Source organism: Mixophyes fleayi, chromosome 1, assembly GCF_038048845.1.
Source record: "Mixophyes fleayi isolate aMixFle1 chromosome 1, aMixFle1.hap1, whole genome shotgun sequence".
NCBI lineage: Eukaryota > Metazoa > Chordata > Amphibia > Anura > Limnodynastidae > Mixophyes > Mixophyes fleayi.
This window is the reverse complement of record NC_134402.1, coordinates 419,512,729-419,584,817: the sequence shown is the minus strand read 5'-3', so window position 1 is coordinate 419,584,817 and position 72,089 is coordinate 419,512,729. Positions and strand designations below refer to the sequence as shown.

At 39.4% G+C, this 72,089-nt stretch overlaps 2 protein-coding genes across 5 annotated transcripts; one reads left to right on the top strand and one right to left on the bottom strand.

The window, feature by feature from the left end:
• The first annotated feature begins 11,451 nt into the window (after positions 1-11,451).
• SETD9 (SET domain containing 9) lies at positions 11,452-22,081 on the top strand. The gene is made up of 6 exons (XM_075183342.1): positions 11,452-11,684; positions 14,713-15,071; positions 16,731-16,854; positions 18,865-18,980; positions 20,936-21,041; positions 21,722-22,081. Exons 1-6 carry the CDS (start codon positions 11,581-11,583, stop codon positions 21,807-21,809), a joined length of 897 nt encoding a protein of 298 aa, XP_075039443.1. The 5' UTR covers positions 11,452-11,580; the 3' UTR covers positions 21,810-22,081.
• A 23,468-nt stretch (positions 22,082-45,549) lies between these two features.
• On the bottom strand, positions 45,550-57,391 carry MIER3 (MIER family member 3). Of its 4 annotated transcripts, none has more exons than XM_075183312.1 (14): positions 57,304-57,356; positions 55,356-55,380; positions 53,292-53,351; positions 52,005-52,150; positions 51,024-51,158; positions 50,328-50,448; positions 49,894-49,979; positions 49,705-49,780; positions 49,408-49,556; positions 48,763-48,841; positions 48,110-48,204; positions 47,316-47,443; positions 46,964-47,109; positions 45,550-46,846 (listed from the first exon to the last, which is right to left on the bottom strand). In XM_075183312.1, exons 4-14 carry the CDS (start codon positions 52,101-52,103, stop codon positions 46,392-46,394), a joined length of 1,569 nt encoding a protein of 522 aa, XP_075039413.1. In that variant the 5' UTR covers positions 52,104-52,150; positions 53,292-53,351; positions 55,356-55,380; positions 57,304-57,356; the 3' UTR covers positions 45,550-46,391. The 4 variants fall into 4 exon arrangements, with proteins under 4 accessions (XP_075039413.1, XP_075039421.1, XP_075039430.1 ...); XM_075183320.1 differs by lacking the exon at positions 57,304-57,356 and adding an exon at positions 56,866-57,027; XM_075183329.1 differs by lacking the exon at positions 57,304-57,356 and adding an exon at positions 55,973-55,991.
• Positions 57,392-72,089: the final 14,698 nt, after the last annotated feature.

Sequence of the window (72,089 nt, the reverse complement as noted above, 5' to 3'; positions counted from 1 at the left end):
TCAGAAGACCAAAAAATGCACCTCTTCGGTCTGGAGTTATTTTTATCCAAATCCAGACAACCAATGTATGGCCATATGTAGCTTATGTAAAGCTCAAATAAGCAGGGGTAAGGATCTTGCCCACCTAGGAACATCCTCCCTTATACGTCACCTGAATAACCTTCATAGTTCAGTGGTTAGTTCAGGAACTGGGGCTAGGACCCTCATCGGTACAGGGACACCTAAATCCCGTGGTCCAGTTGGATACACACCAGCAACACCCTCCTCGTCAACTTCCTCCACAATCTCCATCAGATTCAGTCCTGCAGCCCAAGTCAGCAGCCAGACTGAGTCCTCCTCAATACGGGATTCATCCGAGGAATCCTGCAGCGGTACGCCTACTACTGCCACTGCTGCTGTTGCTGCTGTTAGTCGGTCATCTTCCCAGAGGGGAAGTCGTAAGACCGCTAAGTCTTTCACAAAACAATTGACCGTCCAACAGTCGTTTGCCATGACCACAAAATACGATAGTAGTCACCCTATTGCAAAGTGTATAACTGCGGCTGTAACTGCAATGTTGGTGTTAGACGTGCGCCCGGTGTCCGCCATCAGTGGAGTGGGATTTAGAGGGTTGATGGAGGTATTGTGTCCCCGGTACCAAATCCCGTCGAGATTCCACTTCACTAGGCAGGCGATACCAAAAATGTACAGAGAAGTACGATCAAGTGTCCTCAGTGCTCTAAAAAAATGCGGTTGTACCCACTGTCCACTTAACCACGGACATGTGGATAAGTGGTTCTGGGCAAACGAAGGACTATATGACTGTGACAGCCCACTGGGTAGATGCATCCCCTTCCGCAGCAACAGCAACAGCTGCATCAGTAGCAGCAACTACAAAATGGCGGCTCGTGCAAAGGCAGGCAACATTGTGTATTACAGGCTTTAATAAGAGGCACAACGCTGACAACATATTAGAGAAAATGAGGGAAATTATCTCCCAGTGGCTTACCCCACTTAGACTCTCATGGGGATTTGTGGTGTCAGACAATGCCAGTAACATTGTGCGGGCATTAAATATGGGCAATTTCCAGCACGTCCCATGTTTTGCCCACACCATTAATTTGGTGGTGCAGCATTACCTCAAGAGTGACAGGGGTGTGCAGGAGATGCTTGCGGTGGCGCGCAAAATTGCTGGACACTTTCGGCATTCAGCCAGTGCCTACCGCAGACTAGAGGCACATCAAAAAAGCATGAACCTGCCCTGCCATCACCTCAAACAAGAGGTTGTGACGCGCTGGAACTCCACCCTCTATATGCTGCAGAGGATGGAGGAGCAGCAAAAGGCCATTCAGGCCTACACAGCCACCTACGACATAGGCAAAGGAGTGGGGATGCGCCTCAGTCAAGCGCAGTGGAGACTGATTTCCGTGTTGTGCAAGGTTCTGCAGCCATTTGAACTTGCCACACGAGAAGTCAGTTCCGACACTGCCAGCTTGAGTCAGGTCATTCCCCTGATCAGGCTGTTGCAGAAGCAGCTGGAGAAAGTGAGGGAGGAGCTGGTAAGCCATTGCGATTACACCAAGCATGTAGCTCTTGTGGATGTAGCCCTTCGTACACTTTGCCAGGATCCGAGGGTGGTCACTCTTTTAAAGTCAGAGGAATACATTCTGGCCACCGTGCTCGATCCTCGGTTTAAAGCGTATGTTGTGTCTCTGTTTCCGGCGGACACAAGTCTACAGCGGTGCAAAGACCTGCTGGTCAGGAGATTGTCCTCTGAAGAGGACCGTGACATGCCAACAGCTCCACCCTCATTTTCTTCCACATCTATGGCTGCGAGGAAAAAGCTCAGTTTTCCCAAAAGAGGCACTGGCGGGGATGCTGATAACATCTGGTCCGAACTGAATGACCTGCCAACCATTGCAGACATGTCTACTCTCGCTGCATTGGATGCTGTCACAATAGAAAAAATTGTGGATGATTACTTTGCTGACACCATCCAAGTAGACATGTCAGACAGTCCATATTGTTACTGGCAGGAAAAAAAGGCAGTTTGGAAGCCCCTGTACAAACTGGCTCTATTTTACCTGAGTTGTCCCCCCTCCAGTGTGTACTCGGAAAGAGTTTTTAGTGCAGCGGGGAACCTGGTCAGTGAGCGGCGAAGGAGGTTGCTTCCTCAGAACGTTAAAAAAATGATGTTTATAAAAATGAATAATCAATTCCTCAATGAAGTACAGCACTGCCCTCCAGATACTACAGAGGGACCTGTGGTTGTGGAGTCCAGCGGGGACGAATTGATAATGTGTGATGAGGAGGAAGTACACACTGTAGGGGGAGAGGAATCAGATGTTGAGGATGAGGACGACATCTTGCCTCAGTAGAGCCTGTTTAGTCTGTACAGGGAGAGATGAATAGCTTTTTTGGTGTGGGGGCCCAAACAAACCAATCATTTCAGCCAAAGTTGTTTGGTAGGCCCTGTCGCTGAAATGATTGGTTTGTTAAAGTGTGCATGTCCTATTTCAACAACATAAGGGTGGGTGTGAGGGCCCAAGGACAATTCCATCTTGGACCTTTTTTTTTTGCATTATACGACCAATCAACAGTCGTTTGCCATGTTCAAAAAGTAAAACCAAATTTAAAAAAATTCAAGAAATTAAACCAAAAGTAAAATGCCCTGTCATAATTTAAAACAAGAGGTATTGACGTGCTCTAAAACTACTGTATTGTTGTTTATATTTTATAAACACTACACTTGAAAGCTTGAGTCTTTCAATAAAAAAGTAATTATATTGTGCCTCGGTACCAAATTGTGTACCGGGGCCACCACACTACGCAGTCAAGATAGATAGATGCGTATCATAGATAAAGTACATTCAGTGGTGTGGGGCAAATTGAAAAATATTCAAAATGCACTGACATTATCAAAAACAAGAGGTTGTCACACGCTAAAACTCCAACATGTATATGATGGAGAGGATGGAGGAGCAGCCGTATGTGTAGTGTAATGCAGACCTGTTGAAGGTTTTTTATATATTTTATTGTGGTGCCCAGTGCCCACTCCTCTACGCAGTCCAGATACATTTATTGGTGCGAATCATAAAAGTTCAGGGTTTTTAATATATATTGTGGTGACCCACTCCTCTACGCAGTCCAGATACATTTATTGGTGCGAATCATAAAAGTTCAGGGTTTTTAATATATATTGTGGTGACCCACTCCTCTACGCAGTCCAGATACATTTATTGGTGCGAATCATAAAAGTTCAGGGTTTTTAATATATATTGTGGTGACCCACTCCTCTACGCAGTCCAGATACATTTATTGGTGCGAATCATAAAAGTTCAGGGTTTTTAATATATATTGTGGTGACCCACTCCTCTACGCAGTCCAGATACATTTATTGGTGCGAATCATAAAAGTTCAGGGTTTTTAATATATATTGTGGTGACCCACTCCTCTACGCAGTCCAGGTACATTTATTGGTGCGAATCATAAAAGTTCAGGGTTTTTAATATATATTGTGGTGACCCACTCCTCTACGCAGTCCAGATACATTTATTGGTGCGAATCATAAAAGTTCAGGGTTTTTAATATATATTGTGGTGACCCACTCCTCTACGCAGTCCAGGTACATTTATTGGTGCGAATCATAAAAGTTCAGGGTTTTTAATATATATTGTGGTGACCCACTCCTCTACGCAGTCCAGATACATTTATTGGTGCGAATCATAAAAGTTCAGGGTTTTTAATATATATTGTGGTGACCCACTCCTCTACGCAGTCCAGGTACATTTATTGGTGCGATTCATAAAAGTTCAGGGTTTTTAATATATTGTGGTGACCCACTCCTCTACGCAGTCCAGGTACATTTATTGGTGCGATTCATAAAAGTTCAGGGTTTTTAATATATATTGTGGTGACCCACTCCTCTACGCAGTCCAGGTACATTTATTGGTGCGAATCATACAAGTTGATGGTTTTCTTATTATATATATTGTGGTGACCCACTCCTCTAGGCAGTCCAGGTACATTTATTGGTGCGAATCATAAAAGTTCAGGGTTTTTAATATATATTGTGGTGACCCACTCCTCTACGCAGTCCAGGTACATTTATTGGTGCGATTCATAAAAGTTCAGGGTTTTTAATATATTGTGGTGACCCACTCCTCTACGCAGTCCAGGTACATTTATTGGTGCGATTCATAAAAGTTCAGGGTTTTTAATATATTGTGGTGACCCACTCCTCTACGCAGTCCAGGTACATTTATTGGTGCGATTCATAAAAGTTCAGGGTTTTTAATATATTGTGGTGACCCACTTCTCTACGCAGTCCAGGTACATTTATTGGTGCGATTCATAAAAGTTCAGGGTTTTTAATATATATTGTGGTGACCCACTCCTCTACGCAGTCCAGGTACATTTATTGGTGCGAATCATAAAAGTTCAGGGTTTTTAATATATATTGTGGTGACCCACTCCTCTACGCAGTCCAGAAAGATACCTTGTTGCAACGTTTTGGACTAATAACTATATTGTGAGGTGTTCAGAATACACTGTAAATTAGTGGAAATGCTTGTTATTGAATGTTATTGAGGTTAATAATAGCGTAGGAGTGAAAATAAGCCCAAAAACTTGATTTTTAAACTTTTTATGTTTTTTTCAAAAAAAATCCGAATCCAAAACCTTAAATCCGAACCGAGACCTTTCGTCAAGTGTTTTGCGAGACAAATCCGAACCCCAAAAATAACGAAAATCCGGATCCAAAACACAAAACACGAGACCTCAAAAGTCGCCGGTGCACATCCCTAATAGAAACATAGATGATTTTGTTTAAAAAGTTTAGCTATTACAAAACATGTTGGCACAATCGTATTTTATCAGTCTGCCAGAGCAGCATATGAGCACATTACCGCACTGTTGGATCTTTTCCTGACGTCATGAGACGCAAACTACCAGTCAAATGTCTCTCTATATATAATATATAAAGATGTGCACTGTGTATTGCAAAAAGTGCATTAAAAATATTCCTTATAATCAGGGCCTGATCAACCACTAGGCTGACCAGGCTGCAGCCTGGGGCGCTGGGTCCCGGGGGGCGCGGCACTGTGGGTATTTTTTTTAAAAAAAAAAATTATTATTTTTTTTTTTTCTTCATTCATTTTTTTTTCGGGGTGGGGGAGGGGGGGTGGAGGGCTCGACGATCAAAAGCATTGGTGGTCAGTGGTTAGCAACACACAGTCAATCGCCAGGCTGCCTGTTGCTGTGCAGCAGACAGGAAGCAGGACGTCTTCACTTCCTATCTGCTGATCTGAGGAGAGGAGCGACGCTGGCACAACTACAGGTAAGTGAAGGGGGGAACTGCCCTGCATATCTATAGGGAGGGGGGGGAACTGCCCTGCATATCTATAGGGAGGGGGGGGAACTGCCCTGCATATCTATAGGGAGGGGGGGGGGGGAACTGCCCTGCATATCTATAGGGAGGGGGGGGGGAACTGCCCTGCATATCTATAGGGAGGGGGGGGGAACTGCCCTGCTTATATATAGGGGGGGGTAGGGAACTGCCCTGCATATCTATAGGGAGGGGGAGGGAACTGCCCTGCATATCTATAGGGAGGGGGAGAACTGCCCTGCATATCTATAGGGAGGGGGAACTGCCCTGCATATCTATAGGAAGGGGGGGGGGAACTACCCTGCATATCTATAGGGAGGGGGGGGAACTACCCTGCATATCTATAGGGAGGGGTGGGAACTACCCTGCATATCTATAGGGAGGGGGGGACGACTACCCTGCATATCTATAGGGAGGGAGAGGAGGCACTGTCATGCATATGTATAGGGAGGGAGAGGGGGACTGTCATACAAATCTATAGGGTGGGAGGGGGGGGGGCTGCCATGAAAATCTATAGGGAGGTAGAGAGGTTGATATGTATGAAGGAGGGCAGAGGAGGGGGGCTGATATATGTGACTGGGGGAGTTTTGATGTGACAGGGGGGGGATAGCTAGCTAGCAGAGTGGAGGTAGGGAAAATAGCTGCAAGGGGGATGGATGCAGGGTGGGAGGTAAAGAAAATGGCTGCAGCAGGGGTTAAGGAAAATGGCTGTGGGGGGGGGGGTTGTGGTTAAGGAAAATGGCTGCAGGGGGTATTTAAAAAATAGAGCAGCTTTGGGGGGCAGAATCTCATGATTGTGTGGTGGTCACATGGGTGGTCTCAGCAATCACTAGAATACTAAATATTAGTGAGATGGGGCTGGTAGAGGTTTGTATTTGATTGACAACAAATATTCAGATATTGCTTATATATGCCTGTCCAATGGGGTTCTTTTAGCTGGCCATAATGGAGTGTTTTGTTTTAACTAAAGGGCCTAATCATTCAGGGTTTGCATTATAATACATTTTTGCATTTTCAAAAAAGGACGCCAACTTTCCAGAAGCCAACGAGAGGATAACAAAGTTGCAAGAGAGAAAAGCAAGGACAGGTAAGAGACAATGGCACAATCTGTCTAAATTTGAATGCTGGAGAATACACCTGAACATTCATATTCAAGAGTGTTCCTATACACCTATATATTCGGAGGAGGGGGGGGGGCGCTGCGGCCGTATTAGCCTAGGGCGGCCAGAACCCTTAATCAGGCCCTGCTTATAATAAATGTCTATCCAGTGCGATCACCACAAAGGTGAAATGCTTCAAGCATCTGCAAGAAAACACTTCTTTTGTAACAATTGTGTATGAGTCCTAAATGTGCCCAATGAGTAGTGGTGGTTTGAATTAATAAAAGTGCAGGGAGTGTTAATAGACAATAGCATATGTTAAGGGGAGAGTTATTCCAAGGGCTTGCTGGTGATATAGTAAGTGCAAAGGAGGCAGGATTAACTATATTGTCAATGCAATGGGAGCTGGCCATATGTTAAACAAAGTGATCTGAGAATGGAACCTGTGCAAGGTAGAAGGCAGGCAATGGAATCAATGCAAGAACCACTAAAGTATCAACAGAGCTGGAATAAGGCTCTGGGGGACCTGGGGCACTTAAGACATGAGGGTTATCTTCTGTTAAAAAAAAGACAGGAGGGTTATCATTTTAGACAAATACACAGGCAAAACTGTGTGCACTACTGTCCTTGTAGTCGGACCAAGTGAGCCATTCACCCAAATTTGGGACTGTCCCATCAGATTCAGGACAGTTATCAGACTGCCCTGCTCTCTCCTACCTGTTCTTGTTACTTTCGGTAATAGTTTTAACGCCGCGCAAATTCAGGGGGAATTGAATTCCCCCCTTAAGGTGGCTGAATAAGCCATTAGTATAGGGTTCAATAACATTGACACTATACAAATATATAAGGAGTTGCTAGTTTCAGTCTAATCATGTATTCCAGCTTGGATTCCTCGTAGTCATCTGTCTTGGAAGATATAGTCTACAAATACATTCCAATGACTACACTAGAGATAAAAAATAAGTTCCAGTGTTCCAACGTTCTGGTGACTCTATGTAGATGGCTCATTTTATCAGGTATGGGGAGGAGATAGATCTGGATAATTCTATCTTATATTTACAAAGAAATTATTCTAATTTGCAATTTACTGTGATAAAAGGTCAAGAAAGCAATTTCTTTCCAGATCTTGAAATAAATATTGAATAACATCAGACATACACTTTTATGAATGGGTTTAAGAAAGGAAACTATCCAGAACCTTGGATACACACCAGAGAAAAACAGATTTTGACATATTTATGAAAGAAATTTAAATAATTAAAAACAGGGGAGACTTATATTGGGGATAGTGTTAGTTTTATTACAAGGCATAATAATTCTGCTGAGACAATTAAGAACATTTAAGAAAATAGAATCCTTTAGGAACACTTGAATAGGACAATGTCCAAAATGGGATATGACAAAGGTTAACAAGCTGACATCGCAGGTACCTGTCTGAGCCAGCTAGATTCCCTTCTCTCAAAGTACCTTTTTGGCCCCCGGCTGGTCGGGTAATGAATTTGAAGGGTATTGAGCAACTTTGAGGGAAAAATACTAGATTCTCTTCTCTTAAATGACTACTTGTACCCCAGAGTGCTGAGGTCATTTTGAGTGATAGGATTTAGCCAGCTCTTAGCCACACTTGTACTGTCTTATATTACTGAGGTTGTGTGGAGTGATGGTAGTATCAGTACAATATAACATAACATGGATAGTATAATATGGGCAGTGTGTCTTGAATTTGGTTCCAAGCCACTCTAAAAAAAAAATATTTATTTAGCCATTTATTTTTTAATTTGATAAAATGTACATATTAAGACAACATTTTAAAAGTTAATTTTCTTTTGTGGTTACTGATTAATGGGGCACGAATGACAAAAGCTGGGGGTCATGTGTGATTAAGGCATGTGGGCAGAGAGGTGTATGTGTGATTAAAGCAAGTGGGCAGAGGGGGACAAGTGTGATTAAAGCATGTGGGCAGAGGGGACATGCTAAGGGTGGTTTTCTGACACAGTGCCACAGCTTTTGACTCTCAGGACTTCTTATTGTGGTGGGCGCAACGTGCGATGAGAGTGATGAACATTACAGAGTGAACCCCATTAGTGTACGCCAAACATGGAATCAGACACAAACCTATCTCAAAACTACCTGCACTGAAAAGATATGTAGTTAGTGGCACGCTATATAAATAAGCGCCTGTGGCTGATGGGATTATTATGGATCAATTGCAAAACACAATACAAGTTACTTTTTCCTGAAATTGCTGCAAGGTGGAAGTTTATTATGCACGGACCCTTCTTGCAATTAGATGTGGTGTAATAGACTTGTGGGTATATTTACTAAACTGCGGGTTTGAAAAAGTGGAGATGTTGCCTATAGCAACCAATCAGATTCTAGCTGCCATTTTGTAGAATGCACTAAATATATGATAGCTAGAATCTGATTGGCTGCTATAGGCAAAATCTCCACTTTTTCACCAGCAGTTCAGTAAATCCAGCCTAAGATGCATTTTTCCTCCCCAAATTCTGTCATTTTATAAGCATAACAGCTGTAAATATGTAATGATTGTCGGTCTAAAAAAATATAGGCATTCAATAAAACAATCCTAATATGTGGCACATGGTTCTCATAATATATTAGCAAATTATGTTGTCACTCTTTTTAAAAGATAATTAAGGGAATTGATTCTTTGTTTTACAATGCGTAGATGAGCTGCTATACTTTACACATTTATCTAATATTTTGACATGTTTAGGACAGAGGAGGAAAGAGTGAAGGTCTCTTCCACACGGGTCACATATAGACGTGCAACAAATATCTAATTTACATGGGGAGGGGGTTTGAGTTGAGACTACTCTTCCAGGTCTGGTGGCTTGTAAACAAAAGAAAATGTGCTACATAAAAAGTAGTGTCTCTGTTCTTGTGGTGGTCTCCAGTCCTACATGTGTACATTGTGATTTATTGTGCACCATTTTCACAGAAAGGCTAATGGTATGATATCGGCAAAAACTAGATTATTGAAATAATTAGATAGATTACTTGCAAGACAGTGAGGCGCCTGTATCAGTCCCCCCCCCCCCCCCTCCACTGCTGGGGGGAAGCTTGGTTGGGACAGCACTTACAGATAAAGTACAGACTTGATAAACTAAAAATGGTGATGTTTTTGAGAAAGTATCGCAGTCACAGTAAAGTTGTAGTAATTATAATGGTGAAAGAAACAACTACTTTATGACAACCTTTACCCCTCAAATATAGAAAAAAAGCTGCTTTCAGTACGTTTTGTTTACATCACATATTAAATAATATATTTGTTACAGAATATTCAAAAATATATTACAAACGTCAGCTGTCTGTAGTATGAAACAACACAAATGTGTGATAACGTCCATTTACAATATATTATATATTAATATATAATATATTCCATTTGCTGGTCCTTGTCGTAACAAGCAACACCATAACTATCACTCTATACGTTAAAGTCATCTGGTGGGACTATAACATGAAGTTAGGGAGTAGAAATGAAACAATTAATAAACCGTCTGTATTATTATGTTTTTTTGGGTTCTCTTTGCTTAAAATTGCTTGATGAACGGACGCTTTAAAGAAGGAAACCCATAACAGTCCTCCAGAACTTGTCTCTGGAGCGCTGGGAGAATCAAGTAACAAACACTATTTGAGCTCAGACATTCTGTTGAAGAGCTCTGGGGGCTGTATTCAAGAAGGGCTGTAATCCTGAGAACGAAGGAAACCTGGTGAAAAAAAAAAAAAAGGATCAGCGTGAGCTTAGGGAAACTGGATGTATTGCTGCGTTTCTGGAAATTGAAAATGGGATTTTATTTTTGAGAGATAAGTCTTTTATGTACGATGTTTTGACAAAGGCAATTATACTCATGGCCTGTAATGAGAACATCTAACTAAAATATGACTAAGTATGGTATTTTTAAAACACAAAACCACAACATTTATTGCACTAATGGTCTCTGTATTATTATCTCATTTGCTGCTACGGCTCTTCTCTCTCACATAAACGGTTCCTGTTTTCATGTTTAAGAGAGGTGTCGGGATTGAGGCAACAGGCATGAGGGGGCAGCAGTGGCATGCAAGACAGGATTGTGGGCAGGGGGCTTGTGAGGGAAAAGATAATGAGCATGTGTCATGGGGAATATCAGAGAATAGCTGGTGTCAGGGTATTGTTTAAGGAGGGGCCATATGGGGAAGAGGCATCTCCCTCACATGACCCCCTCTGCCCACATGCTCAACACACACGTGCTCCCCTCTGCCCAGCATCTTTAATCACACAAGCCCCCTTCTGCTCAGCAGCTTGACTCACACATGCCCCCCTCTGCCAAGCTGCTTTAATCACAAATTCCCTTCTCTGCCTAGCAGCTTTAACCACACATGCCCCCCTCTGTACAGCAGCTTCAATCACACATGACCCTCTCTGTCCAGCAGCTTTAATCACAAATACCCCCCTCTGCCCAGCAGCTATAAGTACATATACCCCCCTCTGCCCAGCAGCTTTAATCACACATGCTCCCCTCTGCCCAGCAGCTTTAATCACAAATTCCCCTCTCTGCCCAGCAGCTTTAATCACAAATTCCCCCCTCTGCCCAGCAGCTTTAAACACACATGCCCCTCTCTGCCAAGCAGTTAAATCACAAATGCCCCCCTCTGCCACCCAGCTTTAATCACACATGCCCCCCTTTGACGCCCAAATGTATTCACACATGCCCCCCTCTGACGCCCAAATGTAATCACACATGCCCCTCTCTACCACCCAGCTTTAATCACATATGCCCACCTCTGTACAGCAGCTTTAATCACATATACCCCCCTCTGCTCAGCAGCTTTATACACACATACCCCTCCCCATCACATTACCCCTTCTTCTTACTTTTTTCTCCACCAGTGATTTCCAGCTACACAGTACACAGTACACAGGAACAGGATGATGTGCAGCAGCTCCTGCACTGTGTGCCATGTGACTGCTGAGCCATGTGACTGCTGCAGTCACATGACCGGGTGATGTCACAGGGACGGCTGGAGGTTCCCTAGCTGACGGGGATAGGGCACTGCTGCTGCTCATGGCTGCCCCCTGTGCCCTCTCTGCCCTCTCCGCCCTCTCCGCCAGGCATGCTCTCCCCTGGCCCGGTGCTCCGGGCACTTCTCGCCCGGTGGAGATCATATAAATATCGTTTTGTGCCTTGGGTTGCTCTAAACTTGTCTCGAAACCGCAGGTCTGGTATTTATTACTGAGTCTGTTCTGTATGTAAGACACATGTAGTATGTTATACTGGGCTTCACCTGGACAATGTCATGTTATACATATGTACAATGTGTACCTCTTGGAGTGTATTTATCCTATTTGTGCTCCTGATGGTAGTAATACCAGTTGTATTTGCATTTCCTGCTGTAGTTTGACAAATAAACTGAAAATGTGCCCATCCTAACCCAGAGAAGACAAATGTTATGGTGACTCCATACTAGTGCCCACAATGACTACTACTGACCCACTATATAGCTGCACTAACACCTGGAAAATATTTTCCTGTTGTGCCCCCTTCCCTAGCTGGAGCCCTGTGGGTGCTCAGTGTCCCTCACAGCACAGAAACTCTGGTCCTCCTGTATTCTTCTCCCCCCTATCCCCCAGTCACAAGTGTGCGGCTTGTGATCCTGCCACATCCCCACCATTTACAGAGGGTTCTGTGCTTCAGAACCCCGGAAAAAATGTCTGCATGCAGTATCAGCTGTATCCTCGGCTATGGTGAAGCCACATTAGGAGAATATATTTTCCTAGTTGGTAGTGCAGCACCTCTATTAATTTAAACTTTCAATTTTATGTTTTAAAACACTCCAGTGTCATTATGTGTCTTTATTTGATGTCACTATCATACATTTGAATGCTTCTATTACATTGGCAGAAATGTGCCTAGAAACATACTCTCCTGCACAAATTACAACTGAAAGGTGTCCCATTGAAAAGTAAAGGTTGGGTTCTTGTTTCTAGCTCCAGGTAAAAAAAAGTGTAAAAAGTGGATGGAATAAAAGCTTAAATTGGCCATCTCCAGCCCTTGAATCTCACTTAAATATCTTGTCCTGAAAATGCCAAGTTGCATATAAGATAAGTATCGCGCATTGGTGAAACAATAGTTGTACCTATAGATAACTCGTTCTGTGTGCCAGATAATTGTCAGATTTGCTTTGATTTCAAGATGATTTGTAAAAGCGTTTGTCTAGAAGATTGTTAGTGTGAGTCTTACAGAATGTCTGCAGTATTCATATCATGCTTCCATGCCTTACTTATAGAACAGGTTCGTATAGGAAGCCATGGGGTCGTTTTGCTTTTTCACCTTTTTTTAACTGACAGTGCTCTGCAGTGGTACGAGCAGTTCATTTATTCTAACCAATTCTGTTAGCTAGCCAGTTGGATGCTTATTCAGAAATCCTGTAGTGCTGTTTGAGTAACTAATACCGTATATACTCGTGTATAAGCCGAGTTTTTCAGCATACTTTTGTAAGCTGAAAAAGGCCACTCGGCTTATACACGGGTGAACTTAGCTGGTGTCCGGTCCCTCGGCTTCAACTTCTGCATATGCGTTCCAACACAGGAAGTTCGGCATTTGGAACGCAAACTTGCATTCCAAATGCCGAACTTCCTGTTGTTGGAACGCATATGCGTTCCACTGCCGGGTAAGTGAAAAAATCTCTCTCTCTCTCTCTCTCTCTCTCTCTCTCTCTCTCTCTCTCTCTCTCTCTCTCTCTCTCTCTCCCCTTTTTTTTTTTAATTTACAGTGCAATTACATAATGAACAAACAATACAGCCACCATGTTCATACATTTATATCCCTACCCCTTATATACCCCTTTATTTAGGTTAGGTTGTACCCAATGCCAATGATTTTATAATCATTTACGAATGTTCCTTGTCATCTACTGTTATTTATGGTTTAGCTAAAAATGATTTCGTAGATTGAACCTATCATTTTTATTTAGGTTTTTAAATTAGCGCTCTTTTCCACCCTAGGTTTATACTCGAGTCAGTAAGTTTTCCCAGTTTTATGTAGTAAAATTAGGTGCCTCGGCTTATATTCGGGTCGACTTATACTCGAGTATATACGGTATATGATTTTTGAGTAAGTAGACCACAAAAGAAGAAAATTAGCCCCTGTAGAGAAGGAGGCAGCAGCAGCTGTTATAAGGAGACTGCAAATAAATATATATATATATATATATATATATATATATAGCAATTTTTGCTGTACTCCATCTGGATGACCATAAACATTCAATAGGCTTGTCAGATATTTAAAATATATACAATAAATTAAAAATAAAAATATTTAGAAGTTAAGAAAACTTGGCTGGCTATCATCATCATCATCATCATCATTTATTTATATAGCGCCAACATATTCCGTAGCGCTTTACAATTGGGGACAAACGTAATAAACTAATAAACAAACTGGGTAAAACAGACAAAGAGGTGAGAAGGCCCTGCTCGCAAGCTTACAATCTATGGGACAATGGGAGATTGACACATGAGGTTAAGTATACATTTTGCATCTTGGCCCAGCCAGACTGCAAAGGTAGGGTGACTCATAAGCTAAATGATCCTGTCACACAACAATGTTGGTTCGGGGGTAGTTGTCTTGTGTGAAATTGTGTAACAGGCTAAAGGTAGTGAGGTTAAGATGGTGGTTGAGGAATATTATAAGCTTGTCTGAATAGGTAGGTTTTCAGAGAACGCTTGAAAGTTTGTAGAACAGAGGAGAGTCTTATTGTGCGAGGGAGAGAGTTCCATAGAGTGGGTGCAGCCCGAAAAAAGTCCTGTAACCGGGAATGGGAGGATGTAATGAGGGTGGATGAGAGACGCAGATCTTTTGCAGAACGGAGTTGCCGAGTTGGGAGATATTTTGAGACAAGAGAGGAGATGTATGTTGGTGCAGCTTTGTTGATGGCCTTGTAGGTTAGTAAAAGTATTTTATATTGGATTCGGTAGAAGACAGGCAGCCAGTGTAGAGACATACAGAGTGATTCAACAGAGGAATAGCTATTTGCAAGGAAAATCAGTCTTGCCGAAGCATGCAAAATAGATTTTAGGGGTTTGAGTCTGTTTTATTATAAAGCTTTGGGAAGTGCAGCAAACAGCGCTGTTGGTTTTGTGTTTTGATCACCAATGTAATTTAAAACACAGTTGCTCTACTGCACAGTATCAACATTTTTTTTAAATTAATTAACTTTTTTACTTTTTTTTAATCTCCAAAGGAACATGCGCTATGTATCTGACTGTTCCAGTGACAAAGTGATTTCTGATGCTGAAGTGTATTCCTCACTAGTCAGCCTCTTCCAGGCTATATTCAGATCTGACTTAACCAGACAAAAAGATCTCCTGAATCTGCTTCCTGAAACCACTAAATCCATTTATCGGCTGCCGGATACTAGTTGTCAGCAGAGGGGCACAGACAGCAGTGAGAGTCCTGTCACACTCCAAGCGGATGAAATCCTGCTCAAGTCTCTTGGTTTCTCTATTGACCGACGTCCAAGCTCCTTGGACACAGCTGGGATCGGAGTGTTTGTTTCCAAAGGCTTTGTTCCCAAAGGAGCTGTGGTGTCTATGTACCCTGGTACGTTTTATTTGTTTTATCTACACCCACATTTAAAATATACCCTTTTTACACAAAATGCTTTCTTCCATCTGTCAGGAGCCTTCATAATGATCTCTGAGCTCCGGGGGATTGGGGACTGTTTGGGTAAAAAGTGACAGCCAGTGCAAGGTTAGACGCCTGCCATGTCTATACAGCCAGAAGGAGATATTATTTCTGTCCGCACATAGGTACCTCTGACATTCAGAGATCATTGCAGAGGCTGTCCAGCGGAGAACCCTGTAATTATCAAAGATGTTCACTGTTCTGGTTTTGGATCTGGATTAACTTTGTGGTTTGGTTTTTTTTTCTAAAATCCCTTTTTTTTTTTTTTTTTTTTATAAAATCACATATTTTTGCCTTTTTCCCCCCTACATTATTATTAACCTCAATAACCCTAATTTCAAGTCATTTGCAGTCAATTTTGACCACCTCACAGGTCACAATATTATTTTCATACACTTTTAAACAAAGGGGCCGATTCAATTCTGTCGCGAATAACGCAGCGTTAACAGTATTACCGTTAATACGGTCATTTTAACCTGGATTTCTTCTCACAGCTCAGGGAGCCGCGAGTAAAAATCCAGCGTTGAAATTACCATATTAACGGTAATTATGCGCCGGTTTACCATATTAACGGTAATTATGCGCAGTTTTACCATATTAACGGTAATTATGCGCAGTTTTACCATATTAACGGTAATTATGTGCAGTTTTACCATATTAACGGTAATTATGCGCAGTTTTACCATATTAACGGTAAAACTGCTAACACCGCGTTCTTCGCGGCTTGGTACTTGAATCGGCCCTAAAGACTGCAGATTTAGAAGACTAAGCCTGCCAGACATATTATTTGTACTTCAGCAATGACAATTAGCAATGGAGCTATGGAGCTCTCCTCTTTGTATGTTACCTATATAACACAGTACAATGTGATTGCAGATTTAGAAGCCCAAGCCTGCCAGACCTATTATTTGTATTTCAGCAATGACAATTAGCAGTGGCTCTCTCCTGAATGTCACTGGAGACTTTGAAGAACACTGCTACCCCTCCTCATTTCTTTGCTACCTATGACTCTGCCCAACTGCACTAGAGACTTCCAAGAACTGTGCTTCCCCTTCTGTGACCCTCTGTGAAATGGTGCTGGATCGCCGTGGAGGGCGGTACTTATAGAATCTAAAGCTTGTGAGATCCAACAACGTAACAATGACGTTTTGCCTCATTTTCAATTCCGAGTGCGCGCGAAATTACCGAGCTGGCACGGCTCGGTACTCGGATCTGCTAAGTTCGGGTGTGTTCGGTTCTCGGGGAACCGAGCCTGAGCATCTCTACTAATTATAAGTGTTGGGGGTCTGCTGAATTGAGAAAACAGCAGTGTTTCAAGAGGAAAGACCCCCAGTGAGGATAGTGTGACACTAGTGTAATCACTTACAAATTATACCCACTTTAATGATTTTATTAAATGATTTAATCTAATCTTTGTTTGCATTTTTTGTTGTTGCATTTATTTTGAATAAATGTATAAAAACATTGAATTTTACAGCAGTTAGAACCACGTGATCCTAAATAAATAAATAGATTTTATAAATAAACATAATGTTTAATATATTTTTAAGTTATTGTTCTTCTTTCTTCTAACAGGTGCGATCTACCAGTACTATGAACCCATTTTATTTCAATCAATTGGAAACCCGTTTATTTTTAGGTGCCTTGATGGTATTCTCATTGATGGGAATGACAAGGGGATATCAAAGTCTGTGTATAGGTCTGTCCAATTTTCTGTGGTATAGTTATACTGTAATAATCATAATAGTCGTGTATTAATATATCTACATTTACTTTATATATTGTTTCTGGAGAGAATAAATATGCCTCATTTTTTTTTAAAGGGAAAACATGCTAAGGTTAAAATAAATACAGGTTTTATAGTAATCTCACGCTTAAACAAACAGTATTAGGTATTCTTAAATGAACACTAAAGGAAAACATCGATTTATATGAAACAGTAAATGTAACACTTAGGGGGGTATTCAATTGTTAGCGAGATCCCTGGAAAAACGAGCACTCGAAAAATATTACCGTTAATACGGTAATATGCGCGTAAATACCGTTAATACGGTAGTTTACTCGCTGAATTTCATCTCGCAGCTCAGGGAGCTGCGAGATGAAATTCAGCGAGTAATTACCGTATTAACGCTAATATTTTTCGAGCGCACGTTTTCCGGGGATCTCGCTAACAATTGAATACCCCCCTTAGGGGCATATTAAATTGTTGGCGTTACAGCCAAATTTAACGCGCCCCACGCACTATTACCTTCATTACGGTAATAGTGCGTGTAAATACCGGTATTACCGTACTTTTCTCGCTGGATTTCAGCTCGCGGCTCAGGGAGCTGCGAGTTGAAATCCGGCTTACTATTACCGTAATACTGGTAATAGTTTTTCCGCTGCGAAAAAACCGCCGAGAATTGAATATGCCCCTTAGAATGTCTAATAATCTTGTTCTGTGAATTAGATATCTTCCAGGTGACTTAACTGCTTCTGTTTATCCCCTCCTCCACATAATATTGCCTCGGTTGCCCTGTTTACTAACTGCCAGCATGGACTGGAGAACAAAGAGCATGCTCAGTAGTAAATGTGACTGGGAGGAACTGCAGGATACTAAGTGCAGGGCATACAGGCAGCAAGCCTAGTGGTGGAATAAGTGACATAGCTCTCTTCTGTGTTTTTGATCCTTTTAGTAAAAACACATTACTTATAAGTGCATGGGAAGTTTTCTGTTTGGGTTAGCAGGACGTAGACTTGGTTGGCCCTAATCTTACCTTCTGAACTGAAGGCTATTTAATGGTTTGTAGCTTGGAAGATGATGGCTTGATCATTTTATGATATCAGAAACAAGATAAATAACTGGAGAAGATTGAAACAAATAATTTAAATGCCAATGTTATCAATTATCTGTTGTAATGACTCATGGTCATTCTTTCTCCAGAATCAATATGCAGCCTGAAATCTGCAGTAAAACTACTTAAACAAATATACATTTTAGTGATCTTTCCAGACGTGAAAAAGGCAAGTTTGAGTCTAGAAGGGAATATATATATATATATATATATATATATATATATATATATATATAAAATTAATTTGTAGGTTAAACTCACCTTTAATTCATTTGAGACTGTGATTACATAGTCCTATTGTTCAATCTGGACATATTAGGTTTCCCCTTTGCTCCTATAGAGATATAAGGGTTGATCATCACCACACTGATACCCCTGAGTTGACAGCAGATGAGGACTCTTCGTTAGTGTCCAAAAAAAAAAAAGAAAAATGGAGACACTCCTTTTGAATCTGTAGTATGCACTTTAATGAAACACAACTACCAGATTTGTGCATACACACTTTATACATTACAATACATAGCCATTGAATATCACCCCTTCATACAAACCCTGCCTTACGGCTAAGAGTCCAAGAAAACCAAATTGGCCGCGACAATAATGCCAAAATATTTTTTTATTTTTACAAATAGAAGATCTCGTTTTATACAATCTCGCAGTGTAACCAGGGAGAGATTAGCTCATCTCCTGAATTCCCCGGACTAGACCATTTAGATTTACATAAGATAGTGGATATATCAAAAGGAGAAAGAGAAGATAAATAAATAGATAGAAATGCAGGTGGGAAGCTAATAGCGCTCTTACATCTAATTAATGTCACTATAAGAAGTATTTTTAGATGTAAATAAATTGCTAGTGTAATAATTGTGTTTCAGGTCCTGCAGCAGAAGAGATCAGCTCGGACCTTTGAAAATGTGTGATTCCACCTGGCTTACACGCTCCCCACGTAATCCACTGGCTGTGGGACAGTATGTGAATAACTGTTCTAATGGTAGGTCTACATTATCCCTTTGCTATCGCTGCACAAGGTGGAGATTAACATCATCCAGATTTTCAGGCTGGAATCACATAATGTGGTTGGAGGGCTTCATTGCACAGGGATATTCTTTTATACATATAGCTGTAACATTCTCTATCTCTCTGTATCACAGTAAAACTTTTATGGGGAAAGTTTTCTAACTGCATATGGCAAGCAACAATATTGCATAGTGCACTAAGAGCTCAGGAATACATTCAGTATAGTAATGCAAAGAGTGGTCTGTTTGTATTAGGATCTAATAATCAGCACGTACTATATACAGTATAACAAGTTGTGCCTTATAAATAGGCAGGATTGACATCAAAGAGGTGTCCTTGTGCTTACCTATCATGCAGAAACCTTTTCCTAAACGAGAACCAGTTGCTGACACACTGTGGAGACCATTTTTGGAAGACGAACCAATATTCTTGAGAATGAAGCCTGGCTAGGAATTTCTTACATCACTGGGTATAGTGAAATGATAATATGCAGTCTCAGGAATATTAATTCAGCTGCACTCACTGGGCCTGAATTATCTCCGAATACAACCTACACGCAAGTTGCGCTTTTGAAACGAGCACAGAACTTAAACGTACGTGCGCCCATCTTCAGATCCAAGTGGTTCTCAAGATACGTTTCCTTTTGATTCTGGGTATAAGTACACTCTGCCTAAATAGTGTTACCAGATACAACAGACATGCATATGTGCAATATAAAGTCAATGCAAAAAAATAATATATATATATATATATATATATATATATATATATATATATATGTTAACAACTCATAATACTATATAAGCATTAATAAAAATGTTTGGGATTTTTTTACAAAAAAACAAAAAGGCTAAGGGCTAGATTTACTAAGCTGCGGGTTTGAAAAAGTGGGGATGTTGCCTATAGCAACCAATCAGATTCTAGCTTTCATTTATTTAGTACCTTCTACAAAATGACAGCTAGAATCTGATTGGTTGCTATAGGCAACATCCCCACTTTTTCAAACCCGCAGCTTAGTAAATCTAGCCCTAAATCTTGTTTTCATTTTTTTTACATTAAATACAATAATCAGGATGTTCTTAATACGCACTGTGCATACAATCCGTTTTTATAATTTCTCTTACTTGCATACAGATGATCTGTGCTATCAAGTGGCGTGCATACATACATACATACATACATACATACATACATACATACGATGCTGTGACAGGCACCACTATCAGTCGGCACTTACACCTGTCCTGGAGCTGGTACAAATGATACGACTAAATAACACGTACTTAAGAGAAACCCTCGGCACGCCCTAGCTGTACATTGCCTATGTTAATCCGCCCCTTCCCTCCCCTGTTCCACCTTTCAAGTCATAGGCAGTTGTGTCATTTACTTTCATACATTAACTGCATTCATTGGCGTAAAGTCAGAGCACGCGCAGAGCAAGTTCTGCACGTGAAGGGACTTATGTCCCAAGATGAATCAGGCTCACTGTGTATTGCTGATCTACTGTTTAAATACATTACTATCTCACCCTATTTCACCCAAACTCTCCCTGTTCTCTGTATCTTTTCTAATTCAACCACACTCCCAGGCCCACATGTGCAGTGGGAGATTACATCCAGCCCTTGTTATGTTTCATGGGGCTCTTCCTTAGTAACCATGATAGGAGATAGGAGCTGAGCTATTTTACACTGTATGTAGATTTGTTATCTACCTTACCGCAAGCTATGGTCTTGTTCCCCAGCCTGCTCTCTTTTGGGCTCTGAAAGGTTTCCATTACACAGTTAGACAGGCTTATATGAAATGTCTTTAGGTCTAATATATATATTTGTGAATGTTATTAAAAACTGCTTAGAATAAAGCAACATGCATTTTATGTCTATTGGTCGTAAAATGCGTAAGAACAAATTAATTTGACTCTTGTTTCCACAGAGTATGCAGCTAATGTATGTTATCAGGAATTTGATGTACCTGACACTTTTCCAGTTGAGCTAAGACAGTACATCCCGAATATCCGCTACTCCCAAAATATGGAAGGGTTTGTATTTTTGTAAAATCTTTTGTCTTGTGATAGACAACTTTGTATTTCCACTAATAGACACCCTTTATTAGACACACTTTCTCTCCTATACCTTGACAAGGTCATACTGAAGCAGGAATACCTTAAAAGAACCCCCCTACCCTCATGTAGAATTATGGTGATAGTCTGTCAGTCCATTCATACTGAAAGTGTCACTGAGTAGGTAGTTCAGATTACATGGCTGTGTAGTGTATGCAGCATCTGATTGGACAGAAACATCGGTCAAGTGTGAGGGCTACCGAGTGACCCCTTAAACTCTTACCTGGCTAACTGAAGCTCAATAATGTTGATAGATTACTATCATCACTACCACACCTGACCCCAGCAGCTACTCTAACAAGATCAGGATGATTTTGACAGCCTAAAACAGATTGCTCCACTGGATTTAAATATGCCTGCGCAGAACAGGTCTTCTCGTTAAATAATCTCCACATTACCTGCAAATAGGGGGAGTTTGAGTACAAAAAATTTTTAAATAAAGTTTTATTGAAGGGTTGTTTTTTTGTTTTCAAGAACTGTTTTTATTTACAATTACCTTTGATGAATTTGATCGCTGCTACATTATCACTGTAGAACTTGATGATTGTTTTGACTTGATGTCTGATGATAAAATTAAGCACCTTTGTGTTTCAATACAGGCCATTGCGATGTGTTGTTCTTGTGGCTTTTAGAGACATAGATTGTGGAGAAGAGCTCTTCTCGAACTATTTTACACTTGTTCAGTAGCACAGGACATGATCGGTGGTCGTGGGAGCAACGTTTTAGACATCCTGTGAGTAGCTGCGGACTGTACAATCCGGCTCCTTGTTATAGCGATTGAAATGGAAGAGCAGAGAGATCTAATTAGTGGTTAGGCCAGATGACCCAATCCTGTAATCTGATTACGAAATCTTGTGGTATCTACATTTACAAATTGTGTTGTACAGTGTATAATTTATTTGAAGTGTTTATTTTTAAAGGACACATAATAAAAGATTTACATTTTCATATAAAAAATATATAAAGCTGTCTGTTTTCATTGCATATTTGTTAAAAAAGTTCATGGAAAAACTCCAGAATGCTGAAACATATAGTATTATGGAGATGTTTATGGCCATAATCACATTTCCTACCTGGCTGGACTTATAACTGCATATGAATTTGGATGGAGCGGATCTCCCCTGGTGATTTATATTTATAATATTTGCTATAGAGATTTTGACATTTTCAGGGTTCAATACCAAGTGACCTCTATATGGAGACATAATGTAAAGCTGAATGTAAAGCTACATTCTTTATTAAAGTATGCATTATGAGAGTGACATACTCAACGCAGCGCGTCCTTCCCCTCCGCGCTCCAAGCCTTTCTCTGTCCCTTTTCTTGTAGGCTTCTTACCTTGCTTTGCTGGTGTAAAAACATAGATCTATAAGGAATATCTAAACAAAAACAAACAACAAAAGACCTGCTCTCCTAATCTGCTTTTTAAGCATGGAAACTGCTAGGAAATTGCTGGGGACAAATGTGTTGGACACGTTTAATATCGCTTATTAACACAGGGCTTTAATATACTGTACTTTAAAGAAGAATTTCATCCAGAAAACAGTCGACGTGGCTTCTCCCAGTCCATTATTTTTATTAACCTTTATTCACATAGCACCAACATATCACATATCACATAGCACTTCGCATAGAATGGTCATTCATTTACCTCTACATTGGTTTGGTCAGGAATCTCTTTTTTTGTTCTACAGTCATGGCCAAAAGTGGCACAAGTATTTTTTTTCAAAAAAATGTGTTGCTTCCGTGTTTTTAGATCTTTTTGTCAGATGTTGCTATGGTATACTGAAGTAAAACTACAAGCATTTCATAAAGGGTCAAAGGCTTTTATTTACAATTACATTGGGTTTATGCAAAGAGTCAATATTTGCAGTGTTGACCCTTCTATTTGAAGACCTTTGCAATTCGCCCTGGCATGCTGCCAATCAACTTCTGGGCCACATACTGACTGATGGCCACCCATTGTTGCCTAATAATGTGGGTTTTTGTTTGTCCACCCGCCTCTTGAGGATTCACCACAAATTCTCAATGGGATTAAGGTCTGGGGAGTTTCCTGGCCATGGACCCAAAATTTCGATGTTTTGATCCCCGAGCCACTTAGTTATCTCTTTTGCCTTATGGCAAGGTGCTCCATCATGCTGGAAAAGGCATTGTTCGTCACCAAACTGTTCTTGGATGGTTGGAAGAAGTTGCTCTTGGAGGATGTTTTGGTACCATTCTTTATTCATGGCTGTGTTCTTAGGCAAAATTGTGAGTGAGCCCACTCCCTTGGCTGAGAAGCAACCCCACACATGAATGGTTTCAGGATGCTTTACTGTTGAGACATATAACTATATCTAATTCAATATTGAAATAGACGCTGACCGCTAATATAGTGAGCAAGTCAACCATCAATCAATAAAGTGACCAGAAAAAATGATTAATATGGTACCATATATAGAAAAATTGCCGTTATCAATGTCCATTAAAAAGCAGGAGAAATTAGATATTAATGGAAGTATTATAATCCTCTTAGGCCAATGTAATGGTGGATAATGAAAGAACCTGTATCAGTGTCCCAATCAGTCCAAATGAACCTTATCTACCTCTGATGAAGCGGCGGCACGCCGAGAAACGCGTTAGGATTGAGACTCATAGAGTCTAACCAGGTGGTGGCCAGTTTTCAACCCCGGGGTTCATTTGGACTGATTGCCGTTAAACAGCGCACCTTAAGCTGTCACTCTAAATCTAACTGGAGACCGTGGAGTAGGATCTCTTATGGCAGTTTGGAATTTATGGATATATGAAGACAAGCTAAGTACCTGATAATATCTATAAGTGCTGATTGCACTGTTCGGTGCATTCAATATTGGGACACTGATACTGGTTCTTTCATTATCCACCATTACATTGGCCTAAGAGGATTATAATACTTCCATTAATATCTAATTTCTCCTGCTTTTTAATGGACATTGATAACGGCAGTTTTTCTATATATGGTACCATATTAATCATTTTTTCTGGTCACTTTATTGATTGATGGTTGACTTGCTCACTATATTAGCAGTCAGCGTCTATTTCAATATTGAATTAGATATAGTTATATGTCTTATCCGATTTTTATTTGTTAATAAATTGTAATTATAATATGCTGGATGCTTTGCGCTCTTGTTGGGTATGTTATATTGTATTTTTGACAGATCCAGATTCTGTCTTTGAAGAGCTGCAGCACTAGTTTTTCTTGAGGATTAATTGCAGCGCCTTACAAATGTATTTATGCTTTACTGTTGGCATGACACAGGACTGATGGTAGCGCTCACCTTTCCTTCTCCGGACAAGCATTTTTTCAGATGCCCCAAACAATCTGAAAGGGGATTCATCAGAGACAATTACTTTACTCCTCAGCAGTCCAATTCCTGCACTTTTTGCAGAATATCAGTCTGTCGCTGATGTTTTTCCTGGAAAGAAGGGATTTTTTTGCTGGCCTTCGTGTCACCAGACCATCCTCCAAAAGTCTTCGCCTCACTGTGCGTGCAGATGCACTCACACCTGCCTGCTGCCATTCCTTAGAAAGCTCTGCAATGGTGGTGCCCCAATCCCGCAGCTGAATCAACTTTAAGAGACGGTTCTGGCGCTTGCTGGACGTTCTTGGGTGCCCTGAAGCCTTCTTCACAACTATTGAATCTCTCTCCTTCAAGTGATGATCCGATAAATGGTTGCTTTAGGTGTAATCTTACTAGCAGCAATATCCTTCCCTGTGAAGCCATTTTTGTGTAAAGCAATGATGACTACACGTGTTTCATTGCAGGTAACCATTAACAGAGGAAGAACAATGATTTCAAGCACCACCCTCCTTTTAAAGCTTCCAGTCTGATATTCTAACTCAATCAGCATGACAGAGTGATCTCCAGCCTTGTCCTCGTCAACACTCTCACCTGTGTTAATGAGAGTATTACTGACCTGATGTCAGCTGTTTTTTTTTGTGGTAGGGTTGAAATGCAGTGGAAATGTTTTTGGGATACAGTTCATTGTCATGGCAAATAGGGACTTTGAAATGAATTGCAATTCATCTGATCACTCTTCTTGACATTCTGGAGTATATGCAAATTGCCATCATAAAAACTGAGGCAGCAGACTTTGTGAAAAATAATATTTGTGTCATAATCAACTTTTGGCCATGACTGTATATTGTATCCAAGTGAATTTTACATTGATTTTTTTTGGGGGGGGGGAGCAAAGAGCTTTTATTAAGTATTATAGACAAGCAAATAAGAAAATATTTTAACAAAAAAGCACAATTCTTCTTTCTCAAAATTTAACCCACAAAGAATACCCCATATTTTATACCGTGACTTCTAACATTTACCATTCTAACATTTGTTTTGGAAATTTGGGGCTAGATTAGTTTTACAACCGCAGGGAAAAAACTGTTGAAAACTAATCTAGCCCCAAATCTCCACAACAGTACACATTTGGTAAAGGTTAGAAGTCACAGTATAAAATAAGGGTATACTTAGGGGGTAAAATTTACTAACGGCCAAACCGCCATTAAAAGGGTTAGAATGAACATTTTTAGAAACCACTTTACAGATCACCATTACGAATTTAACAATTATGAACATACAAACAACCAGATTTACTAAGCTGGGGTTTGCAAAAGCAACGCGAAATCACCATCCAAAGCAAAAGAGGTGGTTGTGCGAGGCGAGATTGCTTAATCTGCATACTGTTGGATCTATCTGGCCATTTAGGACATAAGAGGAAGCACCATTGACATATAAATTATGTGAGTAATCATTATTTATTGATTAAGGGGCAAAATTAATTTTAATTGAATGATGGGGCAAATTTTATTTTCAATATATTAAGGGGACAATATTATTGTATTATGGGGAAATATGAATATGTAATTATATTAATTATACAATACTATTTGATTGCTAATAGGGGCAATGATTATTTATAATATTGTCCCCTTAATATAATAAAAAATAAAATGTGCCCACTTAAGTTAATTATAAATACATTTTTCCCCTTAAACAATAAATAATGGTTACCTCCATAATTTATATGTCAACAGGGCCTCCTCCTATGTTCTGAATGGCAAGATGGCTCACGCGCCATGTTTGAGTTATCAAGCCAATCAGAAGCAGGTATAGAAAAACCTGAATTTTTCCTGATGGTTTTAGCCAAACAAGTAGAAAGGAAAGAAAAAGAGGTTCGTTCCAAGTGTTTCAGCTATTTTCAATCCGACACACATCCCAGACATTTAACATCGCAGTCTCAAACCACCCTTTAGTAAATACGTTTTACTGTTTTAATGTTTAAAACCGCCACCAAATACGATTTTTAGTAAATTTACCCCTTGGTCTTTGTTTATGCACAATAATTATATACACAGAAAAGGAATAGCCAACACTTGTCTATATCTTTATGTTTCAAGGTACCAGCTACATGGCAAATATGAATGCACTATTTGTACATATACAAAAATAAGTTGTTGTCAGTGATTCTCCTTACCTGTGCAAATCTGTATATACTTAGCACAATAGAATTATAGCTACACTCGCATCTATGCTTTAAACATCAGAGAAATGCAGTTACAATCCTGAACACTCGCTTCATTGCTGTGTGTATGGGGCATTCAGAGTCTGGTAGACACTCTTCCCTCATGGAAGAAATACAACATGCGGTGAAGATGATCACTCATTACCATTAAGCATCAATTAGCAGGACCTTACCTTCTAACAGAATGATTGTACCCAAACAATGTCAGGAAAATGTGCCCATCAACATTATGGTACTACCAGAATCCTTCGTTGGAAACAAGCAACCATGGCTGTAGAGTTATTTAGGTTGGCACTACACTTGAACTCAATCATTTATCAAGAACATGGTGTAGGATGATTCATTTGATTAGATCACCTTCATCCACTGCTTGGTAGTCCACTGCCTGGGCTCTTTGCACCACTGAACTCGTAAATGTGCATTGCCAGATGTGATTCATTTTCGTGCTACCACTCCTCTAGGATATCCTGCTCTGTGGAGTTCTCATTAGACGTAACTGCTAGCGCTACAGGTTGAAATGATTGTAGCTATATTATGATCCTGAAGCGTAAGCTTCTACCACTGTTGCTCTTTACTGTTTTTAATTTTTGTCATTGAAACTCCTGCTAAAAGCATTCCAACAATCATCCAGTTAGTCAATGTCACTGAGGTCTCCTTTTGCAGCAACGCTAGCCATAATTATAGGCATCCATGGCTGTCCAGCATTGTTATATATGACCCTGACCATGCTGGGATGGTATCTACCTGTGTGGAACCCTTGGTTTCAATATTATAGATGTCCCTTACTTATAATGGTGTTCCATTTATTTGCACTCTATCTCTATGTATATATACAGTCATCTACTACTCACCAAGTATTTGTCACAATATCTAGTCTCTTGTCAGAGCCAGAACTTAAACTTTAGCGCCTAGGGCAAGAGTCAAAACTGCCACCCCCTAGCCCTCAATTGTAACCAAATGAACCTAAAATATTCATAAACTGTGTCCCCCTTTAATGTTGCTCCCTGGATGGTTGCCCCTTTCGCACAGCCCTAGTAACTGTTACAGATCACGGTTACCAGGATAAACTTTTAGAACTGGAGGAAAAAAGGTCTTCACCTTTAGCAGCCGCCATTCCCGTAGAGCTTTATGTGCTCACTAGTCTTCTGATTTCCCCAGGTCTTAAGCTTTAGCGTAGTAGAAGTTTATCGCTGGCGACTGTAGCGCAGCAGGAAATAGGAGGCAGAGAGCAGAATTATAGCGCGTAGTCAGGAGAAGGCTGAGGTCAGGGGTCTGTAGCAGGTAACAAGGTCAGTAAACAGGCTAAGGGTCAGTGCTGGCAGTGAAATGGAATATTCCAATAACAAGTCAGAGGTCAGGGCAATCAGCATACAATCGGAGTCCAAAAACAAGCCAAAGATTAAACAGGAGACAGAGAACTAACAGGAGAAACAGGAGACAGAGTAAGGGGGTTAGCAAATCCACAGGACTTAACGCTATAATCGGGATCAAGAGTCAGGGCAATAGCCCTGATATCAGCCACAGGAGTCTGGTAATTAATTAGTAACGCCCCTAAGGGCTAGTGAAAAAATAAAATTAATTAGTCTGCGCACGCGTCCGGCTGCCACCTAATGCCCGGACGCAACGCTAATAACAAAACCAGTGTCCTGACCGTTGCCTAGGAGACGATCAAGATGACATCACAGGAAATAACGTCCCATCATGACGACAGCTGGGACGCCAATGGTGGGTCGCGGTTGACAGTTATGGCCCTGTCTCTTCTGACAAATAGCCCAGGGTAAGTGTAGTGTTTGCAGGGATTTTTTTCTTCCTTCTCTCCCTCCAGCAAAGGCTAATTGGTTAAACCTTGGGTCAGCTGAGGGTTAGACAGTAAAGAAAAGTAAGAGAAGAAGATAAGGGGCTAGATTTACTAAGCTGCGGGTTTGAAAAAGTGGGGATGTTGCCTATAGCAACCAATCAGATTCTAGCTGTCATTTTGTAGAAGGTACTAAATAAATGAAAGCTAGAATCTGATTGGTTGCTATAGGCAACATCCCCACTTTTTCAAACCCGCAGCTTAGTAAATCTAGCCCAAGGTCAGCTCCTCCCTTCAATGTCTTTCCTATAAAGGATGAAGGTGGATCTCTACCAAGATTCATTTTCATTTCTATCATTTTTTCATTTCTGTTATTATCCTTTATTTATAAAGTGCCAACAGATTACCTAGTGCTGTATATTGAGGGGATCATGATAGAAATACAATGACTTGCAACAGAAGGTAAAGATGGCCCTGCTCAAATGAGCTAACAATCTAAGAGGTGTGGGGAACAATTAACACATAAGGTAGCTGTTATGATTCCTAGTAAATTCAAGACATGGCAATAGTAGTAGAAAGCCAGAGTGTCTTTATTTAGGCAAAATATGTGAATAAGGATTGAGTTTGTGGAATATGCAGATTTCAGGTAGCAGAATAAACAGGTATACTCCAATACACAATTATGAACAGGTGTGATGATTGGCAGGAATAGTCCATCAAAACAACAGGTTCCAAGCAATGACAAATACAGTTTAAACGCAGGGACAAGTATAATGAGTTACCCAATTGCCAGGAGGCACGAGGCTCCAGACTAAGGAGGCAGGGGTCAGGATTCCAGATTGCCAGATGCACGAGGCAGTCCAGGGAAGCAGACAGACTAGCTGAGTCCAGTAGCCAGGCAGAGGTCAGGGTCACTAGCAAACAAGCATAATCCAGTAATCAGGCAGAGGTCAGGACAACAGGCAAACAAGCAGAGTCCAGTAATCAGGCAGAGTGTCACAACAGGAGATCAGACAGCAGCAAAGTAAAACTGGATCAGGGATAAACAAAAGACAAGAAGCAGCCAGGTATAAACGATGAACTGCCCAGAGCACAGATTGAGGCAGGTATTTGAAGCTGTGAGACAGGTGCAGTTTCAATCAGGTAAGGAGATTTACTCCTACAGGCATGGTGCAAAGTTCAGGGGCAGAACAGCAGCACCTCTGGTGGATTTAAAGTACTGCTGCCACATACAAAGAATATGTATGTGGCAGCAGTACTTCTTACTTCTGACTATTCCTTTTATGACTAAAGGAAAAGGAAAGATCTTAATACAGATATGGTTGACAAATTTATAAAAGCATAAAGACCCTGAAAATGGAGGATGACACAGATACACCAGCTCCTCAGGACAGTCTGAGACCAAACATAAGAATAGGAAAACATTTAATGTCCATTAAGTGATTAAAGACAGGATTGTCAGCTAATGCAAATCCCTGCTCAGAAGACAGGCAAATGCAAGAAATCTACAGAAAGGATTCTATAACCTAGAATACAGTTCAAAGGATTGATACTGTGATTTTGATGCTGTCCCATAGAACTGCTGTTTCCATCCTCCTGCATAGCAGCGTCCTGCCCACATAAATCCTTAGGGCACGGACCACATTCAATGACATTAAGGATCCCTGATCTGAAGAGGCAGAAGGAAGGTATTTTCTGTAATACAGCCCTGTCAGTATGGAAGATAAGGTGAACAACAATAAAGAGATCCAAGTTCCGAAACTCTCCTCGCATGGCGAGGAGAATAACCACCTACCAAGTTAGGAACTTGAGTTCAGCCAACTCCAACAGTTTAGAGAGGATGATTGAAGGGTCCTAAGCACCAAATTGAAGTCCCAAGGTGCCTTAGGTGGTACATAAGGAGACTGGATGTGTAGAACCCTTTGGAGGAAAGTCTGCGCCTCCGGTATACTTGTTAGCCTTTTCTAAAAATATATCGAAAGGGTGATACCTGCACCTTCAGGGAACTAAAGCGAAGGCCCGACTCTAAACCAGAAAAAAAGAACCTTTTAAAAGTTGAAAGGCTGCCGTATGAAACGTCCTGTGTTCACACCAGATAACATAGGCCCGCCCACACTCTATGATAATTTACGGCAGAGACCAGTTTCCTGGCCTCCAAAATGGTATCAACTAGCCTAGGGTTCCTCCTGCCAAAATGACCCCTAAAGCAGTACATCATCTCAATGTGGACGTCGCCACCCTTTATCAACTGCAATGCGCAGTACGTCCGCATAACAAGCTCAACGTGGCCATTCGAGTTCAATCAGGAACACCGGAATTCTGCCATGTCTGATGTCATGTCATGTTCATGACATCCACTGTGCGTGCCAAGGCAATAGTAGAACCTGGGCACCTGGTTTTTGCGATGAGATATGTTCCACGTGCGGAAGTGACCACTTCTGGATCAAACATTGAAACACCTCCAGCTGTAGAGACTACTTCCCTGGAAACACAGCGTGTCTGCTTAGCCTTGGCCTCCCAATTTTTACATCAGAGATAAATATCACAGAAATTGCCGGGACATAAATTTCCACCCAAAACAATGTCTGGGTCATCTACTTCATCCGGCACTCCTGGTGCCATCTTGTCAATTGATGTACGCCATAGCAGTGGCATTGTCCAAATGGAGGCAGAATGAAGCACTCTGAAGAAGAGACTGAGCTCCCCGTAGTGCCAGCAGCATGGCCTAGAGATCCAATTTTTTAGTAAGTGACACCTCCCGAGCTGCCCAGAGACCCTGGAAGTTTTGGTGAAGAACTATCACTCTCCAATTTGAAGACTGGCATCATTGGTAACTATTGTCCAGGACCAAGGGGCAAAGGACCTGTCCACTACCAAGTGATCCATCACCAACCACCAACAGAGAGAGAGGCGCATCATGGGAGACAATCAGAGGGTCTGAGAGGCCAGCTGAAGGTGGAATCCCGACCAGTTGGACAAGAGGTCCACTGAAATGTCCTAGAGTGGAACAGACCGTACGGAAATGTTTTGAATGTGAAGAGCATCTTACCCATGAGTTTCATGCATAGTAGGATGGAAGGCCTTCTGCTTTCAAAACCGTTTTTACCTTGACCTGAAGAGAGTGCACCTTGTTGATTGGTAGAAAAACCTTCTGCACTCTGTTGTCCAGTATAAGGCCTATGAAAACCATCCTCTGACAAGGGACCAACTGGGATTCTTGCACATTTAGGTCTCAGCAATTTGGTCAGTGAAAGATGAAGCTAGAGGGTCTGATCAGAGTACGCTTTTATTTGCAAATCGGCCAGGTATGGGACGACGGAGACTTCCAGGATACGCAAACATGCTGCCATGACCGCCATAATCTTTGTAAAGACTTGTGGTGCCATGGAAAGGCCGGACGCAAGCACCCTGGATTGAAAGTAGGAGTCCCTCACTGAAAATCTGCAAAGTGACTGATGCCCCTGCCAGACACATTAAAATGAGCATCTTTGATGTCGATGGAGGCTAGGAACTGTTTGGGTTCCAACCCGCTGATCACTGACCTCTATATATATCTATATATATATTAGAGATGCTCACTGACCCCCGTGTTTTGGTTTTGCTTTGGATCTGAATTACCGTCGTGTATTGGTTTTGGTTTTGCCAAACCGCCCTTGCGTGTTTTGGTTTTGGTTTTGTTTTGCAATTTTCTTTAAAAATCAATGTTTTGGAGCATAAATAACCTAATTTAGTGCTCCACCTGTTTCTTGGATAAGTAAGGTAATTCTAAAGCTAATAAATTAGGAAGAAAACAGTTTAATCCCTGGTAGGCCGTCCTTAAGTCTGCACACAAACCTGATTGTCTTCCTCTTCATCTTAGCCTATTGGCAATGTAGCCATCGTCTTTGGGTGTATATTACACCCTACACTTATAGTTAAATATTTAAAGAAATGGACAAAGGCAGTTTGGTTTCTGTCTCTTTAGTCCCCCCCCCCTCCTCTTGTACTTAAATAGAAAAAAAGAAGCCTGCATAGACTGAACAATATAAAAATAAATGGACCAAGGTAGTTTGGTATCTGTCTGCATCAGACCCCCTCTCCACTAGGAGTAAAATAGAAAACTATTCAGCCGTTATAGAGTCTAGAATATAAATAGAAATTGAGAAAGGCAATTTGAGAATCTGTCTGCATCATAATCATCAACATCCTCATTAGTGCCCTCGTCGCCTACACAAATCTCCCCCTCATCCTCTTCTAATTCAAAAGTGGCATCCTCAATTTGTGTATCACCGGCTACACTCGGGCTGTTAAGGCACACATCAGCAGAACTGCTGAAAGGACCCTTCTTTATGGGTACACTGTCACTAACAGAATGCTAACGATTAGACATACCACTGGTGGATGGACTCTCCACAGGGATTGGTGTCATTTCTGATTCAGAGTATACATTATCCTCTAATGCCCTACTGTTTTCTTGCAGCTCAGCTTTGACGCGTAACAGTAGTTGTGCACCACTTTTAGACTCCAAATTACTTGGTCTTGCTTGGTCACGAGTGACCGTACAAGAAGAAGGCTCGGTAACATTTTTGGATCTGCCACTAATAGAGGAAGGCGAAGGCCTCATTCTTTGTTTGCCACTGCGTGTGTAGAATGGCATGTTGGCAATTTTTTTTTTTTATAGGCACTTAACTTTTCCGCAGTTACACTTCTTTTTTGCTTCAACATGGTAATTTTTTTTTTTGGGTGTGTGTTTTTTCCCCTTATTTAAAAAGACTATGTACTTTGACATCGCCTTTCCCAGATGACGTACTGGTACAGGACTGGTGACAGAAACGGGTTGCTGATTCTGCTCATATGTAGACTGCTTTGCTTTCCATTTTAATGAGGCCAAAGCAATTGTAGTGCCAAAATGGTATTAGATAGATACTGCTGACAAATATGACCTTTGACAGCCAGAAAAATTACTGCAAAAGAATGGGGAATAAGGGACACCCCAAAAGCACTTGGAGTGCCAGAAATTGAAAAAAACCCTCCCCTATCCTCCTCTTACTGCTGTAACAATTGGTATTAATATTAGAATTGTATAGAATAGAAACAGTAATGTGTCCAATTATTGCTCTGTCCCTGCACTGATATAGCCTGTGACCTAACCCTGCTCTCTCCCTCTGTCAAATGGCGATGGATTGCTGTGGAGGCGGGTATTTATGCTTTCCAGCTCAGAAATACGAATACGTCACAATGACATTTTGCCTCGATTTCGATTCCAATTACAAACAGGCGGGAGAGTACCGAGCGTGCTCGGCTCGGTACTCGGATAGGCGAAATTCGGATGGATTCGGATCTCTGGAAACCGAGCCCACCCACCTCTAATATTTATCTATATATATATATATATATATATATATATATATATATATATATATATATATATATATATATATATATAATATTATATCTACACATATATATGTATACATAGGATTTTAAGACAAATTGTAGTTTTTATCCAAAGGGTGTATTTAATCTATTCCATAGATGGACACAGGGTATAAGTGCAGTGCACCCAGCCGGAACAACACCCTTGGGACACTATGTCTGACCATCTCTAGGTGCCCAACAAAGACCAAGGGGTGATAAGGGAGAAGTGACGCAATATGTTGTATGGCAAATCTTTCTAGGCATGTGTGCCATGAAGGGACTGTGTAAACCGGCAGTACAACTGGCAGGAGCACCGAAGTGCTGTTTGGAACCGCGTATGGAGTAGCGGTGTGTCGGGTGCTGGGAGTTGCAGTGTCACTTAACCCAGCTGAGTGTGAAGTGAGAAGAAAGTTACTCAGCATGAGAAGTCTGCATATTGCCCTTCCTTGAGGATTGGGGGGAGCAAAGAGAGGCAGACTGTCTGTGTGAGAGAGCTTAAAGCTGAGGACAGAAAAGGGGAAGGCAACCCCGCTGGCCAAATGCCACCCAGTGGGAGTTATAGAGAGGAACAGTGTTCCAAGATGGCTGCTGAGAGCCAGAGTAGGGTGGGAAAATAGAAGTGAATCCCGGCCAAAATTTTCTTTGTGGAGTTATGAGAGGAGGGAGGAATCACTGAGGGAGCTGTCATATCTTGTGATGATAGTGAGTCAGAGGGAGTCCAGAAACAGGACCCTGCCAAGCTAAAATTGAGAATATGGATTGCAGCATATGGAGAAAAGTTCCAGCCTATGTGATATTTTGTAGTGCGACCTCCAGGGGTGCCAGTCATTCTCCGTAGACACAGAGGTACTGTCATGCTAAAATGTGTGTTCATTGCTTTCACCTCAGTGGAAAAATATATTAAATATATTCACTGAGAAGGGTCCACGAGATCCACCTATCTCTTTTTGACCCAGGAGGGGGGAGACAATGGCAGGCATGGGCAGGTGCTACATTTATTTAGCATAAATGCCACATGTGTTGTAGGCCTACTGAGAAATAGGGCATTGTTTAAGAGAACACCTATGATTCAAGTGTTTAAACCCATTGAGAGGAGTGTGGGGTATGAAATGTATAAAGTTCATGCTAACAATTTTGTGATGTGCTGTATACAGCACATTGTGACTGTGATTTCACATGCAAACATATGTAGAATTTTTTTGTGTTACATGCTTGTGAGAATCAGGTTTGTTTGTGAGCGAGTCTGATTAGCTAGGCAGCCCCCAATAAAGCTAGGTACACACTACAGGGTTTTTGTACAATAATCGGCTCAACCAGCCGACATACGACCGCTTGTTCGAAAGTCAGTGTGTGTAGTGACACGATGGTCGAAAGTCTGCCCAAATGGACGATAGTCGCCTCATTTGGTTGGTCGTACCGTTCAATATTTTTAGTTCCAATCTCGTTTCCGTTGTGTAGTGTGTATAAATTTCTGACCGATCCACGAAAATTCTCTGATACTTCCTCGACGTGGGGGGCGTGTGTATGTAAATTTGTGATGCCTGTACCAGTCCCACGTGGTGCGGTAATCGCACATCACTGACTTGTGTTTTGTATACATGTGTAATTGCACCTGTCTGGTTGCAGACTATTACACTTGTGTAAAGCATGTGTGTTATTTCCCTTTGCATCTATATTGGGAACCTATTAATATTTACCCTTTATAAACTTATTACTTTATAACTATTAAACTTATAAAGTCAAATTAACCTTTATTCGTTTTTGTAAAATACCGAGAATAAACCACACAGTGTTAATGCAACAGTTTTATTGCAGGAAAAAGTACAATTTTTTTTATTGCAGAATATGACAAGTGAAAAAAATAGTATTACACTTTAAAGGTGCTAGTGGATTGTGGCAAAACAGTTCCAAACAGCATACACATTTCAACAATTTTTTTCCCAAGGTTTTTAATTTTTTTCTTGATGTCGCTTGGGTTTATATTCCCTTTGGAAAAAAAATGTTTACCATTAAACTTCTATACCTGTAATCTATTTCCAACAACAGAAATACTCTCATTTGCTCACCTTGCACACTGCTCCAGATCAGTTTATGTTGTGGTGTCTTTGGCACAATCGCAATAATAGCGGGCTTAACCTCCATATATTCTGGAAAATTGGCGCCATTTTGGTTATTATAACGGTACAGGTATGTGCCCAGAGTATTTAGTTGTCTACACATGTTCACTGAAATACCTTTGTGTATAACTTCTTTCATATCTTGGTATTCAACATCAATGTTTTCTTGTATGATAACAGGTGTTACATTAGTGTAGGGCAGCACGGTGTCTAAGTGGTTAGCACTTCTGCCTCACAGCACTGGGGTCATGAGTTCAATTTCTGACCATGGCCTTATCTGTGAGGAGTTTGTATGTTTTCCCCGTGTTTGTGTGGGTTTCCTCCCACACTCCAAAAACATACAAATAATCCCATAGATTGTAAGCTTGCGAGCAGGGCCTTCTCACCTCTTTGTCTGTTTTACCCAGTTTGTTTATTAGTTTACTATGTTTGTCCCCAATTGTAAAGTGCTACAGAATATGTTGACACTATATAAATAAATGATGATGATGATGATGATCATCATAGGTTAATTGGCTGCTATCAAAATTGACCCTCAACTCTTTGTCTGTCTGTGTGTGTATATTAGGGAATTTAGACTGTAAGCTCCAATGGGGCAGGGACTGATGTGAATTAATTCTCTGTACAGCGCTGCGGAATCAGTGGCGCTATATAAATAAATGGTGATGATGATTAGTGGTATCAGTGGTACCTAAACTGGCCTTTTCACCGTTAATTCTTCGTTCTGACAAAAAAAAAAAAAAAAAAAATCTATGTTCCAAATCAGGCGTTTGCATTGATTCATGTGAAACTAGAATGAAATACATAAAGTCCTTCAAACAGGTACACTACACGTACTACTCACTTTTTTTTAATGTCGTAGTCGTACTGGTCCAGTACTTTTAACATCATCTCCACCTCTCTTGGGCTCATTGGCTTTGCTCTTCTTGAACATCTCCATCCCCACCTTAACTTTTTCAACATTTTTTGGCCCTTTCAGCACCATCTCTGACTCTGTCTCCGTCTCCGTCTCCATAGCTGCAACCCCCACTGACACCTTCTCCTCACCCGCCATCTTATCACATTCCTCGGCGCCAGCCAGGCTCCTGTCATTTTATCCACTCAGACATGAGCGTTCGTTTTTGCTGTGGACCAATCAGCGATGATGCCCGCAGAGAATGGTGCATTGTGTGTGATGCCTATTTGTGTATAATAACCTTGTGTATGGAGATTTTGGGCTATAACTTTAACCCATACAGGACCACATACGAAGGGATTTTATTATTAGGAAATAATCATTGCATTGCACTTTACAAGTTACATTTTTTTTCTAAATTTTATGTATGGTAATTAACTTCTATTTTATAGGAATGAATGAAGAGACAGTGTGGTCTTCTCTTTTTATGCGGTTTTGGGTGTTAATTATAGTGAAAGCTCTGCCCCTTTATGCTAATGTCTTTGGTATATCGTTACATGCCCCGCAAATGTTGCTTCAGTGTGTACGAAATTAAAATCATTGCTAACGACAGCATGGCTGTAAAAAATCGCTACTGGGACGGCCGCTCTTCCCTATGGTCTGAAACAAGGCTAGTGTGTATGCAGTCCATGGACCAAGCGATCGGACCATCGATCGGATGCAGAATCGATCAGCATAAAAGGTTAGTGGAAAATTCAATAGTGTGTACCCAACTTAAGGTGTAGTTTAGGGTGCCCAGCTAATGGGGGGAGAATGTAACACCCCCTCTGGTGTTGTTGGCGCCTTCCAGTGACTGAGTGTGTGATTTGGCACTGGTACCCAGAGCAGACACAGCAGAAGGGTTGCTTAGCAACAAGGCTGATCTGGGAGAATCAGAACCTGTGTGGAGTGTGACAGTGGGGAGTGTGTGGAAGACATATTGCAAGCCAGGACCCAAGAGGGTGGAGGGTGGTCCCGGGTCCTTGGATAGTAAAGGGAGTGTGCAGCTCATGCCTTCGAGGATGCAATTATTTATGTCAGCCCTTAGGGACATGTCCATAGGAGGATCCCCACCACCAGGGGGTACCCCATTGTAACCAACAGAGGGTAAGTGTGACAGCTGCCATGAGGACCCCCAGTGACAAGAGGAGACTTAGAGGCTGGTTAGATCAGTGAGAGAGACACAAAACTAGAGAAAGTGACCAGAGGCTAATGAAGAAAGCAGCAGCTTGGGAGTGACTGAAGTGACAGCTGGAGATGTGAGGAGAGTAATGGTGGTCAGAGGCAGCTGAGAAGATCCATGCAGGGCTGGATTAAGGGAATGGCGGCCCCTGGACTGAGGGGGCCACCATTCCCCCGTGAGGCCCAGCTCCCCTGAGGGCCGCCCCCCCCCCCGTGCCGCCCTTCCCCAAGCACTTATCTTTTTCTGTTCTCTTCCTGTCACTGTATTACTTCCCTGGCGCGCTGTAAGCTCCTTACTGAGATCCTGTGAGAGTGAGACTGACGAGATCTCCTCTGTAAGGAGATTGCAGCGCACCGGGGTAACAATACAGTGACAGGCTCAGCAGCAATAATGCCGCTGATCACTGTCAAAGGCACCCTGGATGCCCGAGGCCCCTGGGCTGTAGCCCAGTTAGACCTCGGGTTAATCCGGCCCTGGATCCATGTGACCGTTATGCACTGTGCAGGAGGAGACGGGAGGTGTGTATAGGAGCTGTATATATTTACTTATCACTATTTGTGCTGGAATGAAGAAGCATGTAAATAAAGATATTATATTTTTCCACATAGCGATGGTCTGGCGCCCAAATTATTGAAACATCTGAATGCACTGCACCACAAAGGTACATGACCTGGGTCCCACCATCTTCAAAGAGACTTTGTAATAAAATGACCTGCATGTGCAGCGACCCCCTGGTAATTTACACCCATGCCCATGAGCTAGCCAGGGCTGGAGAAGGTGGTTATATATATATATATCTATATCTTAAGTCTACAAGGTGATCAGTGTCTGCAAGGTAAAACCACTCAGGAGTTTCTTCAGCTGTCACTTCTCCTGAATAGGCTCCAAAGGAACAGATCATTGCTAAGGGGGAGCAGTCATATATGAATATGACATGCTCCTCCTCAGTCTCTCTCACCACTGTTCCTTGTCCATCATATGATCGAGGCTCAGCTCCTCTGCGCTGGAGCCGATTGCAAGGCTTCTATGTGTACGCCTACAACATCCGCTGTCCACTGCAGCTCTGTTAATGGTGCTGTACCACAAACCAAGTCTCCCCTTCCCCTCTTCTATGAGGGAGAGACATGGTATAGACCACCATCTTGACATTGTGGCGCTCTATGCCACCAATGGCAGCGCCGGTTAGTCAGCTTAATAATAGTTCACAGCAGTGATAGCCACAGTGACTGTAGGAAACAGGCACAGCAAAATGTACTCTCTGTGAGAGCCACTGGCTCTCATCTGTACATCTACTAAGTATGTCTGTGGGGATTAGTTTCCCTCAGCAGACTATACTTGTCAGCACTGTGGAGCGAACACACAGCACATGTCACAAATCACTAAGAAATGAATAAAAAATAAAAAAATAAAATCTAACCTACAGAAATAGCTGCAGAGCAGCTAAAATTAAGCACTTAAAGAACATTAGGGAGCTATAGGTGTTGCAGTTACATTAACAGTTTAACTGTTTAAGTGCAAACTCCTGAGTCCCATCATACAACCCCATGGTAGCAGTGTCCTCCAGATTGAATGATTGAGAAATAAAGGTTAAGCCAGGCTTGCATCCTCTCATCTCTGCTTGTTGGTTAAAGTGGGATATGTTTAAAATATTTATTCAGCTCTTAAATGCTGCCAGGTCTATTCGTTATATGCCGATAGATTCCCTAACTATTCCCAAAAAGAGCTACCACTCAGGAAGTTACTCAGCACCACCAAGAGTTGCACTGAACTGTAACCAAACTCTGCTGGACTTGCTTCTCTTACACAGTCAGCCATGCTGTGCTACTCAGCTCTTGGATCACTTTAACTAGAAGACACCCTAAACGAGTTCACTCAAGGAGAGATATAAGCAGATTTTAAAGGACATCCAAGTTTTACTACCTATCAAATGTATGTTCTTTGTTCTCCAGAGATTAGCTAGATCTCCCAGTGCCACTGATTAGAGAGCCTGCTGCAAGCCAAGGACATGGGTTTGGCTAGTAGGCCACCCTCCCATATGTAGGTATGCCACACAGCGGGGAATTACTTATCTAAAACCTGCCATCTGAAGCCACAACAATATGGAAACTGGACTGTTTTAAAGGGGGAACTCTGCTACCAACTGGGTGCTCTTCAATTCAGGACAGTCCTTAAGTTGGGGTTACAGCTACTGTTACACTGATCATTGGCAGAAACAGCTCCCAGGGATCTTTAAAGACTCAGTGCACTTGGTAACTGTGCACCCACCAAAAGCAGAAAGACTGTGGTATTAGTCCCTACTTCGCTGGTAGTGGAGAAGAAAACTGTGGCTCAGCATCCTGATAGCCGTACAGAAGTTTGGCAACTACAGCCTCATTACAGTAGCCGAGTAGGCTACGGGAGCCTGAATCCTCTGGTAGTTGTTACCCTTTCTTTGATCCCAAGTGTTTTCCCAATTGCTTCCCCCCCCCCCCCCCCCCCCAAAACTGTCTTTGCCCGAGTGATTCTAGACCCCTAGAAGTACTTAGAGGCAAATAAGGCTGTCTCTGGGCAAACAGGCCAGTCAGTGTGATAAAAGAGCTTATTTTAATCTGTATCCTCACACTATATTTCAGCACAATTTTGTTTTCAAAATAAGCACCTCTAAAGAGATACCTTAATGATGTTTTATATTCTTACACTACTATGACCCAAATATTTATTTTGAAAATATTTATAAAAAAAGAGAATCTGTCACTTGTCTTTTTACACATTGCATTGGACACCAAGTAAAAACCGAAAGACAAAGGGACTTTTTGATGCCACCCCAAACAGCTGTTTCCTCATTCACTGCCCAGGTAACTTCCTTACGTCCCAACTCCATCTCAAGCTATGGAAGCTGAATAAAGGGAAGTATAACGATAATAATTGTGGTCCAACTCTCAAGCCGAATCCTATATTTGCATATGGTGGTATGGTTTGCTTTTGCACTCTTCCATCAGATCAGTGTTTTACACTTATAGTGCCTTTTGAGCTTTGTAAAAGAAACCAAACACTTATTTCAAGCGTTGGTAGTCATATTAATGACTACCACAATACCGACAACAATTAAACCTCCAAGAAATATTCCGATTGGAAGAATGCCTAAGAAAAGAAAATAATGACTTACACTAACAATGACAGTTTAGATAGCCGAGATCTTTACGCTACATCCTGATTGCTGTAAATTTTGGCAGTTTAAATTCATGTCACTGCTCAAAGCCGCACCGATATCTCTGTAATTAAAGCGCTTTAAATACAGAGATATCAATGAGACTATGAGCAGTGATGTCTATTTTAACTGCCGAAATTTACAGCAATCGTTATTTTCTTAGGCATTCTTCCAGTCGGCATTTATTTTGGAGGTTTCGGTATTACCGCCATCGTAAAATGGTACCCAACCCATTTCAAGAGGTGACAGATGCAGTGTACAGATGTGTTTAACTTCATGGTTTTAGAGATCATGTAGTGTAGAACCTGAGCAAAGTGTCTTTAGATTCATATAGTGACAGTGAAAAAGGACAGGAAGAAAGTTCATTGAAGAGAAATCTAATACGCTCACATAAGGAGGTAAGATTTCCAGACTTTTATTTCTGGAACTGTACACCAGCTATTTAAAGTACAACAAAAATACAAAATAATGTTTTTTTTTAAAAAAAAAAAAGTGTTTATGTACAAAATTTTAAAACCAATGAATAGTGACTTCCTCGAGCCTTTGATACTAAAGGTTGTTCTGATTGTCACCCAATGCTCCTTAGAGTTATACTGCTAATTTCTGTTTATACTGGGGAAAAAAAAAAAACACTGGTGATACAACATGAATATTTATACAGTTTAACAAATAAACATGGCAATCATTTCCATTTTTCTTAAAAAGTTACCTTCCAATAAATTATATGTGTGTATGGTTTTCAGGTCTTAGAAAAAATAGAGTATTCTAATTGCTTGTAGGTGGGGTGGCTTACCAGGTCCTGTATGAAATTACACACACAACATACAGGAAAGTGTTACGGCTCCGTCATGGAGCACAGTTTTAGGTTTTGCCAGTATGTTGAGGAAAATAACACTGCACAACTGTGAACCTAATTGTACACACTATAGTATTTACTTACAACTTTTATACACCCTTCAAGTAAATTCAGCAATAATAAAAAAAAAAAAAAAAAAAAATATTTAAAAAAATATGAAGATCCAAAACAAACATTCACATAACAAAAATGTAGAGGGGGGAATAAAGTTAAAGTGAAATATAGAAGCATGCTAGTTATTAGACTTTAAGAAAAGGTGCAGTCCTAAGCGTATCCCTAAACAGAGCAAAGTCAGCCATTTGTGAGCTGAACCAATATTCACTAGGAACTTCGTCACAGTGAGTTATTATGCTGCACTATGATTTGTTCACCCACAAAATTGCTGCCTCCATGATGCAGAGGAATCTGAAATGTGATCGTATGTCCAAATAAAAGGGACCCAAACACTGCAGTTATATGCTCGCAAATGCATTTGGTCTCTACATTTAACATGTCTTTAGAAATGGCAACTTGTAGCGTGATGGAAAAATACAATATCGCTCAAACCTACATGACAACCTGACTTCATGGTCTAACAAGCACTATATGGATAACTGCTATCTGCCAATGTGTTGCTGGGGTTTTATTATACATGTCCACCTATGGGCAACATTGGTTATTTCACAGAAACATTTTCTGGGCGATTTACTCATTTTAGTTGTCAATTTGCAATAGATATGAAGCAGTCCTGCATTTCAGGGTCAGGTGACAAGTCCCGCCTGAGATGATGGAATCTCACACAAATGTGTTGCAACTTACAGTAACAAGAGATCACTCAAGTTGTACAGTTCTATAGTGTTGGTGCTTTATAAATACTGGATACTAATAGCTAGCACTAAACATGATGAAGGGTTGTCTGGTAACTATAGATTACAACTAATTGACCCAAGTTATTAAATATCGAGACCCACGCCTAATAATTGGTTGAAGGAGACTGCACCTTTCCCATAGCTAATTTTCCCCTTTGTTTTGTGGCTCTAGTACTTTATATATAAAAGGAAACGGTCAAAAATAAAACTCTCAATCTGCATCACACACATCTCTATCAGGCCAAACAATTACGTTTACTGCTTCTCTCGGCAGTTGGTGACTGCCATATTATTAATGCATTACCTGCTTGCAGTATTGCTAGAAAACAGCCCATTACACTCCCTCATGAAACAGAGATCCAGACACTCTGTTAAAAAATATATATATATATGGATATTTTTGGTTTGCCTGCATGAAATAAATTGCTGCAAAAACAAAGAATAAATCAGTTTCCTAGAAAAATTGTGCTTTAAACTTTTAAATTCAAAAAGGCAAGATCGATTCTTCACGTTTGCAGGTATCTTCATGCCGATGTTCATGTATATTTGTGGCCTAAAGAGACTGGTGGGCCAAACCAATATCCAGACTCATTTACACTGACTGGATCGTAGTGAATATTGGTTTGGCCCAGAAAATTGCTGAATCCAGTCAGCGTAGGCCACAAATATACATCAAACTATGCAAATCTAGGAACCTCTGAGCTGTTCCCACACAAGCCTGAGATACCGTGCAGCCCATAACACAAACATCTTAAGATCTCTCTTTACAATGTGATACAGGACCCTGCGGCAGCTCAGGGGTTAACACCTAGAGTGACATCTTAACAGAAAGCCCAGCTTTAAGAGTAAAAAAACAAAAAGGAAAAACAAAAAAAGGAACAATAAATAGCTATTTTACATGGGTAAAGTTAATAGTGGTACACATCATGTCACATTATGCATGCACAAAAATGTTACTATACACTGCAGGAAATCTGAAAACAATATTACAGAAATAGATATCCAAGGTAAGAAAATTTACAGGTATTTACAAAATTCTTGCAATTATTGCCTCATAATGAGAATTAGAGGTAAATATTTAGTGCTAGCTCACAGTTTCCAAACACTCCTTTTGCCCACACGATCAGCAATGGGGGAAAAAAACAAAACAAAAAATGGAAAAAAAAAAAAAAAAAAAAAAAAAAAAAAAGGCTAGTTAGAAGCCAAAACCTAAAAGCTTTGCAGGCTCTGGCAGAAAGAATAGAATCCACAGACTACAGTAAAACAGCCTTGCAAAAGCACAAATTTGCTAGCTTAACTCTTATTATTGAACCTGAAAATCAATCTGGTCAAAAATAAAATTTAATTTTTTTTCTGTAAAAGAACTAAAAAGTGTCCGTACAACTTGCTGACAACCAAAACTATGGGCAAGAAACTTGAGTGTCTCCTCATTTATAGATTGAGAGTCCAGCAATGCATAGATAAACTGAATAGTACTGCATTTGCTATTGAGAATGATCATGGTCATTAAAAGTGCTATGGGTTGAATCAATCAATCATGTTTATATAATGAGTTTGATAGGGAGCTGTAAACCCATTTCTAGGTAGTGGGGTATTAATGATCTTTATTACGTAGAACATAAAAAAGATGGTGGTGTGAAAGTGATAGGAAAAATCCCAGATGAGTTTATAGTAGCAAATCCATCTTTGTTATTTAAAATAAACAAATACAAACTCAAAGAAAACACAAAGAAAAAAAACAAAAATAGGGCTGCTATGCGCAATGTATCAATAATGACTATTGAACTGCATACTGAATATGGCAAATATAGATTTTCATCAATTTATTTTTGTTATAAAGCCTGCAGTGTAAATCTTTTTATCCTTCAAAACGTTCTAAAAAGTGTGACAAGCGGTCACTTAAGACGGACCAAAAAAAAAAAAAAAAAAAAAAAAAAAAAAAAGCAGTTCACAGTAAGCTTAATAAATACCCATCCCTTTCAATTCTACCTACAAACTATACATTCTGCACAACTCCCAAGCATGTACACCTCTTGTATTGAATGAAAGGTGAATGTACGCTCTTCTCCTCATGGCAATATGGCAGCGTCTCGTGTGAGAAAACAATGAGAAGCGTTGTCAGCTCTTGAGCTTATTCAGAGCAGCAGTGAAGAACGAAGTTCTCAGTGGCAGATAGCAGACAGGTTGGAAGGCAAAGTGAACAGTGACGTGAAGGACTCTTTGGCAGAGGAAGCACACGGAGAAATGCGCAAATCTTTTTTTCAAATGATCACATCTGCAATAAGAACACAAAATCAGAGGCTCTTGGAGGAGGCGGTTAGTAACGTATTGGAAAGCTTTGGCCCATTAAGCAGTCTACACAAAAGATTATCCTCTAACCTAGATACATTAAATCAGGGCATCTTGAACCACAATGTAGGAAGAGAGTGCTACATCCAGCGCCTCTTACAGTACACACGCTCATCTGCCCAAACTATGCTCAAAAGTTTGTCCGATTTAATGTAAACCAAGGAGGTGCGGCTCTAAACTTCACCACAAAGCTGGGACAATCTTCGCTTCCTCAGGAACGTTTAAGATACACAGATTCATGTGTAATTTATTTTACAATCTTCAAATGCTGTAGACAAGTGTTACCCCCTAATCAAAATTGCAATACCACAAAAAGAAAAACCACATTCTGCTAAAGTACACAGATCCACTCTGGCAGTATTAGGTCGTCATGTAAAATACGCTACAGCATCCGAGCACATGGTTTCTTTACACAAAGCATATACTGTCGCATGTGTCAGCTTTTGGCGCGGTTGAAGCGCACGTGCTCTTCTTTTGCATCTCTTGAGAGATAGTGTATTAAAACAATAATGATAATGATGGGAGCTTTGTGCAGTTCTAATTAGAATATCCTAGCCCTGCTTGAAAAAAAATAAAATAAAACAAAATATAAGATAATGCTACATTAAGCAGGGATCGGATTGGTACCTGTAAACATTGGTTTTACACTGCACTCTCTGCTGCAAAGTTAGATTAGGCCAAGAGATGCCAATTTCAGTGACTCAGAACCTGTGCTGGTTGTTTTTTTTTTGTTTTTGAGATGGAGACCCAGTTATCTACAGATTTTTTAACAAAAATAGAAGTTAAGCCTAAAGCTGCTTCCCCAGAACGTAATCTGAGTTCCCAACTCTGCTGAACATTGTCTTTTTTTTTTTCCACATTAATGGACCAAAATGAAGTTAATTCTTGACAAAATCAAGATATAGTTCTTTACATACAAAGACATCACTGATGTCATAGCAAAAAAAAAAAAAAAAAAAAAAGTCCAAACTTCCAGTGAAAGACTTTGCAAACCCGAAGTTTATGATCAGATTTTCAACAACAGTGCCCCCAATGTTTGTGGGGGGCTGGAGGTGGAATTATTCCGATTGCAGGGCTGTATGATGTAGTGTGTGTGAACTTATAAAACTATTTGTCTCGTTTGCAGATAGACTGCTGAAGTCTGCCACCGCTACAGCCATTTTGGCACTAGTAATGTGGTGTGTATGGTTTTCAAAGTCCACACCAAGGTTATTTACAGAAACATCACTGATAAAGGAGTCTGGGACGGAGATCCCCAGTTTTATCCTCTTCGCTGGCCGCTCAGCTTCCTCGTTGCATAAGCTCACAGGGTTGAGCTCGGAAGGATAAAATCCAGTCTCAAATAAGTTAAAACAATCACTTTCCCCGTTGCTGGGCAGTGTTAGCAAGTCTTCTGTTCCAACAGGCACATGGTTTACTGGGCCCCGGGGTAATGTGTCCAATGCTGGGAAGCCATCGTTCAAACAGTTCACGTCTGTATTATTGCATACGGTTGCTACACTGTTAGTCAGCGCTGAAATAAAAGGGGGGAGATACTGGTTATAAATCTGTTATCTCACATGTGTTACCAGTGAAAACACTGTGCGCTGCGGTAAACACACACGTTCACAAGGTTTATAGAACGGCTCACCTGTCAGGTCATTAGCAGTGATTGAGTTCAATAAATTAAGCTGGGAGACATGGATGGAATCTGTCCTGTTTTGGCAGGTTAAGGCTGATTGATTTTCGGCACCTCCTAGTTCCTCTGCTTCATCTACCAGGCGGTCCATGTAATCCCTAGGGAGGGAGAATAACCACCATCCATTATCATCCATGGGGTAACAAATAACGAAGTAACAATCAAATGAGCATTTGTGGGAAACTGTATGCACATATGTGTGAGCTCGCACATGTATGGGGGAGGGGGAATCCGGGTCAAAAACAAAAAGGTGTCCAATACGCAAGACTCAAGTCAACAAAATAGGTACAGTAAAGAAACTCACGTTACTCCTGGGTGATGGTGATATCTTTTCTTTCCAAACCTTGTCTGTTGGGCAAAATTATCATACCGCTCAGATTTCTTCCAGATGTAATAGAAAGCTACACATTCTGCAACTGTCCGAGTTCTCACCTGTACACCACAAAAAGATTAAGAGATCCAGTTTAAACCATAGAGAGTCATATTTGAGTAGTGCTGACGGGTGAGCTCAGTGTAAGTCAGTCCATACAGTAAAACATGTTATTTACTAGGGGCTAGATTTACTAGGCTGCGGGTTTGAAATAGTGGGGATGTTGCCTATAGCAACCAATCAGATTCTAGCTTTCATTTATTTAGTGCTCTCTACAAAATGCCAGCTAGAATCTGATTGGTTGCTATAGGCAACATCCCCACATTTTCAAACCCGCAGCTTAGTAAATCTAGCCCTAGGTGAGCTCTGCAGTCAGATATAGAGATCAGACTTGTCAGACACACATATAACTGAAGGTGCCCAGGGATGCAGTCTATAAGTTACCTTACAGTCTGACCAAAGTCATAATACAGCATGCATCCAATTATCACCATTACAAATGGTTTCATTAATATTTTGATATTTTATTCATTTAGGACATTCTTTAATATTAATGACACTGCTTTATATTCCACAGTACATAATACAGAAAGTGTGTTCATAAGCACTTGTTTACCAAAATTCAGTTCTATAAACAGTTTGTCTAGCAGGGGAAAAAAATAAATAAATAAAAATAAACACCCCTCACTCCTAAAAGAACCAGAAAATGTATATAAATGGACAGTTACCTTGTTTTTCTGTATTAGATGAAAATCCTTCCCATATATTATAAGTGCATGTTCAAAGTTTCTACATTCCTCCTCCGTCCAAGGTTTGATCTCATCTGAAAATTATAAAATAAAGTTACAACTGCCGGCTGTTGTGTAATTGGACGAAGAATTTGTGTTGCACTGTAACATTAATGGGGCCGTCCACCTTTAAGCAAATTTAAGGTATTGATTTTAAGCAAACAAGGAATTTACAAAGAAAAAGCAATGTAAAAGCTGCAGAAGAGTCAATTATTCATAACCTGAAGGTTGAAAACCTCCTTTCCAAAAACAAACCCTTTTTATCTCCAAAAATCAAAAGACATGGTTTTCTGGATTGGCGAGTGACCCCCACTAGCTTTGGAACCAGTTACAGATATGACAGTTTGCTTGTTTTCACCCATTTCTCAACAACATAACCACACAAGTGGACGTGTCACATTATCACCCATCTCCTGAAACACTCTGTATGGCTGTTACATTGCAAAGGTCTAATTGGCTACAGGAAGTTTAGTCCCAACCACTAAAGTCTCCTACTTGTCTGCGTGTGTTCTGTTTTGAAGTTAAATACATCTGAATTTGTACACTGCTTATACATCACATGCAAGAACCAATCAATATCCCTAGAACTTTACCGCGTAACTTCCTTTTACTGCAGACCCTCTCTATTGCCTCTCTGATGTTGTACTGACACTTGAAGATTTCATGCAGCGCCTGCAAAAGAACAGAATGGGTCAATGAATGCACACATTAACCAGTATAATGTGTCCACCTCCCCTCATTTAAAGATCTACTTGGTCAGTGCTGGCCCTGGAAGGGTAACAGATGTTATAATATTTGTCTATAAAGTGAGCTGAGAACAGGTACCTCTCTCACAGGCCCCAGGGTATGCATCAACTGTAATTAATTAAATGCACTATGCAAGTTTGTTCTCTCACATAACATTTGTGGTCATAACTTTGAGCTTGATAGGATCATGATCATGCTAGTCTACAATTAGAATACATGAGCTGACATCGAGAAACATTTGTGAAAGTGCAAAGGAGAGAGGTGCTGTTGCCCATAGCAGCCAGGCTGTAATTTGCGTTACTTCCCGCACTGTATTTAAGGTGTAAAGGATAAATCAAGTCCCCAGATGAACACATAACCATGGCTATGAGACACAAATACAAGGTGTCTTGTCAAAGCCTTTCCTCTACAGTAGGACTACCAACAATCTTTTATTACATATATTTCTTCTCTGACTGCATGAGGATACTGAGAACTGAACCTAGATTTACCTGATCATCATCCTTGATAATCATCTCATCTGGGACTCTGTCAATCATCCTTTTTTCGTCAATTCTCATGATTTCTAAAAGAAAATCTTCCACTTTTCTCTCGGGTAGTACATCTGGGCTCCAGATTAACTGATCCTGATGTTCATATTCTGAAAATCATGTCATACACACTAATTACTACAGTGCACCACAACTATACAAGTCACACTAGAACATTTCACAATACAGTACAAACAAACCATAATATGTATAAAGCTACAGTCCTCACACTACCACAGTTGACTCCAAGCTACTTACCTGATAAATCTGTAATATTGTAGGGTCCCCAATATGGTGGGATTTCTGCCTGATACTGTGAACCAATCATTATTTCCTGGATAGAGAAAAGTGTTATTTACCATTTGTTTTACAATTTGTCATCTGTTTTAATGAATTAGTTACTAGTAAAGTTTAATGCTGAAATTCCGAGCTGTGTTTGACACTCACCTTTCTTAAATCCTCTGAAGAGTTTCCAAAATCCATTTCCAAATCCTCACTTTCTGACTCCTTATCTCCTTCCCATGCTGTGTTCGCTATTTGCAATAAAAAAGAAAACACATTGTTCTTTCTATCTACAATTTAGCACTTAAGCATTTGAGAAGATCACTGGATAATTAGTAACTTTCCAACAAGAGGAATGTTATTTAGGACATGCATTTTGATTTTAGCTAAAAAAACAGGGATAGACCGTAAAACAGGTCACAAAGAGTGGACTGTAAAGCAGAAATTTCCTTTATCCCAAATTGCACAGCACCCTTAAATGGCTGTGACTTGTCTGTATGTAGTTCGGGATTTGAGAAAAATCCAAGAATATACTTTGATATTAACTATTAGACAGATTTTTAACCCACTCTGATCTTAGTCTTCAATTTCTCACTTACATCTTAGGGGGCGTGGAAAAAAGTCTGTTGCTTCATGTGATGTGACAGATGGCGTCAAGTCATCAGCGGAAGATTGCGTTTCTTCATCATCACCTGACAAAAGGTCCTTAGCAATTTCCTCCTGAGAAAATACAATACAAGTTTAAAAAAAAAAAAAAGAAAAAAAGAAAGGAGTAGCAGCAGCTACACTGTAAACTGCCGTGTAGAAGTGTACAGATGCGCTCTGTGCTAAACTTGTACTGATGCTGTTGATATGACAGCCTATAATGAGGTGCAGAATAAAGTCACATTTATGCAATTCCCTCAAATCACAGGTGTACAAAATCATGTAACCTCCAGGGACATCTAGGAGCCAGGGAAGATGTGTATACCTTGACATCAATAGAAAGAACTGAAAAATTACATGTCAGCAGGAATTTCTTGGCAACCTGACTTATGGAGTGTACCCAAACAGTGTCCTAAACTAAACCATAAAAGTAACTTTCAAAAGAAAACCATAAAACAAAAACAGACAAAATTATTTTTCTCCTCATGTCTTCACTTTTTAATGGCATCTAAAATACAGTAATTAAGTCACATATTTTCAGGTGTTAATTACTACTCTTTGTGGAATGTTTAAGTATTCTGCAATTTAAAAACAGTTAGGCATCAATGAAACATTCTATTTGTCCACTTCCCACAATTACAGTCACTTACTTTATCCAGTGTCATGTCTGGCAGCTCATCAGCAAGTTCACTGGGAGAACTACCAGCACTGGATCCCGCCATTACAGGATCTGCAGGCTCATAGACATAAATTGCCAATAAATCTTCCAAAGGCATGTTTCCTTCCTGTGAAAATACAATTAAAATTTTACAATGGGCATTCCTGTGTGCCAGATCAAACCCAAAATTCATATAACCCAGCACACAAGACCATACCATCAGATAAATACTATCGATCCAGACACCATGCTGTGAGCAAATACACGGGACCTAACGGCGAGAAAAAGAAGTGGATACCATTTTCTCACGGTCACTTTTGTACAGTGTATTCTACTGTTGGACAGCATAAACAGTGTGACATCGGGATCAATATATAACCTGACAGAGGTATACTCCTGGCATGGTCAGTGTGGAATGTAGTACGAGAATTTGGCTCTTTTGAACAAGACCTAACAGGCAGGATAGATATGGAATGAACAAATATACAGAATATATTTTTTACCAGAGTTAAATATAGTTTATATTATCTTACACTCTTTACATGACAATATATAGATGTAGTGGGTGGTTAAAAAGTACATTCAAAGTGGCCAAATTCAAATGTTTTTTCATGTTTACTTTATTGTTTTTTTGCAAGAAGAGAAGAAAAACAAAAATCTAAACGAACGTATGTTAATTAAACTAAATGACTTCTCAGTTTAGAGAACCACACAGCATTGTTAGGTCAAAGCTCATCACAACAATCTGTTATTAGACTGTTGGTTGGATTACCAGTCAGCTTCACGTGAATAGTAATTGTATGTGCAAGAATAGGAGATTACCCCAGCTCACATCATTTACATTTTCTATCTGTTACTATTTATTGCCTCTTCTCTTTCACAAAGAATAAAATTACGTAAAGTGTCAGTTTAGACTGCAAACAAGTGGTTTAACGTGCAATTGTGTTATGTTAGACCCCTGACAGGTACATACCCTTTCTAAGTCTTCAATTTCAGAGCTGAAGTTTTTGCCGTCCTCCTTCATTTCTTCCTCTTCAAGAGTTCTCTCATCATCATAATCATGTACCAGCATTTCAGCCGTAGGGTCAAAGTCATGATCCTCAGATGACAGAGAGCCGACTGCAATAAATAAAGAGATAAAACAAAGCAAATCATTGCTTAAAATAATTAAAACAATGATGGTCAAGGTTTGTTACAATAAATTCTATTTATAAGGCAGATTTCAAATAAAATTAAATGTTGCATAAAAACACTTTGAGGTATAAAGCTGACATTTTTTCATATCCGGTTAGATTAAGTCACATTGTTGTGGATGTAAGATATTTAATGAGTACTCCAAGAAAGTGTCACAAGCAGATCTAAATTTACAATACTCAAGTGAGAACATTATGTGTGCATCATCTGAGGTGCAGAGGACACACCTAACAATTACCTGGGTACTATTTTAAACCAACACAAGATTAAATTATACATAATGTGGCTCCCAAACATCTAACTGTCCAATGATTAAAATAGGATATGGTATTTATTAGCATTATTATAATAAAAGAACACCATGTGCCCTCAATCTGAAAAGTATTTATGACAGCTGCAAGCATCTCCCTCTGTTCCTACCTTTCAGTGAACACGATACAAATACAATACACTTTCAGCTATTATTGAATTCACAGATCTATGCGCTGTGTATGTACAGCAGAGTATTAAAGCACACCTGTCACCCATACACAGTGGAGGCAGCCACTGTATGAGCTGAACCAACTTTCATTAGAAAGCAGACAGTGAAATCACTAGTGACAAAGCTTACAGCTCTTTACGTCAGTCATAGTGAATTAATAGACTGCATTCTTGTTTATATTGGTTCTGCTCACAGAATTCATACACCCACTGTGTGTAGTCAAGTGATCTTTAAGGGTAATGTGCAAGTTTTGTTTTTTTTTTAAAAAAAATAAATAAACCTCCGCCACTACAAAGATAAAAAATAAACAAACAGGTAGGTGTGCCAGTCAAAATGACTTCCACACAGTCAGACACATCCAAAAAAAATAAAAAAATAATAATCTGTCTTGCTACCAACTCAGTCTGCCAGAAGCAAAAATATAAGGCATTCTATTAGGGTGAACTGATAACCAACTACCTGTAAAAAACGAAAACCCATAAGACATTGACAATCATATACCCTCCAATTTCTTAAAGCACCAGTCTCACTTAAGCACTTGTAGAAAATGAAAAAAAATAAAAAAATTGTTATTATGCAAATTACCTTTACTTTCTCTTTGTCATTCTGATTGAATATTTCATTGTGAAATGCTTCAGTAGTTATCTATTTCAGAGAAAAATTGAAATAAAAACAGTATTTTCGAGACTCACATTAAGTTCCTAAGCTCAGATGTGACACCACTATGACTTGTGCTTGCTGACTAATTACCAAGTACAATTCTTTTTCATGCACACACTCCCTTACTGCAAGATCAATGGGACTGGGGCAGCTTGTCTAAAAGTGTCACACACCTATGTATTTGTAAAGCTGATCTGCTGGCTGGTATCATATGACTTGAACGTATGTAGACTTATTCTTCTCTCAATCCGGGTCTACAATACTGAATATATTAATTCCAATAAAGATATTTTTTAGGTTATTAGAAATGTTTATTGCTGTGTGTTTTAGGATTGTTTATGTTTTATTTAATTGTTACAAAAAAAAAAAAAAAAATTATAACCGATTTTTAACTAGAATTTAGAACTAGCAGATAAAGCTCTTGACCATATAAAATCATTAAGAGGAATATAAAAAAAAAATGAAAGTTAGATCTTTTGTTAAGAGACAAGTAGCACTAGTACTACTTTGCCAAGTGTGACTGGTGCTATTATATCCTAAGTTAGCTTAGATAGTAAGTATATTTTTTTTTTTAAGTACTATCCATAGAGGTACTTGAGAATGTGTCAATATGGAGGGGAAAAAAATATATACATATTGTCTAAATACTTTTTCCTCTCCACATTAATTAGTCACGTTCTGATCAGAGGTAAATTACCCACACACTTTGTGTCAAAGACCAAATTTAGAGTTAAAATGTAAGAAACCAAGATAAAGATTTAATAAATAGAGAGACGGCGATCTACAATTCTGAAACAAGTTGATAACTAGACAGTTGTGTTCAATTAGACACAAAACAGAAAGAATGCAAAGGCATTTGCACTCTTGCTGCAAAGACGACTTACTCCTCATTGATGCCTGCAGCATTTCAGATATAAACTAGGATTTTTTTTTCCTTCAAAAAGTCAATTTTCCATGACTCTTTCCAAAACTTTGAGATAGCTGCAACAATAGAACCCCCCCCCCCCCCCCCCCCAACATTTAATAGGCAAGTATAGCGATGCCAAATATTCTTTTGTATACACAAAAAAATCTTTGCACGGTATGACAAATACAGGGCTCCCAGCGTACCCTATAACTTCAAAAGAACGAAAGCATTCTAAGTTCAATTTTAACTGGGCAAAGCGCTAGAACAAGTTGCTCTCAGCGCTCTATAGAGGGGCTGAAATGGAACCATATTTAGTCGCCATTTTAAAAAATGGCAGCTCAGACTTCATTAGTCTAACCTGCTGTTTTAAATAGTTTGAAAAGCACTTACGACATTCATAGTCAAACACAAAGATAAATACACTTTTTTCCCCACGCTTTCATTATTCCTTTTTTAGCCTTGAATATACTAGCAAGTTGTAACTTGCACAAACTATAGCAAATAAACTGCTTTATGCACTTTTTATGTTGATTAAGGAGTCAATGTATTGAAAATACAAATTCTAATCAAGTTATTGCTTTATACACCATTTTATAAGTTAGTTGCAAAAAGTCAAACATATACCAATTACATAAACTGTTTTAAGTGAATGAAATACTAATTCACGTTTTAGGAGAAATAAATAATATACATATATACACACACTTTCAGGGATTTAATGTTTAACACATGTTGGTATAATTCTTAAACTATTGACTATGTTACATTTTAAAATGTGAAAATTGCAAGGCAGAACTTTTCATAAGTAAAGTGATCTATGTAACAATATTGCTATATATACACATGTTTTACAAACTCTACTGAAAGGATCACTGACAGAAAAATAATGCTCATATTACGAAAACATCGACAATTAAACCAGACAGATGACTTCTCAGCAAAACTACTTCCTCATCAACTGAAACACAAAGTCAGCTGACTGCAGAGAGCTAGAAGATGCCCTCTTTCATGGCTGCATCTAACGTCTCAACAAGCCAGAATGTAGGAATGCTTAGATGGTAAAAAGTAAAAACAGGACAAACCTGGGCTCGAACTGCCAAATGAAGCCTGTGTAGAAAGAGAAAACAAACAAGGAAACAAAATTAGCAGTGTGCATATAATTGCTTAATCTGCATAGTGGTTGGCTATACAACAGTGATCAATCTCTCTGCTTTTGCTCTACTTTTTTTTTTTTTTGCAATGTAGCTCCAAGAATACTTGAGAACAATTCCACAAATCAGACTTGTCAAACTGGTATACACAGAAAGCAAAACGGGGGTAATGCTATATATAGGAGGACAGACATATGTGTTTATAGAAGGGGCTGCCTGTACTCCCCCACTGTATAAATCCAACAGGACAAATATGTATGTAGAGATGGGATATGGGGGGGTAATGTTGGGGGTACATATACAGTAGTATACGGACCTGTGTGTAGTGATGGGGCAGGTGGAATACTGGGGGTACATATACAGTACTATACAGACCTGTGTAGTGATGGGGCAGGTGGGATAATGCAGGAGGTACATATACAGTAGTATACAGACCTGTGTGTAGTGATGGGGCAGGTGGTGTAATACTGGAGGTACATATACAGTACTATACAGACCTGTGTGTAGTGATGGGGCAGGTGGGGGTACATATACAGTAGTATACAGACCTGTGTGTAGTGATGGGGCAGGTGGGGTAATGCTGGGGGTACATATACAGTAGTATACAGACCTGTGTGTAGTGATGGGGCAGGTGGGGTAATGTTGGGGGTACATATACAGTAGTATACAGACCTGTGCAGTGATGGGGCAGGTGGGGTAATGCTGGAGGTACATATACAGTAGTATACAGACCTGTGTGTAGTGATGGGGCAGGTGGGGTAATGCTGGGGGTACATATACAGTAATATACAGACCTGTGTGTAGCGATGGGGCAGGTGGGGTAATGTTGGGGGTACATATACAGTAGTATACAGACCTGTGCAGTGATGGGGCAGGTGGGGTAATGCTGGAGGTACATATACTGTAGTATACAGACCTGTGTGTAGTGATGGGGCAGGTGTGGTAATGCTGGGGGAACATATACAGTAGTATACAGACCTGTGTGTAGTGATGGGGCAGGTGGTGTAATACTGGAGGTACATATACAGTAGTATACAGACCTGTGTGTAGTGATGGGGCAGGTGGGGGTACATATACAGTAGTATACAGACCTGTGTGTAGTGATGGGGCAGGTGGGGGTACATATACAGTAGTATACAGACCTGTGTGTAGTGATGGGGCAGGTGGGGTAATGCTGGGGGTACATATACAGTAGTATACAGACCTGTGTGTAGTGATGGGGCAGGTGGGGTAATGCTGGGGGTACATATACAGTAGTATACAGACCTGTGTGTAGTGATGGGGCAGGTGGGGTAATGTTGGGGGTACATATACAGTAGTATACAGACCTGTGTGCAGTGATGGGGCAGGTGGGGTAATGCTGGGGGAACATATACAGTAGTATACAGACCTGTGTGTAGTGATGGGATAGGTGGAGGTACATATACAGTAGTATACAGACCTGTGTGTAGTGATGGGGCAGGTGGGGTAATACTGGAGGTACATATACACCAGCAGGACAGAACTATGACAGGCAGGGCTCGCTGTCCATCATATAATACTCCTGGGAGTAGGAGAATGATGACCGAAGCAGAAAAAGACGATTACAATCGGTTACACGGTGATCTCCCATCGGACCCCAATACCGGAAACTCTCGGCCTGGCCGCCGCCTATTAGTTCCCGGTCCCACCCCCGCCCCGGACAGTCCGCTCCCACCCGCGGCCTACAGGCTATTTTCTCTGTGTATAGCGGCCCCTCCGCCCCCTGACTCCCCCTAGTGCTAGGCGGAGCTGTAAGGGTCAGGTTTTGAGGGGATTCTGCCGGTTTCGGTGACTTCGGAGCCCGGGATTTACGTGTGTATCGTCCCTCCCCCCGCTCCGGCCCGGTTCTCTAGCTTACCTCCGCCATATTGGTACCTCTAGGCGAGCGAGCTGCAACTGCGCAAAGTACCCGGATGGAAAGAGCCAGCCAATTACAACGCGCCCAGCCAGAGGTGTCCGGAGGCCTGGAGGATGGGGCGGGGCCTAAGGTAGAGGACCAGGAGGGGGAGGAGCGACCTAGGCAAAGACCACACTGCACATCCCATACACTATATACTGTTATATACAGTATTATACTTCATATAATATGTCTGTTCTAGCAGTAGCACTGCACATCCCATACACTATATGATGTTATATACAGTATTATACTTCATATAATATGTCTGTTATAGCACTGCACATCCCATACACTATATACTATTATATACAGTATTATACTTCATATAATATGTATATTATAGCACTGCACATCCCACACACTATATACTGTTATATGCAGTATTATACTTCATGTAATATGTCTGTTATAGTACTGCACATCCCATACACTATATACTGTTATATACAGTAATATACTTCATATAATATGTCTATTATAGCACTGCACATCCCATACACTATATACAGTATTATACTTCATATAATATGTCTATTATAGCACTGCACATCCCATACACTATATACTGTTATATACAGTATTATACTTCATATAATATGTCTGTTATAGCACTGCACATCCCATACACTATATCATGTTATATACAGCATTATACTTCATATAATATGTCTGTTATAGCACTGCACATCCCATACACTATATACTGTTATATACAGTATTATACTTAATATAATATGTCTATAGCACTGCACATCCGATACACTATATCATGTTATATGCAGCATTATACTTCATATAATATGTCTGTTATAGCACTGCACATCCCATACACTATATACTGTTATATACAGTATTATACTTCATATAATATGTATATTATAGCACTGCACATCCCATACACTACATACTGTTATATACAGTATTATACTTCATATAGTATGTATATTATAGCACTGCACATCCCATACACTATATACTGTTATATACAGCATTATACTTCATATAATATGTATATTATAGCACTGCACATCCCATACACTATATCATGTTATATACAGCATTATACTTCATATAATATGTCTGTTATAGCACTGCACATCCCATACACTATATACTGTTATATACAGTATTATACTTCATATAATATGTCTATTATACTACTGCACATCCCATACACTATATCATGTTATATACAGCATTATACTTCATATAATATGTATATTATAGCACTGCACATCCCATACACTATATCATGTTATATACAGCATTATACTTCATATAATATGTCTGTTATAGCACTGCACATCCCATACACTATATACTGTTATATACAGCATTATACTTCATATAATATGTATATTATAGCACTGCACATCCCATACACTATATACTGTTATATACAGTATTATACTTCATATAATATTTATATTATAGCACTGCACATCCCATACACTATATACTGTTATATACAGTATTATACTTCATATAATATGTCTGTTATAGCACTGCACATCCCATACACTATATACTGTTATATACAGTATTATACTTCATATAATATGTCTGTTATCGCACTGCACATCCCATACACTATATACTGTTATATACAGTATTATACTTTATATAATATGTCTATTATAGCACTGCACATCCCATACACTATATACTGTCATATACAGTATTATACTTCATATAATATGTATATTATAGCACTGCACATCCCATACACTATATACTGTTATATACAGTATTATACTTTATATAATATGTCTATTATAGCACTGCACATCCCATACACTATATACTGTCATATACAGTATTATACTTCATATAATATGTATATTATAGCACTGCATATCCCATACACTATATACTGTTATATACAGTATTATACTTCATATAATATGTATATTATAGCACTGCACATTCCATACACTACATACTGTTATATACAGTATTATACTTCATATAATATGTATATTATAGCACTGCACATTCCATACACTATATACTGTTATATACAGCATTATACTTCATATAATATGTATATTATAGCACTGCACATCCCATACACGATATACTGTTATATACAGCATTATACTTCATATAATATGTCTGTTATAGCACTGCACATCCCATACACTATATACTGTCATATACAGTATTATACTTCATATAATATGTCTGTTATAGCACTGCACATCCCATACACTATATACTGTCATATACAGTATTATACTTCATATAATATGTCTATTATAGCACTGCACATCCCATACACTATATACTGTTATATACAGCATTATACTTCATATAATATGTATATTATAGCACTGCACATCCCATACACGATATACTGTTATATACAGCATTATACTTCATATAATATGTCTGTTATAGCACTGCACATCCCATACACTATATACTGTCATATACAGTATTATACTTCATATAATATGTATATTATAGCACTGCATATCCCATACACTATATACTGTTATATACAGTATTATACTTCATATAATATGTATATTATAGCACTGCACATTCCATACACTATATACTGTTATATACAGCATTATACTTCATATAATATGTATATTATAGCACTGCACATTCCATACACTATATATTGTTATATACAGTATTATACTTCATATAATATGTCTATTATAGCACTGCACATCCCATACACTATATACTGTTATATACAGCATTATACTTCATATAATATGTATATTATAGCACTGCACATCCCATACACTATATACTGTTATATACAGTATTATACTTCATATAATATGTCTGTTATAGCACTGCAAATCCCATACACTATATGATGTTATATACAGTATTATACTTCATATAATATGTCTATTATACTACTGCACATCCCATACACTATATATTGTTATATACAGTATTATACTTCATATAATATGTCTGTTATAGCACTGCAAATCCCATACACTATATGATGTTATATACAGTATTAGACTTCATATAATATGTCTATTATACTACTGCACATCCCATACACTATATACTGTTATATACAGTATTATACTTCATATAATATGTATATTATAGCACTGCACATTCCATACACTATATACTGTTATATACAGCATTATACTTCATATAATATGTATATTATAGCACTGCACATTCCATACACTATATACTGTTATATACAGTATTATACTTCATATAATATGTCTATTATAGCACTGCACATCCCATACACTATATACTGTTATATACAGCATTATACTTCATATAATATGTATATTATAGCACTGCACATCCCATACACGATATACTGTTATATACAGCATTATACTTCATATAATATGTCTGTTATAGCACTGCACATCCCATACACTATATGATGTTATATACAGTATTATACTTCATATAATATGTCTATTATACTACTGCACATCCCATACACTATATACTGTTATATACAGTATTATACTTCATATAATATGTCTGTTATAGCACTGCACATCCCATACACTATATCCTGTTATATACAGTATTATACTTCATATAATATGTATATTATAGCACTGCACATCCCATACACTATATACTGTTATATACAGTATTATACTTCATATAATATGTCTATTATAGCACTGCACATCCCATACACTATATACTGTTATATACAGTATTATACTTCATATAATATGTCTATTATAACACTGCACATCTCATACACTATATACTGTTATATACAGCATTATACTTCATATAATATGTCTGTTATAGCACTGCACATCCCATACACTATATACTGTTATATACAGCATTATACTTCATATAATTTGTATATTATAGCATTGCACATCCCATTCACTATATCATGTTATATACAGCATTATACTTCATATACTATGTCTATTATAGCACTGCACATCCCATACACTATATCATGTTATATACAGCATTATACTTCATATAATATTTATATTATAGCACTGCACATCCCATATACTATATACTGTTATATACAGTATTATACTTCATATAATATGTCTGTTATAGCACTGCACATCCCATACACTATATACTGTTATATACAGTATTATACTTCATATAATATGTATATTATAGCATTGCACATCCCATTCACTATATCATGTTATATACAGTATTATACTTCATATAATATGTCTTATAGCACTGCACATCCTATACAATATATACTGTTATATACAGCATTGTATTTCATATAATATGTATATTATAGCACTGCACATCCCATACACTATATACTGTTATATACAGCATTATATTTCATATAATATATATATTATAGCACTGCACATCACACTCCAGCCACAGCACTGCACACCTCTTACACTACTTCACGTTATATACAGCATTATACTTCATATAATATGTCTGTTCCTCCCACACTCCGAAACCCACGCAAACACAAGGAGAACATACAAACTCCACACAGATAAGGCCATCGTCAGGAATTGAACTCATGACCCCAGTGCTGTGATGCAGAAGTGCTAACCACTTAGCCACTGATATGAGTTCTCTGTTCAGAGCTGCGGAATTAGTGGCGCTATATAAATAGCTGAAGATGATATTAGCGTTGTATTCTCTTTTTTTACATAGATACACTTTATGTTGTATATATAAAGTATGTTTGTACATAAATATGATGGTGAAAGGCAAAGTTGAAATCCTTCTTATCAAAATCTTGCTCTTGCCACTGAGAAAGAGATATACCGACGCACCAGATAATCATATACCCAGTCTATTATTGTAATATTTGTTATCATATGACTGGGTTGGTGCACCCTACACACGTTGAACTGATATTCGCAGAGATGAGTAGAGGGTAGAAAACCTGTATATTAGGGGCACTCTATGATTGTTTATTTATATAAAACATACATTTTAATAGTTCATTTAAAACGATAGTAGAGTCCCAAATTAGTACCTTAGTACCACTAGTAGCGAAATAAAACCAAAATAATAACCAAAATAAATTTATTAAAAAGGCAGAACCAACTGCCTAGCCTCGCTGTGTAATTTGTATTACAATTTCCCTAATTATATTATATCTGGGTAATATCGATCATCATGCTGTCCAGGTGTCTGGCATAATAAGCAGATTAACCAAGTCGGTGTAGACACTGTTTAAAAGTGCAAGAGAGATAAACTATACCGTTACAAACAGTTCCTAATTGCATACATATGATGTCATAAATCTAATGCAAATAGATAATATCCTCTCAATACTTTACTGATAGGGAGAGAGTCAACTTTATAAAATTGAATACATAACGTTTAGGACAGAATCAAAACCATAATATATTTCTTCACCCGTTTATAAGATAGTTAGGTCTAGATTGTCCAATATGATAGGAGTTGATAGCGTATTTATATTGTGTCCCGTTTTACAGACCTGTAAACTCCTTTCTTGCAGAGAGTACCAAATTAGCTGCTACCTAGTACCACTCCCTATTAATATGAGTCTGGTGTCCCTCTCAAGGACTACAAACAGATCCCTTAAGTGCTAACTATAGCCACGATCCCCTATAGACGAGGCTGTGGGGTTTTATTGAATTGTCATATAGTATCAGACCCCCTCTGTTCTATTATGGCCCCTTTGCGTATTGAAGCATATCTCCCTAGCTTATACAAATAGCGGCAGCATGAGTCACACATGTAAGCAACACAGCGAGGTGAACGCCGACGCGCGTTTCGCTTACTCGCTTTGACTTTTTAATAAATTTATTTTGGTTATTATTTTGGTTTTATTTCGCTACTAGTGGTACTAAGGTACTAATTTGGGACTCTACTATCGTTTTAAATGAACTATTAAAATGTATGTTTTATATAAATAAACAATCATAGAGTGCCCCTAATATACACGTTTTCTACTTATCTCTGCGAATATATTGCCACTGAGAGTCACCTTGTTCCAACAGGAGGATTATCGTCTTTTAGCTTACTTAGGGCATCTGCTAATAATGCGAAAGAATAGTCATTGGCTCTCCTCTCTTTAAGGGATAACAGGAAGTGTGTATGTGACAGATAAAAAAGAGTGTAGGGTGCATTGTTTTAGAATTATGTTGATTATGTGTTCAAATTTATTCTACTGATCTATAATCATTTTGTTTTAAGAACCTTTAGGAAACAAAGAAAATGAACAACTGTCTTTGTATCTTAATTGTTTCTGTCCCTGTAACTATATGCCAAATTAAACTAGATGATATCTGGGTTGGGCAGAGACTTCTCAGTCTTCTTCTCAGTCTGAAGTTTTGCGTGGTGGTAAAAACTTTATCCCGAATCATCATCAGCAGCAGCTATTAGCACTGTGTTTTTAAGAGTTTACTTATTGTAAAGTCTACATGGTCATCCAAAAAGAAGTCTAAGAATGTGCAATGGTAGAATTGCTGCACATAAGTATGAAGTCCATGGATGGGTTCACTGTCGTGGTGGATCCAGGACAAATTCCACTATTAAACCCCAAATATTTTTATATTTTTTTAAGACTTTATTTATAATTTTTGGTTTGCAATACACAGATATTTCGCACAAACACAAGTGATAACTCGAAAGTTAAGTAAGGAAATTACACCATTCTTGGATGGAGCAAATGCATGTTGTACAAAGGTGAATGTATGATACCAACTGGGAGCAGAAAAACAACCTGAATGAGTCATACAATAGTATATAGGTGTATGCATTAGTTAAGGGGAGAGGAGAAAGAAAGGAGGGGAGGGAATGATGAGACAAAACCTGGAACCCCCCGGTGACCGGCGGTCAGTGAGACTGGTGAAATATTTATTATCCTACTTAGTAATTATAAAAATAGTAGAATAGAATATGGCCAACCCAATCCTGTTCATAGGAAGAGAGCCAAAGTATTCTGAGCTTGGCCAGGCAGTGAGTTGGGGCCAGAGGGGCTATTATATATGAACCAATCTCCCCAAATTTTGTTTTCTTATTTAAGTATGCTGAGATTTTTATCATTGTCGCCAAAAACCAGATTTTTTGGAGGAGTTGCTGTTTGGAACCCCAAATATTTTTTTAAACCAAGACCTACTAAATAGAAAAGTAAGCAAAAAGCTGGAGTAAAACTTAGTACAGTCACTATACATAGTGAGGCAATAATATTAGGATGAATACACTTCCACATAAACATTCTGAACACAAATGACCAGAGTCCAAAGCTAAAATGACCTTTATCTAGCTCAGCATTCCCCCTATCCCACCCACCCCTCCTTCTGCATTCCCTCTACCCCACCCAACCCTCCTTCTGCATTCCCTTTATCTCAAATGCTACTCTGCATTTCAGTATCTGCAATGAAAACAATTGTAACATAATGTTACAATTCGACTTTTCAGTTGTAATAGAAACATTTATATAAGAGTATTAACAATTGTTGAAAATAGACTTCGGAATACTTATGGCAACAAAATGCAGCGATGCAAGGTCTTGAGTAAACAAAGTAACCATTTCTTTTTTCTTAGAATAATAAAGGCCAATTACAACACAACCAAAACAATGGAAGTTTGAACTTGCAATTGCAACTGTTTGTTATTAGAATTGTAATAGATACATTGTATACAATAAAAGCTTCATAACAAGCCTGCTGCTACACTAGCAATTTGCTATTAGGATTGCTTTGATAATAAGGCAATGTCATATTAGATAGGTTAAACAGCATTTAAAAAAACACTCCTTATGAATCCTGCTATACATACTCTTACCTATTGTACTATTTTCATTATTTTGGTGTATTTGACCTTCTTATGCATAATGGAGTATGGTCATACTGTTGTATCACAAATCATCCCTGTAGCCTTACCATTACTGATTAAATAAATCAAATCATCATGAGCCAAACCAACAAAATAACTGACGGTGTTATTATCCAAGTCTAAGGGCTAGATTTACTAAATTGCGGGTTTGAAAAAGTGGAGATGTTGCCTATAGCAACCAATCAGATTCTAGCTGTCATTTATTTAGTGCACTCTACAAAATGACAGCTAGAATCTGATTGGTTGCTATAGGCAACATCTCCACTTTTTCAAACCCGCAGTTTAGTAAATATACCCCTAAGTATATAAAAGTATATCAAATAATTTGGAGTTAAAGTGAATTTGCTGCCTACATATAATTGATATAAACAATATGAGCCTCATTCATCAAGGCTCGCACTCGGAGCGCAACCTGCATTTAGTATTATGCGCAAGTATTTCAGCTTTGCGTACTCCCAAATTCATCAAGGCATGGATCTCAGGATGCGTTTGCTGTTGAAATCAGGGCAAGTCTGCTGTGCTCTACAACACAGTACGATGCAGGATACGTCCAATACCTATGTGGATTCTAAATTCGCGAACGAACACACAGATAAAAAAAATAAAAAGATTGAATTAATGTCACCTGTTAATACCATAGGCATTAATGATAATGCAGTTTTTTTTTAAAAAAAACCTTTTTAAAAAATATATTTCCCCTTGAAATACATTTATTAGGATGTTTTTGATGTCTACTGAGCATAAAATATATTTTTACAGTTGCTCCTGATTGCAAACACATGTTATAGCATGCATATGAGACTGTCCTCACTACGGCTCAGGACTTAGACTAGTCCTGTAGCTGGTGCAAGAGATACAGCAGAAAAACAAGTTTGTGGTTAGCATATGAATGTAGTGTGTGTTTGTGGTCAGCATATGAATGTAGTGTGTGTTTGTGGTCAATATATGAAAGTAGTGTGTGCTGGTGGTCAGCATATGAATGTAGTGTGTGTTTGTGGTCAGCATATGAATGTAGTGTGTGTTTGTGGTCAATATATGAATGTAGTGTGCGTTTGTGGTCAGCATATGAATGTAGTGTGTGTTTGTGGTCAGTATGTGAATGTAGTGTGTGCTTGTGGTCAGCATAAGAATGTAGTGTGTGTTTGTGGTCAGCATTTCAATGTAGTGTGTGTTTGTGGTCAACATATGAATGTAGTGTGTGTGTGTTTGTGGTCAGCATATGAATGTAGTGTGTGTGTTTGTGGTCAGCATAAGAATGTAGTGTGTGTGTGTTTGTGGTCAGCATATGAATGTAGTGTGTGTGTTTGTGGTCAGCATAAGAATGTAGTGTGTGTTTGTGGTCAGCATAAGAAAGTAGTGTGTGTTTGTGGTCAACATATGAATGTAGTGTGTGTGTGTTTGTGGTCAGTATATGAATGTAGTGTGTGTTTGTGGTCAGCATATGAATGTAGCGTGTGTTTGTGGTCAGCATATGAATGTAGTGTGTGTTTGTGGTCAGCATAAGAAAGTAGTGTGTGCTTGTGGTCAGCATAAGAATGTAGTGTGTGTTTAAGGTCAGCATTTTAATGTAGTGTGTGTTTGTGGTCAACATATGAATGTAGTGTGTGTGTGTTTGTGGTCAGTATATGAATGTAGTGTGTGTGTGTTTGTGGTCAGTATATGAATGTAGTGTGTGTGTGTTTGTGGTCAGCATATGAATGTAGTGTGTGTGTTTGTGGTCAGCATAAGAATGTAGTGTGTGTTTGTGGTCAGCATAAGAAAGTAGTGTGTGTTTGTGGTGAGCATAAGAATGTAGTGTGTGTTTGTGGTCAGCATATAAATGTAGTGTGTGTTTGTGGTCAGCATATGAATGTAGTGTGTGTTTGTGGTCAGCATAAGAAAGTAGTGTGTGTTTCTGGTGAGCATATAAATGTAGTGTGTGTTTGTAGTCAGTATATGAATGTAGTGTGTGTGTGTTTGTGGTCAGTATATGAATGTAGTGTGTGTGTGTTTGTGGTCAGCATATGAATGTAGTGTGTGTGTTTGTGGTCAGCATAAGAATGTAGTGTGTGTTTGTGGTCAGCATAAGAAAGTAGTGTGTGTTTGTGGTCAGCATAAGAATGTAGTGTGTGTTTGTGGTCAGCATAAGAAAGTAGTGTGTGTTTGTGGTCAGCAGAAGAAAGTAGTGTGTGTTTGTGGTCAGCATATGAATGTAGTGTGTGTGTTTGTGGTCAGCATAAGAAAGTAGTGTGTGTTTGTGGTCAACATAAGAATGTAGTGTGTGTTTGTGGTCAGTATATGAATGTAGTGTGTGTTTGTGGTCAGCATAAGAAAGTAGTGTGTGTTTGTGGTCAACATATGAATGTAGTGTGTGTTTGTGGTCAGCATATGAATGTAGTGTGTGTTTGTGGTCAGCATAAGAAAGTAGTGTGTGTTTGTGGTCAGCATATGAATGTAGTGTGTGCTTGTGGTCAGCATATGAATGTAGTGTGTGTTTGTGGTCAGCTTATGAATGTAGTGTGTGTTTGTGGTCAGCATAAGAAAGTAGTGTGTGCTTGTGGTCAGCATATGAATGTAGTGTGTGTTTGTGGTCAGCATATGAATGTAGTGTGTGTTTGTGGTCAATATATGAATGTAGTGTGTGTTTGTGGTCAGCATATGAATGTAGTGTGTGTTTGTGGTCAGCATAAGAAAGTAGTGTGTGTTTCTGGTGAGCATATAAATGTAGTGTGTGTTTGTAGTCAGTATATGAATGTAGTGTGTGTGTGTTTGTGGTCAGTATATGAATGTAGTGTGTGTGTGTTTGTGGTCAGCATATGAATGTAGTGTGTGTGTTTGTGGTCAGCATAAGAATGTAGTGTGTGTTTGTGGTCAGCATAAGAAAGTAGTGTGTGTTTGTGGTCAGCATATGAATGTAGTGTGTGTGTTTGTGGTCAGCATAAGAAAGTAGTGTGTGTTTGTGGTCAACATAAGAATGTAGTGTGTGTTTGTGGTCAGCAAATGAATGTAGTGGGTGTTTGTGGTCAGCATATGAATGTAGTGTGTGTTTGTGGTCAGCATAAGAAAGTAGTGTGTGTGTGTGGTCAGCATATGAATGTAGTGTGTGTTTGTGGTCAGCATATGAATGTAGTGTGTGTTTGTGGTCAGCATAAGAATGTAGTGTGTGTTTGTGGTCAGTATATGAATGTAGTGTGTGTTTGTGGTCAGCATAAGAAAGTAGTGTGTGTTTGTGGTCAACATATGAATGTAGTGTGTGTTTGTGGTCAGCATATGAATGTAGTGTGTGTTTGTGGTCAGCATAAGAAAGTAGTGTGTGTTTGTGGTCAGCATATGAATGTAGTGTGTGCTTGTGGTCAGCATATGAATGTAGTGTGTGTTTGTGGTCAGCTTATGAATGTAGTGTGTGTTTGTGGTCAGCATAAGAAAGTAGTGTGTGCTTGTGGTCAGCATATGAATGTAGTGTGTGTTTGTGGTCAGCATATGAATGTAGTGTGTGTTTGTGGTCAATATATGAATGTAGTGTGTGTTTGTGGTCAGCATAAGAAAGTAGTGTGTGTTTGTGGTCAGCATAAGAAAGTAGTGTGTGTTTGTGGTCAGCATAAGAAAGTAGTGTGTGTTTGTGGTCAGCATAAGAAAGTAGTGTGTGTTTGTGGTCAGCATATGAATGTAGTGTGTGTGTTTGTGGTCAGCATAAGAAAGTAGTGTGTGTTTGTGGTCAACATAAGAATGTAGTGTGTGTTTGTGGTCAGCAAATGAATGTAGTGTGTGTTTGTGGTCAGCATATGAATGTAGTGTGTGTTTGTGGTCAGCATAAGAAAGTAGTGTGTGTGTGTGGTCAGCATATGAATGTAGTGTGTGTTTGTGGTCAGCATATGAATGTAGTGTGTGTTTGTGGTCAGCATAAGAAAGTAGTGTGTGTTTGTGGTCAACATATGAATGTAGTGTGTGTTTGTGGTCAGCATATGAATGTAGTGTGTGTTTGTGGTCAGCATAAGAAAGTAGTGTGTGTTTGTGGTCAGCATATGAATGTAGTGTGTGCTTGTGGTCAGCATATGAATGTAGTGTGTGTTTGTGGTCAGCATATGAATGTAGTGTGTGTTTGTGGTCAGCATAAGAAAGTAGTGTGTGCTTGTGGTCAGCATATGAATGTAGTGTGTGTTTGTGGTCAGCATATGAATGTAGTGTGTGTTTGTGGTCAATATATGAATGTAGTGTGTGTTTGTGGTCAGCATATGAATGTAGTGTGTGTTTGTGGTCAGCATAACAAAGTAGTGTGTGCTTGTGGTCAGCATAAGAATGTAGTGTGTGTTTAAGGTCAGCATTTCAATGTAGTGTGTGTTTGTGGTCAACATATGAATGTAGTGTGTGTGTGTTTGTGGTCAGTATATGAATGTAGTGTGTGTGTGTTTGTGGTCAGTATATGAATGTAGTGTGTGTGTGTTTGTGGTCAGCATATGAATGTAGTGTGTGTGTTTGTGGTCAGCATAAGAATGTAGTGTGTGTTTGTGGTCAGCATAAGAAAGTAGTGTGTGTTTGTGGTGAGCAAAAGAATGTAGTGTGTGTTTGTGGTCAGCATATAAATGTAGTGTGTGTTTGTGGTCAGCATATGAATGTAGTGTGTGTTTGTGGTCAGCATAAGAAAGTAGTGTGTGTTTCTGGTGAGCATATAAATGTAGTGTGTGTTTGTAGTCAGTATATGAATGTAGTGTGTGTGTGTTTGTGGTCAGTATATGAATGTAGTGTGTGTGTGTTTGTGGTCAGCATATGAATGTAGTGTGTGTGTTTGTGGTCAGCATAAGAATGTAGTGTGTGTTTGTGGTCAGCATAAGAAAGTAGTGTGTGTTTGTGGTCAGCAGAAGAAAGTAGTGTGTGTTTGTGGTCAGCATATGAATGTAGTGTGTGTGTTTGTGGTCAGCATAAGAAAGTAGTGTGTGTTTGTGGTCAACATAAGAATGTAGTGTGTGTTTGTGGTCAGTATATGAATGTAGTGTGTGTTTGTGGTCAGCATAAGAAAGTAGTGTGTGTTTGTAGTCAACATATGAATGTAGTGTGTGTTTGTGGTCAGCATATGAATGTAGTGTGTGTTTGTGGTCAGCATAAGAAAGTAGTGTGTGTTTGTGGTCAGCATATGAATGTAGTGTGTGCTTGTGGTCAGCATATGAATGTAGTGTGTGTTTGTGGTCAGTTTATGAATGTAGTGTGTGTTTGTGGTCAGCATAAGAAAGTAGTGTGTGCTTGTGGTCAGCATATGAATGTAGTGTGTGTTTGTGGTCAGCATATGAATGTAGTGTGTGTTTGTGGTCAATATATGAATGTAGTGTGTGTTTGTGGTCAGCATATGAATGTAGTGTGTGTTTGTGGTCAGCATAAGAAAGTAGTGTGTGTTTCTGGTGAGCATATAAATGTAGTGTGTGTTTGTAGTCAGTATATGAATGTAGTGTGTGTGTGTTTGTGGTCAGTATATGAATGTAGTGTGTGTGTGTTTGTGGTCAGCATATGAATGTAGTGTGTGTGTTTGTGGTCAGCATAAGAATGTAGTGTGTGTTTGTGGTCAGCATAAGAAAGTAGTGTGTGTTTGTGGTCAACATAAGAATGTAGTGTGTGTTTGTGGTCAGCAAATGAATGTAGTGGGTGTTTGTGGTCAGCATATGAATGTAGTGTGTGTTTGTGGTCAGCATAAGAAAGTAGTGTGTGTGTGTGGTCAGCATATGAATGTAGTGTGTGTTTGTGGTCAGCATATGAATGTAGTGTGTGTTTGTGGTCAGCATAAGAATGTAGTGTGTGTTTGTGGTCAGTATATGAATGTAGTGTGTGTTTGTGGTCAGCATATGAATGTAGTGTGTGTTTGTGGTCAGCATATGAATGTAGTGTGTGTTTGTGGTCAGCATAAGAAAGTAGTGTGTGTTTGTGGTCAGCATATGAATGTAGTGTGTGCTTGTGGTCAGCATATGAATGTAGTGTGTGTTTGTGGTCAGCTTATGAATGTAGTGTGTGTTTGTGGTCAGCATAAGAAAGTAGTGTGTGCTTGTGGTCAGCATATGAATGTAGTGTGTGTTTGTGGTCAGCATATGAATGTAGTGTGTGTTTGTGGTCAATATATGAATGTAGTGTGTGTTTGTGGTCAGCATAAGAAAGTAGTGTGTGTTTGTGGTCAGCATAAGAATGTAGTGTGTGTTTGTGGTCAGCATAAGAAAGTAGTGTGTGTTTGTGGTCAGCATAAGAAAGTAGTGTGTGTTTGTGGTCAGCATATGAATGTAGTGTGTGTGTTTGTGGTCAGCATATGAATGTAGTGTGTGTGTTTGTGGTCAGCATAAGAATGTAGTGTGTGTTTGTGGTCAGCATAAGAAAGTAGTGTGTGTTTGTGGTCAGCATAAGAATGTAGTGTGTGTTTGTGGTCAGCATAAGAAAGTAGTGTGTGTTTGTGGTCAGCAGAAGAAAGTAGTGTGTGTTTGTGGTCAGCATATGAATGTAGTGTGTGTGTTTGTGGTCAGCATAAGAAAGTAGTGTGTGTTTGTGGTCAACATAAGAATGTAGTGTGTGTTTGTGGTCAGTATATGAATGTAGTATGTGTTTGTGGTCAGCATAAGAAAGTAGTGTGTGTTTGTGGTCAACATATGAATGTAGTGTGTGTTTGTGGTCAGCATATGAATGTAGTGTGTGTTTGTGGTCAGCATAAGAAAGTAGTGTGTGTTTGTGGTCAGCATATGAATGTAGTGTGTGCTTGTGGTCAGCATATGAATGTAGTGTGTGTTTGTGGTCAGCTTATGAATGTAGTGTGTGTTTGTGGTCAGCATAAGAAAGTAGTGTGTGCTTGTGGTCAGCATATGAATGTAGTGTGTGTTTGTGGTCAGCATATGAATGTAGTGTGTGTTTGTGGTCAATATATGAATGTAGTGTGTGTTTGTGGTCAGCATATGAATGTAGTGTGTGTTTGTGGTCAGCATAAGAAAGTAGTGTGTGTT

Coding starts and splice junctions, on each gene's coding strand:
- SETD9 (XM_075183342.1), top strand. CDS start 11,581: ATGCTCTCCCCTGGCCCGGTGCTCCGGGCACTTCTCGCCCGGTGGAGA. Junction 15,072..16,730: donor TGTGGTGTCTATGTACCCTG/GTACGTTTTATT, acceptor TTCTTCTAACAG/GTGCGATCTACCAGTACTAT. Junction 16,855..18,864: donor ATATCAAAGTCTGTGTATAG/GTCTGTCCAATT, acceptor ATTGTGTTTCAG/GTCCTGCAGCAGAAGAGATC.
- MIER3 (XM_075183303.1), bottom strand. Junction 50,449..51,023: donor CAGACATGACACTGGATAAA/GTAAGTGACTGT, acceptor GTATTTTCTCAG/GAGGAAATTGCTAAGGACCT. Junction 47,444..48,109: donor ATCTAATACAGAAAAACAAG/GTAACTGTCCAT, acceptor TGTGGTGTACAG/GTGAGAACTCGGACAGTTGC.